The sequence below is a fragment of the Vanessa cardui genome, chromosome 8 (genome assembly GCF_905220365.1).
Source record: "Vanessa cardui chromosome 8, ilVanCard2.1, whole genome shotgun sequence".
Lineage (NCBI taxonomy): Eukaryota > Metazoa > Arthropoda > Insecta > Lepidoptera > Nymphalidae > Vanessa > Vanessa cardui.
The window spans coordinates 2,217,858-2,289,946 of NC_061130.1; the positions used below are offsets into that span (position 1 = coordinate 2,217,858).

Genomic DNA, 72,089 nt, shown 5'->3' on the forward strand with positions numbered 1-72,089 from the left:
TCAATGCGGTTTGGTGGAATGCACATGTGGCAGAATTTCGATGAAATTAGACACATACAGGTTTCCTCACGATGTTTTCCTTCACCGCCGAGCACGAGATGAATTATAAACTCAAATTAAGCACATATATATATAGCGGTGCTTGCCTGGGTTTGAACACGCAATCATCGGTTAAGATGCACGAGTTCTAACCACTGGACCATCTCAGCTGTATATAATTGTTGTAGGACAAGGAGTTTTTAAAGATCTCTTTGTGCTCATAATTTTTGAAATGATTTTTCCAACTGTTGAAAATATATCTCGAAGAAAATATACGAACCTAATAGGCCTGGCTCTAACTGATGTGATTTAACATTCAATCGAATAATATAAACGAAATGTAGACGATGGACTCATAGACAATATTTAATATTTTAAAAATCGAACGGTTTGTTTTTTAAATAACTCTAGCTACTTCAAATATTTACATTACAATTTTCGACTTGGGAACTCGTTCACTCATGTTTTAGAGAGGTTTCAGGCTAACCATAATTTACTTACTGAATTAAACCATATTAATTACATAGTTGATGTCAATCAAGAACAATTAAATTTTTTATATATCTTTGGAATTCAGCAAATATTACTACCACGCTTTTTATAATTAATATAATCTTATATTGAGTATTGTGCCTTATACAATTCCTTTTTTTGACACAAGATTATGTATCAACAGGCCAAGTTATAAATAACTGTGGTATCTTGTTATAGAAACGCAACCCATCCCAGGAAGGGCGTATTAACTTAGCTAAGTTGGAAACTAATATTATTAGTTTATCTTTGATCCTCGTGCCTATGGTCCGTTATTAAGGTACTAAAATAAGCGTTTATTAAAATTTGAAGTAAATTATAGACGTATTTATTTATATATAACGTTTTATGTATTCGTTTTCAAGAGCTACTTTATTCCGTTTTAGAGGTTTATCGTCAGGTATTATTCATGAAAATGTCTTAGTGTAGCCAAGCTTATGATCTTTCTTGTCCATACCACTTGATCACGACGACCTCCGTGGTCGAGTGGTGTGTATACCGGTTTTCATGGGTACGCTACTCCAAGGCTCCCGGGTTCGATTCCCGGCTGAGTCATTGTAGATTATCATTACTTTTCTATATTGTCTTGGGTCTGGGTGTTTGTGGTACCGTCGTTACTTCTGATTTTCCATAACACAAGTGCTTTAGCTACTTAAATTGGGATCAGAGTAATGTATGATGTGATGCTGTCTCATATTTAATTATCTTGAACACGCTTGCTTGGTTGCTTCTTCATACAAATTTTCAACATATTTGGTTCACAAATGAATCCGTGAAAGACCGACAGACACACAGAGTTACTTTCGCATGTATAATATTAGTATACATGTATTATGACTGTTATAAATAATAGTAAAGATTAATATAAGTTGATTATTTTAAAATCAAGCACGCAGGTGTGGATAAATCACCGGTTCTTACCGGTATCAGTAGATTTCGCAGCGCTGAGTCAGTTGAACTCCACACCTGAAAGTCTGCTCACTAAGTCATTAACCTATAATTAATAACCTTTTACAAATCCAAACTCAGTTTGATTAGATATAAATATTTTTATTTTAACGCAATAGGTTCAATCGGCACAATTATTCAAGTTGTACAATCAATCATCCTTAATTTTTAAAATAACCCCACTAAGCCGGAATTCTGACCAGCGACCGACCTTCTTTTTGTTTTCCCTTCTTTTTCTGGCTCCTATCACATTACAATTTTTCCACTCTGGATTTCACGGAGTTCCTTTTCGCATCTAACATTAATTAACAACCAATCATTATTGGTAATTTATGCTAGAGCTGAGATGGCCCAGTGCTTAGAAGGCGTACATAGGTCTAATTTCATCGAAATTCTGATATATGTGCATTCCACCAACCCACATTGGAACAGCATGGAATATGTTCCAAATCCTCTCCTTAGTGGGAGAGGAGGCCTTAGGAAATTCAAAGGCTGTTACTCCATAACAAAAATGCCAAAGCTGAAATTCTTTCTTGGTCCATTAAATTTCTTAAATAATTTTAATTGCTCCGCGAGGCCGTGGGCGGTGTGGGCAACCGCCCACGGCCTCGCCGCCTCTGCAGTCGTCCCGATGCAACAGTGTTACCATCTCTAAATCACAATAACATAAATATAAATCACCATAATCCTTTATTCATAAATGTCAATATAATAATCACATATTTTCTCAGAAATTGTCAAGATTTATTATGTAAAAAATTGAAATAAAAAATGAAATTAATTACAAATTCATATAAGCAACAAGTTATGTAAATTGTAATATTAAATTAATGTGTCATATATTAAAGTAAAAGTTGCCAGTTAATAAATTAAGAGAAGCTATTCAACAAACCAGGCGTCTCTCAGTCTGGCAGTTCAGATAACCTCGAGTGCCACTTGACGTGTATTAATCTTTACTAACGATATAGGAATAACTTGTGTTGCCGGTTAATAATTATATAATATATTAAGACAATTTACTATACCGTCCGATTCAAATAAAGAACGGACGAAAAATTTACTTAAATTGACGTGAGACTGGCTGGTGAAGGATACTATTTAATTTAGATTTTTTTTAATACGTAACGATGTTCTTTTTTTAAATAAGTATTTTGATAGATCGGACATTAATGTGTATGTGAGTTTTCATGTTTTCCCTCTTATAATTCGTCGCTGTAGATTTCCAAAATAGAATTAATAAAATTCACACAGTTGTTTTATCTGAAATTGGACCAGCTCTACTTGTTGGTAAAGTTTTGTGGAAGCCTATTTGGCTAGATACTCCTCACTCAGCAAATATCAATACCTAGTATTTTTGAATACTAGACTGAAGTATGTATGAGCCAGCAGAAATGGCATAACAGTTGAGGTTGCAGATGTCTTATATCGATACGATCATGCAGCCTCTCCCTCTCAGTCTTTTGAATTGAGAATAATCCCACATAATTGAGTTCATGCTACTAACAGATCAATATTTTAATTTTAATGTAAATCAAACAATAAATACTAATAATTATAACATGCAATTAAGAAATGTCAGTAATCAAAAATTAAATATTCCTAAATACAATAATAACTACGGCAAGCGAGTGTTGGAATATGTTATTCCTACTCTAATTAATAAAATCCCTATTGATATAAAAAAACAATTAAACATAAAAAATTATAAAAACAAATTAAAAAAATTCTATTTGGAACATGCTGTATAGTGTAGCTATTCAAATTGTAAATTCCTGGAACTAGTTCAGTGCGCGAGCGTCGACTATGACTACAAAGCTATTATTTTGGTTCTACCCTCAATTATTTATTTCTGTTACACTTATTATTTTTACTCATACTCATTGTTAATTCGTTATCATTTTAATATGTTGATATCGTCGTTTGAATCCGTGGTGCGCAGGAAAACCGACTGCGGTTTTTGTTGTACCGTTTTGTGTATTATTAATGTATTGTTCTTTTGGTTTAATAAATAATAAATAAATAATACTGGGTTATGTGGGATTATTCTGCCGCACGGGCCCTGTATACCTTCAACTACGTAAAATTATTTTTTATTATTTTTTTATACGTCTAAGTAACTAGTATTCTCTCGGGATGATTATACACGATAATCAGCCCTCTAATGGAAGAAAGTAGGTTATATTCTTCCTGGAAGTTCAAGTTTGCTTCACACAAAAAATCATCAAATTTGGTTCAGTGGTTTGGTAGTGAAAGACCGACTGACAGACAGACACGTTTACTTTCACATTTATTATATTAGTATAGAAGTATAGATTAGGCTTGACATACAACTTAGTACATCAAATAGAACTTCATGATTCTTTCGTTAAATTTAAAGGTAAAGTATGAAATCGTCCAAACACGCAAACTGCTTCAGTACACGATCGTCCATAGATACATGTCCGGAGATAAGAATGATGTACATTACTTTATTTTTAGCTGACTTCAAAATTAGGTTATCGATTCGGATTCATTTGCTTCTTTTTTTTTATTGAACTCTTTATAATTGGTGGCAGGCTGTTTTTTTTTAATAGGCACTGATACGTTTGAGCAATTTGATTAGAAACCACAACGAAGGTTGAGGTTGTATATGGCATCTAAATATACAAATTACGTGCCATATCCAACCTCAACCTCCTTTCCGATCTTGTTTGAATTGCAGTCCCATAGGATTATGGTAAGGAATACATAAGAGAGTTCACCGTTGTTTTCACACGCACTTGTGCAATTTTATATATTCTGTGCACTTGCTTTTTTAGAATGGCTGACATGATGAAAAATGGTCAGGCAGATATTATAACAAGGTATTCATTAATATGTTTTAAAAATTACTTCAAAATTTAACTTTTGAATGAATGAATTATACTCTATTGCACACCACAAACAAAAAACAAAAAAAAAGAAAGTAACACAAAATTAATAAAATACAAAAAAAAGAAGTACATTAAAAGTGTTGTACAACGGGTGGACTTATGGCTTATTAGCCATTTCTTCTAGACAACCCAATTACAAGCTCCTAATACGGGCCACAAAAAAATACAATTCGGCAAAATGAATACGTTTTCTTGTCATCAAATTAAATTAAATTTTAAACCTCATTCATTCCCGCAAAAACGCTGTCTGTCATTTTGATGACGTCACATTGATAACGAATATACATTATAGTTATTATTACTTATTAATATTGGATACTATGCCAGACAAAGCTTGAACAAATCTATGCAGATTTGAGCTCGTATAAAAATTGATTCGTTACACTGATTACGATTTATGCAAATTAGAGTAATGTTTCTGGTACGATATAGAATGCTGTGCCATTTGCATTTTACAGTCATAATTACCTCCTGATCAGACATAATATGGTCACATATTAATGACGTTTTATATTACACAAGTGTGTGTGTTTTAACACACATGTACATATATAGACTTACAGTCCAAAAATACGGCTGTGACGTGACTGGAAAAATTGAAGATTAAATGCTTAGATGGGGGTATTGAATTCCACTGATAATTGCTGAACAGATCTTCTGAATATTTTTTATGGGCCAAATTCGAATAGAAACTCGCGACCTCGAGATCTACAGCTGTATAAACTTCACATCTTAAAGTAGACCAGAGCAGTTAAAGTAAATCTGACGAAACCCTATATTTAACCGAAGTTTATTTTTATATTTCGTTTTGACATTGTAGATTTATTGTTTATTCTATATGATTCGAAATTTAAATTTGACATTTGACAAATTTAGTATACCAGTTTTAGAAAAATTCCGGTTTTTTGTGTCATTCGAGAATATTTGACACATTATGAAGATATGAAAGCTGGTTTCGACAGATTCGACATGCTGAGACACGACTACGAAGTAGTTGACTCTTTGTCTTATTTTTTCACATTTCTTTGCAAGACCAAGAAAACAATTGCACGATTTTATCGGTTTCTAATTGGAAACATTACTTCTTGCTAACACTTAATAAATAACTCTACATATATATTTTATTATAGACTTCGCTTATATCTAAATTCCAATTTAAATCAGTCGGTACTTATGCTAAAAAATATCAAAATATTCTTTATTCAAGTAGGCTTTTAGAAGCAATTTTGAATGGTCATTTAACAACGATATGAAGTGAAGCCAGCACCGGTTCGGAAAGTAGATTCTACCGAGAATATGGTAAGTGGACCAAACTGTTCATTGTCATTGACATTGTCATATTACATCCATCAACTATCCTTTACATTGCCAATGCGCCACCAACCTTGGGTAGTAAGTTATTTCTTTGTGTGACTCTGACTCACTAACCCTTCATACCGGAACACAGAAACATTTAGTAACTGTTCGGTGGTTTAATATATGTAAATAAACGATTCCTTGCTATTTCTTGAAAGATATCGCGAATATATACAAAAAAAAAACATTGGAAGTCGGTAGTCGGAGCTAGTTATTAATACAATGGATAAAACAAATGAAAACATTGGATTTGTTTGAAAGAAACAAGCAATGTACGATGCTTATATCGCGAATAAATATTCTTGATACTTTTTCTCGGAAAAATTCATATTAAATATTCAATTAATCGTATCTTCACAGACACGGGTACCAATTCGAATTGAGACCTATCTCTTAATATTAAATTAGTATGTATAATAGTATAATATCTTATATAGTCAAGAGACCGAAATTCAATTTCGAAACAAAGAAACTACCTACCTACTTAATTCACTGACGAGTCGCTATGACACATTGCCGCAAGATAATGCAAATTGAAATATGCAAATGTATTAATTAAATCATTAGGAAAAAACTCGATTTTATAGTGTCACAATGATCATGTCTTAAATTTAGGTTATTTATTTATTGGTTTATAAAATTATACTGTACTCTTTAAATAGGTTAATACTCTATGCTAAAGTTATTCTATGTCTGCAGCGCAGTGTGTGCGAGTGAGAGGTCTACGTTAGAGGGGTAGAGAAAGCATGACCGAAATCGATGTTAGAATGAAATGGCATGATGTTCGCTGTCTCCCTCTTTGCCAGTGCATGTGTACTCGGTGCACTAAAGCTTATCAATCGGTCGCGTATTTTGCATTCACGTAACGTAATTGTTTTTAGAGGAAGTGCGTATAATACATTATTATTTATCATTATTGATATCAAATTTCTTTTTAAATCTCAATATCACTTAATAATTAAATTAAGATATACATATATTACGCTACTTTGTAACTATCGATTTAATTACGTACTTGTAATTTCATTTTATTTTATTCATATTTAAAAAGCAACATATTATGAAATGCACAACAAGTACTAACCTGTAACTTATTAATATTGAAATATTTAATTATATTTTCAAGCATGTGTTGTTTTTGATTCATTTATGTTTTTATTTAAACATTCTATTATCATGTTTGTAAATTATAAAAAATAACACATTGTTATTATTTATTCGCGATTGTGTTAAAATACTGAATGATTCACACCGTTTGAATCTGAAAGCAAAATCCGCAAACATATGTAATCATGTTAATGATAAATTATAGAGGAATTTCTTCCGACATTTCTGTGAAGTGGAAAAAATAGATTACATGCAGGTTGTAGGTTTTCCCTATTCCAACACGTTCTATGAGCTGATGGCATAAATAAAAAAATACATTTATATATGTAAATATAAATTTACATTTAGTTATTTACAGAGTCTGTTATTATCCAATTTTTCTTCAATAATAACTCTTTGGCCAGTAATGCTTGTTCCATTGATTTTGTGATAATGTATGGCGGCTCTACTCTATAAATGTTTACGTACAATTTTGATATTATGGCTCAAAAAAGGTATAAAAACTTGTTACGTCAAATTAAAAAAAATAAAATCGATCTACGATCGCGAAGTTTAAGCTTCATAAACATTAAACAGCTGTCTCGATTCGGGCGTGATCGTCTTTGTCCGGAGCCAGGGACTAAGAGCATACATAGCTACACAAAACATCTACTAGCTCTATAGAGTACAGACGGTATTCGAGTACGTTGGCAGTTCTCGACTCTCGCACCACGGCCCGGCAGTCAGACAGACCGTTCACCGTTGTTCAATCAGTAGAATACAAATTCTTGACAAGAGTGGTTGCGTCGCCCGTCCGTGGAATAACAATAAAATTTGTCCAGAGCTTCCAGTGTATTATTTTTTTTTGTACTCATTGAAATAAAGTGTGTCAAGTTGTGCTAGTGATTTATATCAGTTCAATTGGATTTGTGATCGAGTCAGGTAATATTTAATTTCGTTTTATACGTATTTTTAATTTTAGGTGCGACTGAAAATGAAGGAATATTTACATAGTCGTGTCAAAATTGTGTATATTTTCGTTCGACGTTCGTTTTTCACACAAAATTTATGGGACGGTTTTTTTTCATTGATTTATTTCAACATTTTCAGTGTCTTTAGCCATATTTATTGATTTTTCATCGTAATATTATTCATTTCATTGTTTTCATTGTTAGCGAAAATGTATAAATGTATTGTTTCTTATATTTTAATTGATGTTTAGTGATGAAGATAACGCCGCAGTTTTAGACTGCACTGGTAATACTGTCATTTTAAGTCTGTGGCACAACGTTTGTAAAGTTGAATTAATAGGTAAAAAATCATGTATCAAGAATATGACAAATGCATGTAATTCACATATGAACCATTTAAGCATCGCAATTAAATTCATAACTTGATAATTAGTCGTCGAATTTTTTTATTACCATTAATCATGTATAATGATTTGCTGATTTTCATTCACATTTATAACACATTTGATTTGATTTATGAGAATAAAAAATACATATATAATAATAAGTCTGTATATCACAAAGGCTCGCTTGCTGCAATAACTGGTTTGGTTTTTATAAGGACTAAGTTCAATCTCGTATATTATGTAGGTACGTTAGATATTTTTTGTTCATATATTTATAAAGATTATCGCAAAACGTTTTCTGAGAATGTATGTTATATTACATGACCAAATAAAATCAAATATTTTTAATTCAAACTAAATTGTATAGTTCAAATTTTTTATATATTTATACGAAGTAAGTGAATTATGAATTAAATATTAATGTAACACGAGTTAATAGATCGTTTTGTTCTACGTTATATACAAAAGTAGTGCATATAGCTGTATTATTTACCTACCTCAACATATTAAATAATATCATGCTTCTTCGGTAGAAATGAAACTGGTACCAAAATATAACTCGATGTTTTTTAACAGTTTTTTTTTATGTATATATTTGACTACCTCGCTGCTCTATCGAATTATAAGTGAGAAAATATTGTATCACTTTGGGCTCCTAAATCGTGTATAATATCGTGGTCAAATAATTCGTTTTGATTGTTCCTCGTGTTCGATTTATTCGATTATATGATATTATTTCCATTCCAACAACCCACTATCGTCTAATATTCAATTCTTCTAAACCTTTGGGAGGAATTTAGTGTTTTCCATAAGTGTGTGTTCTCCATGATTTTGTCTTATTTTAAACAAGTTCTTAAAATGAATATTTCCCGAATTGTATAAGGACAACGTTCTTCAAAAGGTATCTTTTATCGGTTTTATTATTCTCTATATCGCCTTAAGCAACGCCTTAAGCGACTTAGGAAATACGTTTAAGGGATTCCACTTATTTTGTAATAAATATTCCATGATTGTAAACATATTGTTCCTTACGACATTTTTAAAACGGTGACAATGACATTTTTTCAAGTTATAATGCCAGGTTGAAAATTATATAGGTTAACAATTAAGTATATTGATCCAATATTATATAGATATAATTTACTTGGTGGTAGAGCTTTGTGCAAGCCCATCTGGGTACCACCCACTCATCAGTTATTCTACCGCCAAACAACAGTACGCAGTATTGTTGTTTTCCAATTTGAAGGGTGAGTGAGCCAGTGTAACTACAGGCACAAGGTACATAACATCTTAGTTCCCAAGGTTAGTGGTGCATTGACGATGTAAGGAAAAGTTTATATTTCTTAGCGTCATTGTCAATCGGTGATGGTGATCACATACCATCAGGTGGCCCAAATGCTCGTACGCCAACCTATTCCCTAAAGAAAAACTGTTTGAAAATCTTTCAACATTGACAATAATTTCCAACATTGTGATATTCACGTAATTTTTAAAGACATTTTATCGTAATTTTAAAACAAATGAAGACGAAGCTGTATACATAACCTCACAAATTGAAAGTATAGCATTATTTGATTATTTAGGTACACCTTTCATATATTAAACTAGTTCACGTACAAGCTGTTACGATGACGAAATACCGCAGACAATAGCGCCGATATTGTTGTACACAAACTGTAGATTAATCTGTAAGCAATAAATTGCTATCTCTTTCCACGTTGATGTAAACAGAGACGGAAATTTTAGATCTGTGCCATAGCTTAGAGAATGTACAAATGAATAAGATTCAATTTTTCAAGCTTCTATATCAAGAATTATAAATTTCGTTACTGTTGAATTGAGGCTCAATAACTTTCGGCTTAGAATAATGGAAGTAACACACTCCTGCACTTGGCGTAACACTTCTAGAAGTTAGCTTGCCCATCTCCATTCGATTATTGGAGTCGGAGAATAATGAAAACAGAGTCTACTTATGTTTGCACACATTTCTTTAAAATGACATCTTAGAGCAGTAGCTATTCCTTGAGACATGCCAAGGGTCTATTATAAAACCATCCTCCGTCGTTGTTGACATGGATTCTCTGAAACGAGCTGCTTCTTCTGAATCTGCATTATAAGTTGTATTATAAGTGATAGAGTCCTGACATTATCTACATTGATACGGAAATCCTTTATAAAGATCTTCGACGGATTTAGGACCCCTTGAACGGTCTGAATGATATTGGACCAGACGATTTATAATCCTATCATCACTACTATGGATCACTTTTTGAATTTGAAATCCAGAATATTTTTAGTATTATTAATATTACCTACATCACCAGTGTTCCTAACTCATCTTCACTGTCTTGGTATAAAAAACGAAGTTCGTCACGTGACGCAACATTGTAACCAGTAATAAATATCCTATACAAAAGATTAAGGGTTCCGAATTCCATCATAAATTACTATCAATTTTATGTACTATATGACCTTTTTACGCATCGTCTATAAATTGCATTAAGTATAGGTCACGTGACAACATTCCAAGCGCTATCAATTAATATTTATCATCTGATCTATGAATAGGAATACGTAATCATATCTATGATATAATAGATATAAAACGAATCTTATCAATGTGTCGTTTTAACATACGTAATTGAGTTATAATTAATCTAAATGCTTCATTCCCAGCCTCTCTGTATCAGTTTTAAAATAATACAATAAAAAACTTTTAAAGTTTTTTTTTCATAAAATTTTGGCTGTTGATTGTTTAAGAGTTTCTTCATACTGGACCCAATTCTAGGCGTAGAATTGGAGAATGCTTATCATAAAAGTGTCATCGGAACTTAAATAATAGAAACATTAGAAACTATATTGAATAAGAGTTACTACTAATTCAGCTAGAAAGATTTCGTCTAAGGAAGTTAACAAAAAATAAAACACAAATAAAATCTAGTGATAAATCTCATCCCTCTCGGATGGCGTCTATCTACATCCTTGGTGCTCTTTGAAAATTCAACAAATACAGTAATCTGTAAAATCAGGTTAAATGCTTAAAAGGTCGTGTACATTTGAATATGTTATGAGCTTCTCGTGAATTTTCTTTGTAAACACCGTATTAGTCACACCGTTTGACGTAATTGTGACATAGATTCCATTGTCTCTAAAATTCTTTTTATTAACGTAAAGAACAGTTGAAGGCGTTAGGGAGGCTTTATTATGAGCATTTCGATACCATAAAAGAACGGTTTCGTAACGTCAATGATATGTATATAATATGATATACGATAATAGTTTCTGTTTAATATTTGATATTGATAAGCTTTTACGCTACTAGAATTTTTGCCGTTTCGTGTTAGTTGATAAAAAATTTAACAACCGAGTATGCTTTATACAATTACATACATATTTTCTTCTTGCTTAAATCAACATGTATGTTTTGGTTTTAATAGTCTATAGTAGATATATATTATGTGTAATCCAAATCTACGACATTTTCGGTGGCAAATTTCAGAATAATCAGTTGAGATTTTTGTGAAGCGATTAATAACAAATAATTTACACTATTTATATTTATTATAATCTATTACTATCTATTATTAGTTTTTATATTTATGTCTAGAAAATTTATAATTATATTATCAGTAAAACATGAATAAATCTTGTATCTTCAGTATCCACCATTAAATTAATTGGATGATACCAATTTTTTATGTCATCTGAATTGTAAAAGATACCTGCAAAATAAACTTTAGATTTCGGGGCCTTATAATCCTACCTAGACTAACAAGACATTTAGCATAATATATTATTGTCTTAGAGGCTATTCATATCATAAATAAAACTATAGTACGAATGGCGATTGGCAGAGGCGACAGCAAGAAATACCAGTCATACCGAGCTAAAGTCTGCACGTGTTACTTGTATGCAACACACGCCAATAGGCATGAAATGAACACTTCTGTTCTTTGAGAGGCATTTGCTAATTCGGCTCTAAGTAACTCGCATTTGACACGTAAGCGTTAAATACACATAATTATATTCTACATTAACGCAAATCAAGAGATACTTCTTGATAAAAAATGAAATTTAAGTAAACCAATATTGACGATATTGTGAATATTGTTGTATCAAGTGAAGTTTGGCCGATGAAACCCGGTTCATAGCAAAATGGGTTAACCACATCGTTAATTTGACTGGTGTTGCAAAGTAAAAGGCAAAACGCCAAAAATGTATCAGGAATGCATTCATTCGAATGGCGGTTTAGACATTTTTTCGGGCTGTTGATAATAATAATGGGGATTGGGGATTTATTGCCCATATTTATTTGCACATAATTTTGTCTTTAACTAGTTCTTAACTTGGACTTACGAAGATTTTATTATTATAGTCAGTATATATTAAGAAATCACCACGTGAGATTTTTTTTCACGTGGTCATTACTCGATAAACAAAATATAAAACGTGCCCAAGTGTAAAAAAGCGCCATATTGTAGGTGTAAATCTGCGGAATCAAGGTCGAGCGTTGATATATATAATATCTAAATTAATTCCTAGAATAGTTGTAGTGATATATGTGAGAATCAATTTATAAAAGCATCTAAATATATCTCAACAAAATAAGAATAGAATGTGCTTGGTCTAATACCGTTATGTATAGTCGTTTTATTTAAATATGAATTATCTGGTTACATTATCAAATTAAGTAGGATATATCTCGCTAACGAACTTTTTAATGTTTAATACTTTTTAAAATACCATACTTATCCCTTTATTCTTTCCTTATTTTTTTGCGTAATATTTTTCTCTTTTTTAAATGAAACCGTGGAGTATTTAAGTGCGATATTTCGTCTGCAAAAACAACGTTGGTTCTTTTTTTGAATTTAATATGAATTTGTTTTAATATATTTGAAATAATTAGGAACCTTTTCACCCTTGAATGCGACAAATTAAATGAACTATTGTATTCGAAATTTAAATTTCATTTCAGTCTTGAAGTTATTATACTTGCTTGTTCTTGTCTCGGTGGGGTTTATTGATTGACAATCTTATTAAGTCTGGTAACTTTTTTTTGATGAATTGGGCAGGCAGACGGAAAGATGCCACCTGATTGTGAATAGTTCCATCGCTATAAGAACATTCAACATTCTCTGCATCAACTGTTTGACTTTTTTCTGGTGTCCCAAAAAGTTTAAAGACATTTGTCAAAAAAGAAAAAATTCAAAATACATATATGTAACCTCCTTTGTAAGACCCTTCTTTATTTTGATGACACTGATTGACAACCGTGTCTGTCTCTTTTTTTGAATTCTAAATTCGAAAAAATCCTAGTTATAAAAAATAATTGGTGCATTTGTCTGTGATAAGGATTCATCATTTTCATCATCAGTATTAGTGATGCTTTCAGAAATCGAGTATATACATTCGTATCTTCTTATGTATAACAATAATTTCGTTTAATGATGACTCAGAGTCATGGTTGATGTTCAGTGCATCACTAATTGATATGGCTGACCTTTAAAATACCGGTTAACAAATAAAGTAGTCTTGGACTAGCACGATGTATGCCGCATCACATTTATCAAACTGGCTCATATACTATAAGGATTTATACTGTACCAATATAAAGTAAAGTAATAGCCTGTAAATTTCCCACCGCTAGGATAAGGCCTCCTCTTCGATTAAGGATAATGTTAGAGGATAATGTCTGGAACATATTCCACCACGCTGTTTCAACGCGGGTTGGTGGAATGCACATGTGGCAGAATTTCGATGAAATTAGATACATATAGGTTTCCTCACGATGTTTTCCTTCACCGCCGAGCAGGAGATGAATTATAAACACAAATTAAGAACATATATATAGTGGTGATTGCCTGGGTTGGAACCCGCAATCATCGGTTAAGATGCACGTATTCTAACAACGGGACCATCTCAGCTCTACTAATATAAATACGAAAGTAATTCTGTCTGTCTGTCATTCTGTATGTTTGTCTGTTACTTTTACCCAAACCATTGATATAAATTTTGAAGCTGTGTGTTAAGCAAGCCTAAAAGGAGATTCTAAATACGTATTCTTGAGAACATAATATTATTTGTATTGTATTTGTTTTAACTTATTCCAATTTAAATTTATATGCGACAATTTATATATAATCCCGCATTTAACGTAACTGGTTCACCGTCGTGGGTTATAGCGTGATTTTATATCGTCTATAAATTGCCAATTTGACGTAAACATTTTACAAGGCACATTTACTTTACATAAGGCTAGATCGAAATAATCACTTTTAAAAATACTATCAGTTTTCAGAATTGTATAATGTTTTTGATACAATTGCTTAGACTTAAAAGTTACTCGTATAATGCCGAAGTAATAGCAATAGTCAATAACTATGGTACTGTGTATTGATTGGTTTGTAGTTTAGTTGTTGTTTTTGTTATGTAAGATACCTCCTCAAAAGGGAGGCCTTGGCCCAGCAGTGTTAAATTTACAGCCTGTTGTTTATGTAGTTTATTTTATTTGAATGTGTTTCGAACATAATTATTCAAATTATCTTATAAATCTCATGGATTTACCCTTTAAGGGGCCGTTTTCAATATACTGAGAAATCAGTTTACGCTTGATTATAAACTAATTTAATTTCATACGTTGATTTATATAACTTAGCTTATATTTGTTCTGCATAGGGATATCCCCGCAATAAATAACTATGTCTTGCATAAATCTACTAACATTAATTTGTATAACATCTGCATCACTACATAGTATAAAGCAAAGTCGCTTTATGTGTCCCAATATACCTGTGTATGCTTAAATCTTTAAAACGACGCATCGGATTAGATGCAGTTTTTTTTAAATAGATAGAGTGATTCGAGAAGGTTTTTGTATAAAATACATGGACAATCTACTAAAGAAACACTGTTTCTTTAGTAGATTGATTGTTTTCTGAAATTTTAGAAGTTTCTAATGTGATGTCGTAAATAAACAAATTCTGTAGTATATTTAGTATCAGCTTTGCACCCAAGGGAAGTCGGGGCGGGTTGCTAGTTAGGACATATTATTTTATTTGAAACATAATAATGTGTAATACGGATTTCGCATGACCATAATTATAATTCTAATTATATTAAGAACAAATGTTAATTAAGAATATTGAAAAAACCATGTTTAATTAATTTAAACATATGTATATTAAAAAAATACTCAATGAATATAATCTTAATTGTAAATTGATTTCATAAACCATAATTTTGCGTGTAGAGAAGTACAAAAACTTATGTTTTTGTGATAACCTGACGTTAGTGTATAATATGAGGGTTTAATATGTGAGTATGTAATTTTTTTATTCGTATTTTTGCCCGTTAATTATTGTTATTATATTCCGTATTGGCGAATTGTTTTAGCTATTGATACTAAAGTGCAATGTGAAATATACTTAATAAATAATTACCTTTTTAATACATTGCATTTTCTTAAATATTGTTCTACAATCGAGCAAATAAAAAATGACGATTGGTGATATTTTCATAACCAACTGTGTAGCTCAATTTTTTTTTTATGAAAAATTTACTCAACTGGTAATGAGTGTATGAGCGATTATTATTATTATGGTTAAGTTACCTCGAACATAATGGAAGGCATTCGTGGATGAAGGTGATATGTACCATCTTGTAAAAATTAAATTTTGTGCCATATTACCTTTATTTGTTACATAAAATTATAAAAATAATCTCAGCATTATTGTCAATATCAATTTGAAGTTCTATTGACTCGCTTACAAACTCACATTTTATAAATCACTAATTTCTTTCGAATTAATTCGAATTTCAAAATTTGTAACTATATTTAAATTCCCATATTCTTATATGGTACAAAGATTGCTTGCAAAGATCGCTACAGTGATAAGGCTGTGTTTGCACGCCTTAACCTTAGTAACATAAAGAAGAGGAGAGAAATGTTGACTGAGTGTCAGCCTCGAATAATCTCTAGAAAGTAGAGTTTTATTTCCATTAAAATATTTATCTTACAATAAAGATAACTTCATATCACTCAGAATAACCCAAATGAGTCACTCAAACATCTAGATAATGTCAGTAATTATAATTGCTTAGAAATATATAATTATATAACGGTCAAAGGTCAATAGCCTTTTAATAAATGTTTACTTATAAATAACTACCAACTCGACCCGGCTTCGCAAAGGTGCAAAGCTGATACTAAATGTACTACAAAATTTGTTCATTTCCGACATCACATTAGAAACTTCTAAAATTGAGCGTTTCTTTAATATATTGTCCACGTATTATGTACAAAATCTTTCCTCTCAAAATCAAAATCAAAATAAACTTTATTCAAGTAGGCTTTTACAAGCACTTTTGAATCGTCATTTAGCAATTAAGTTAAGCTACTACCGGTTCGAAAAGTAGATTCTACCAAGAAGAACCGGCACGAAACTCAGTAGTTACTCTTCAACATTTAAAAAATAAAAATACAGTCATATTAGTTTAATACAATTATGTATAATATAATTATAATATATGTATATAATGTATCCTGCCTGGAAGTCAACAGGTATTAATTCCAAGCTTTTTTATCTTCTACAAAATCTTGTATCGAATGATATGTCTTTTTTACCAATGTATTTTTTTTCGAACGATTTGAATTTACGAAATGGCAAAGTTAAAAATGTCGTCGGAATTTTATTATAGAAAGGGATGCATTGCCCCAAGAAAGATTTATTGTATCGAATCACTCTATCTATATAAAATCTCTCTGAATATAGACAAAAGCCTGCAATCTCGACCGCACCGTTCAATCTCCATCGTGTCTTCTCCATCGCACGCGACATTGGCGAAGTATTCTGTGCTCTCTTGGCACAAATAAAAGCCATATATTAAAAAAATAAAAGAATATAGAAAAAAAAAACGCATTTCAATCCGTTGCGTAATTTGAAAGATCTAAGCATACATAGGGATAAACAGCGGTAAGCAAATTTGTTTTGTACTATGTAAAGAAAATGTATCCAATTTTCTCTTCGAATCATATGCATGATATAAGTTTATCTCAGAATTGCCTTCGTATTTTAAACAAAGCGTATCGTACCTTTATGTGTTCCTGGTATAAATTTCAAAGTGAATGCTTAGAAGCCAATAAAAGTCTGCATATATTTACAAAACAAGTTTAGTAGGGTTTCCACTATGTGAATGAGTGAATTATATTAATTTCACTGTAATACATATTTAATTAAATTATTTGTGTGCTGTTTGTTATGTTGACGAGATTATCGAGTGGATCGAAATATACTTTATTCAATTAGCTGAGTAATGATTTATGAACTGTCATTTTTTAATCTATACATATAATAAAATTGGAAAGTCTGTTTGTAATATTAAAATAGCCCTTTTTATACTCAATTCATATTTATGTATACACGGTACATATACCAAAATAACATTTTTTTACAATTTTTGTCGGTCTGTCTGTTTGTTCCGGCTAATCTCTGCAACGGCTGGACCGATTTTGTCGGGACTTTCACTGGCAGATAACTGATATAATAAGGAGTGGCTTAGGCTACAATAATCCTTTTTTTTTGTTAATTTAAAACGCATACAAGGTCGCGGGCACAGCTAGTTTTCAATGTAATGTATATGAAAATCGGAATGCAAGCGTCATCAGCTTATCAAATTATGTAATAATATGCATAATTATTAATTGACTCTTTGCTTAGCTTACACAATAAGTCCCTAGACTTATTGTGTAAGCTATACTTGGTATTGTTGGGCTTATTTTATTTAATTCAACAATGTATACCTACACTAATTACAATAATGTAATACAACAAAAACAACATCTTAATTTAATACAACTTCTTAATTTTAAAACTACTTACGAAGAAACATTAATCAAAAAGAAATTATAAAAACTATATATGAAATATATTCTCATATGCATATGAGAAAGGATGCATCTATTTAGATGATGCTATGGACGTAACTTCTATTAAGAGAAATGCTTAATATTCCTCTAAAAAATTTAAGAATTTGTCTCAGCTCTACATAATAAATAAAAAATGCAAAAATAATCAAGGAATACTAATGAAAAATGAGCATAGTTATACAAAACCTTCGAGTTTTTCACCGTTTCATTACTGAGACTCAGGAAATACCTTAGCCACTGCTTAACACGAGTTGGTAGTATCGATCCATCTTCAAGCAGTCTTCAATTATTTAAGATTCGTGTCAAGACATGCCTTCCCATAACGAACGTCGATATTTTGTCTTATTTATTTGTAACATTGGATGTACGAATATCGAGAGTAAGGAATGAGTACATAAGAGGAAGTTTGAAAGTGAAGAGTAAGGAATGAGTACATAAGAGGAAGTTTGGAAGGAAGGAAGGAAGTTTGAAAGTGACACCGATTGCCGAGAAGTTATGTGGAAGGCGGCTATCATGGTATGGGCATGTAATGCGGAGGAATGAGGAACATTATGTGTGAAAAGTCTTGAGCATGGATGTGGACGGATATACGACCAAGGAAACGATGGATGGATTGTGTCAAAGTATCGTTTTAACAAAAATCAACCTTATTTCAGTCGAATGGACATAATATGTTAATTGAAGTCAGTCCAGCATTAAGGTGTAATTCCGTCAAATGCACCTCAGATTTACATACATAAAGAAACGCATTGGTTTTATAATCAGTATTTCATGAATAAGTACTCTGTATCTCAAAAATTAAAACAAGCATATTACACATATACTAAATAGAGTATAAAAGTTGCAACGTAATCAGCTTAGCGTTTTAAATTAAGTGGTAAAAAAAGATGAATATATTTTACCTCTCCATAAAAATATTAGTAAAACGTTCGAATTTTAATTGAAAAAATCATTCAGGTTTATTCGATTGAAATTAGCTTCCGAGACATCGATTCAATTTAGAAGAATTGACACTTATTAACTTCAATTTGAAAATGGTTGCGTTGACTTTGACATAATACTATTCGTCTAACCCTTTTGACCTTTGCGTTTCAACGAGACAACGTAGAGTCGAAAAAAGGTTGGCAAAAGTACGCGTATACATTTAATAGGTAGCTAAGCTGAACATTGAAATGAGATGGCCCAGTGGTTAGAACGCAAGCATCTTAACCGATGATTGCAGGTTCAAACCCAGGCAAGCACCACTATACATCAGTGTTGGGCAAATTTTAATTGCAATTAAAATTAAAGATTAACAATTAATTAATTGTTAATTGTTTTGTTAATTTTAATTAAAAATAACAATTAAAAATACTGCTGTAAAATATAAAGACTTGAGCGAAAACGACGACTTGAAATGTTTTTGTTTTATACCTACGCTGAAGAAATATTTATTAATGCAACTTTATATTATATAATATAAAAATAAACACTTTTTTTTCTGTGGAAAGAGACATTTAGATAAAATAAGCTTAAAACTTAGAGTCTTTGACCACATTTTTATTCGTCTGAAGTCTAATACTTATAGCTTAATTTTCCTAAAAATTTACTAATTACATTTTGATGTATAAAGTTAATTGTTAGTTTTAATTGTTTTATAAAACAACTAAAAAAGTTAATTGCAATTATTTTAATTGTAAGTTGCAATTGACATACGTTAATCAAATTAATTTAATTGCAAGGTGCAATTAAAAGTTCAATTGCGATTAATTTAATTGCAATTGATTTAATTGCAATTAATTTTTTAGTCAATTAACAAGATAATTGACAATTGATTAATTGGTGCCCAACACTGCTATACATATGTGCTTAATTTGTGTTTATAATTCATCTCGTGCTCGGCGGTGAAGGAAAACATCTCGAGGAAATCTGTATGTGTCTAATTTCATAGAAATTCTGCCACATGTGTAATTCACCAACCCGCATTGGAACATCGTGGTGGAATAGGTTACAAACCCTCTCCTTAATGGAAGAGAAGGCCTTATCCCAGCAGTGGAAACTTTACAGACTGTTACTTACTTTAAAGCTGAGCAAATAGTAATTTTTAGTTAACAAGCCTTCATATACTTGGACTGGTATATTTTTGGTGAAATTTAGCAGCAAGTCAATGGCGGAAATTTGTAGTTCCTAATATAAAACTTCCACGTTTTTTTTGTTCATAAAATTCTGCTCTGTTTTCCTCCAGTCATGTCTACATTGAATTGACTTTATTGGTGTGTAACATCTTATCAGATGGAGTAGTTATTTCATAAAAAGAACGGATGTTTGTAACAGCGAATCGAGGGAGCGCGCGCTATTTAATTTAACCAATGAGAGCGCGCTGTGCTTGAGTTGGTCATATGGCACCTACCCATGTTCCGAGAGGATAACATTTTAATGTTGTTTATTAAGGCTATTTTTACATTTTATTAGTTAAAGATTAATCTTGTTTTATTTATTATTACAGTACCACTCGTCTCAAATTCTATGAACTGTAGTAATCCTACATCGTGGGTCGCTTGGAAGAGAGGCTATGTAGCGATAAGGTCGCCAAAATTGGACACATCTTTTATTAAGCTGGATCCACATTGTATTTATTTATTTTCTCTGTGTGTATTATAAAGTAAAGTAAGTAAAGAAAGATGTCAGATGTTACATCATATGTGTATAAGGCTCTTCAGTTTTTTTTTTTTTTAATTTTATTTATGGCAGTGTAGACGATACGTGCGCCTTTAATGTACATATATAATAACATTTAAGTGACCGTGGAGATATCTGTTTGAATTTAAACGTTGCCCTGATGACATAGACCACAGATAACGCACAAATGTTTAATAAACGAGATAAAATTAGCTATATTTTTCAATATTTAAAATTGAATTGCAGTGCAACTAAAATTTGATCAAAAATTTCTTCGAGTGTGTTAAACGTGAATAAAATAAACAAACAGTAGTAACAGTCTGTAAATTTCCAATTGCTGGGCTAAAGCCTCTTTTCCAATTAAGGAGAGGGCTTGGAACATATTCCAATGCAGATTGGTGGAATACACATGTGGCAGAATTTCTATAAATTAGAAAAACGCAGGTTTCCTCAACTCAACGATGATTTTAAACTCAAATTAAGCACATATATATAGTGGTGCCTGTCCGGGTTTGAACCCGAAATCATCGGTTAACCAGGCGTTCTAACCACTGGGCCATCTCAGCTCAAATAAAGAATGTCTAGCTAAAATGAAACGTGATAAAGAAAACGTAGCGTGTGATATCGTTGTTGTCCGAGGTTATCTTTCAAAGGCTCGACATTGTTCCTTAGCCTAATGTCGTCAGCATCCTTGTTGCTTCACAATGCACCACTTTGTGTTTTATCGTTGAATGTTTAACTATTCCTTGTTCCTTGTCAGCTTTTGTTCCTAAGAAATATTCATGTTATATGTATTATAGCTGAAATGGCGCAGTGGTTAGAACGCGTGCATCTTAATCTTTCGGGTTCAAACCCAGGCAAGCACCACTGAATATTCATGTGCTTAATTTGTGTTTATAATTCATCTCGTGCACATGGTGAAGGAAAATATCGTGAGGAAACCTGCGTGTGTCTAATTTCATAGTAACTATTATATAAATGTTTCATAAATATATAAAAGGTATTGATTTAGACAAAATTTGTATTTCGTTCTTCGGTTATTTTCTTCTAATGAAATATGCGCTAAATTCAATGACCACCAAAAAGTTGCTTGATCGATATTTTGATAAACGAACTTTATATATTCCAACAACCTACGTAATACCAAAAACTTTATCTTAAATATTACTATTAAATATATAAAAAGTACTCGACCAAAGAACCTTTCCAATTTTTTCAAACGTATTAATCCTGTAGTAAATCCAAAAGATCTTAACAAACACTAAAAATACTGTTCACCTTTCAAGAAAATCATATTAATGGAGAGATAAATAATTTTATTGGTGTCGGTGTGTATTTCGATAATTCTGTAAATACCGCGCGTAAGGTCAGTTTTATCTCTATACGACAACGTTATCAAAAATCACGTTACATTAAACTGTTATCGTAATTGCTACCTTACTATTGACTGATTATGCTTAAGGTCTTAGATAATGCTATCAATTGAAACAGTAACTGTTTGTTTAAATGCTTCAGATTTTCTGTTCAATTTTTAACTAAATGTAATCATTAAAAGTCCTGTATTATAAAGAGCTAGTTGTTTTCAATTATTCGTATTTCTGTTCAATACGATTTAAATCCAATTTTGGTGTGTACACCGGTTTTCATGGGTACGCCACTCCGAGGTCCCGGGTTCGATTCCCGGCCGAGTCAATGTAGATAATCATTAGTTTTCTATGTTGTCTTGAGTCTGGGTGTTCGTGGTACCGTCGTTTCTTCTGATTTTCCGTAACACAAGTGCTTTAGTTACTTACACTGGGATCAGAATAATGTATGTGATGTTGTCTCATATTTAATTTTAATGTTTACAAGAATGTTTACAAGATTTAATTAATCTGATTTTTTATCTATATTTTCTGAGATTCTCATCTAATTGATATGTACTAATATAATGAAGAGGTAAAATTCGTACCATCATCATCGTCATCATCAGCAGCCCATGTTTGTCCTCTACTGGACATAGGCCTCTCCAAATGCACGCCACTGTAGTCTTTCTGCGGCTACTCGCATCCAGCTCTTGAAGTCATGCGTAAATCGTCATGAAATTCGTATATATAATTTATATTTTATATAACTCTGTTGACATGTAGGAGCATCAAAACCAATGATCTAGTTCTAATAAGAATCTCTTATCATTTCTTATCAGTTCTTATCATTTGTTTGGTCGTGAAAGCGAAACATACAGAGTCGAATCGAATTTACGATATTAATTACATAGATGTGGCAGGATCTTTATTTCTTACTGTATACACGTCTCGTAAGATATACTTCTGGGGTAGGTCTGGATTGGCTTTCTTTGTCATGGCAGTAGGTCAGTGTGAGAATTTTAATAAGCTCTTATAACAGCGAGATATGAGCTGGTTCATCTCGCCTACTATATACGCAATATGAAACGAAATAAATTGAACGATATGAGAATAATTCGATTATTGGTATGAACGATTCCAGTTTTAATCAGGTTGATAAATATTGGTTCGGTAGTATGTGGTTATTAATTGACAACATGTGAATAAGCCAATGACAATAAATAAAATTATTTAAATAAAGGACAACAATAGCCTGTAAATTTCTCACAGCTGGGCAAGGTCCCCCTCATTGTGGAGAAGACTCGGAACATATTCTTCCACACTGTTCCAATGCGGGTTGTTAAAGCAAAACTATATAGAAAAGAAAGAGAGAGAAAGGTCACGATATCTGCTAGTCCACTTATGTAATCCGCATAACAGGACTTTGTCGGCCAAAACAACGACCTCAAATAAGTGGGACACGAGTTACATTGTTCGTGTGATACCGTGTACATTAAAACCATCTTCCTTGTGTTTGTAATGGCAATGATACACCAATACAGTCTGACGAAGGTTACGTGGCGTTGTGTCAATGACTTTGTGGTTTGTGTTTGTTTATTTTTAGTCAAGTACGTCTTGGATAGCAACAATCGAAATTGATTTAACAGGATATAAATTTGTATAAGAAATTTCGTATGGAACAAAAGTGATGACTAAGGAAGGATTTTTAATAAGAAATCTTATTAAGCAGGGTATGGGTAAGTCATTTCTTAAGTTGGTAACATGAAAATCGCTGATTAAGCGTGACGGCAAGCAGTCGCTTTCCATAGATATTGAATTAAATATTCTTATGACCTATTGGCGAGATTGGGCACCAACTTGGGAGAGAAATATTTTGGCCCTTGTGCCCGTAATTACACTGGCTTATTCATCTCTTAAATTAGGACAAAATACTTACTCTTGATGTTCGACGGTTGAATTTTTACTTTTAATTGTCGCACAAATTCCTACCAAGTAGTATATCACCGAAATAATCCAATAAATTAACCCAATAAATAAAAAAAAAAATCATTATTTAAATATATTCTTGAAAATATATTCCTGATTTAAATATTTATTTGATTTTTGTAAAATATATTAAAAAAAATCAATGGAGCTCATATCGGATTCAGTTGAATTAAATTATATTTCTAAAAGAAAAGTTTGTTCCATTTCTAAAAGAAACAGGTTTCTTCAATTCAAACTACATTTTTATAACAACACAAAGAGAACTGAACCAAAGGCTTTAGTTTTAATAACAGTGGAATGACTTTCGAATTGGAATTCTCAGTACGTGTTTTGTATCGTATTGATCCAAGTTTTCACAAAACAATACAACAATTTTCGACTTTATTCCAAGTGGCATAGAGTCTACGTAAGGGTTTCCAGCAAACTCCGACCTGACGCAACGTTAGGTCGTAGTTTATTATGTAAACTGAAACTGAATATTTTGTTTGTTTTATGTTATTAACATACTTGTTTTTTAAGTACCTATATATCTTTTTGTCTATTACAAGATATTGGCATATGTATGGCTTTACTTTGTGGTAGGACTTTGTGCAAGCCCGCCTGGACAGGTATTATCCACTCATCAGATATTCTACCAAACAACAGTACTTGGTATTGTTGTGTTCCGGTTTGAAGAGTGAGTGAGCCAGTGTAACTGCAGGCACAAGGGATATAATATCTTAGTCCACAAGATTGGTGGCGCATTGGTGACGAATGGAATGGTTAATGATTATTATAGCGCCATTGTTTATGTGGTGGTGACCATGTACCAGGTGGCCCATATCCGCCAACCAATAGTATACAAAAAATATGCAGGATGGTATTGCTTTGTGATAAGGTATAACTTTGCCAAATTGAATTACCCCTTAGAGCCGAGATATTCTACTAGAACGCATGCATCTTAACCGATGATTGCATACTCAAAGACGGGACCAGACCATAAATCCATTGAATTTCAAAGTACTTAATTTGTGTTTATAAATTAATTTCGTATCTAATTTCAATGTAATGCGGTCACATACGAACTCGCATTTAAGCAGCGTGGTGAAATTAGCTCCAAAATATTCTAAAAAATCAGTTCTGTTTCTGGAAAGATCACTTTTATGTATAGATACTTTTCTGAATTGATTAATTTTATAAAACATATATTTCATAAAATATACGTAATATTATGTTATCACACGCGGCTTCGTTTGCGTTTTAGGGGTTTGGTTGTCACGTGTAGTCAAAAAAAGTAGGCAATGTTCTTCCTTGGAGTTCAAATTCATACCAAATTTCATCAAATTCGCTTCAGCGGTAGTGAAAGAGCGACACACAGACAAGAGTTACTTTCACATTTATAATATTAGTATAGTATATTTATAACATTTGGATACAAATAACTGTGTTATGTATGATGTTTAATTAATACAAATCGGTAATAAAATTAATTTATCAGCGTTATTGTCGCATCGATATCACAAAGTTCATTCATTTTCATTCCAATGTCCATACGATGAGTAATTTCCCCAGACGATTGGAAATGTCTGTCTGTTTGAAACAAATGAAAAGATGATAGAAAAAGATGGATATTAACAAAGAATACCCCTCCCATAACTTGTTATAGACTCGGTCCGGTTAGAACATCTCGGAAACGACTGATTTGGTAATTACGTATGAATAATATTTTGAGCCAAGATGGCCCAGTGGCTAGAACGCTTGAATCGAACCGAACATTGGGGGTTCAAACTTCTCCTCCATACCTATGCTCCAAACCTTCTCCTCAAAAGTGAGGAGGCGCTTTAGCCAGATTACTTATTTCCGTATACCTTATTTCATATTTCATAGTGAAAACCGAAAAATGAATTAATATGTTATTACATTGGTATTACATATATATAAACAACATTAACATAATGTCCTTCCGGAAAATGGGTTGGAACCCCTTGACGTCCAACTCAAGACTATACTTAAATACTTCCGCCTTTTTTGGAAAAAAAGACTCCCATAGAATGCAGGAAAGTGTGAGGAAAGTTACGCATAAATACTAACATTTCAGAATAACAAACTTCCGTAAAATATAACACCAGATATATTATCAAACCAAGACAAAGCGATATTTTGCAATTATCATTATCACAGGTTTAGCGTACACAGGAAACAACGTCTCATATGTGCATAATTACGTACATTACAACACGGAAAGATTCTATGTACGATAGTTGTCAACTGGCATGTGACGTTACAAGTGTATAATTGAAAAATATATTGTAATCTAGTAGTCGCCTGTGGCTTCGCAAGTACTAGGTTATTGGTTGTCATGTGTTAGGTAAATGCCTATGTCACTTCTTGGAGTTCATACTTGGTGGTAGGGCTTTGTGCAAGCCCGTCTGGGTAGGTACCACCCACTCACAAGTTATTCTACCCCCAAATAACAGTACTCAGTATTGTTGTGTTCCGGTTTGAAGGGTGAGTGAGCCAGTGTAACTACAGGTACAAGGGACATAACATCTTAGTTAAAGTAAGTAAAATAAAATTTTATGAAATTCGTTTCAGAGGTTGGGTCGTGAAAGAGCGACAGATAGACATAATTTCTTTCAAATTTATAATATTATTATAGTTTGTTATTCCGGTTCAGTTAGGCTATTTATCGAGATATCTTTGACATCCTTAGGACGGTTGATCGTGGTTTAACATAGAACTTTTTCACGTCACAGACGTTCTCTTCCTGATTTTAATCATAGTATTTCATTTAAGACAAACATATCGACAATATAAGAGCCAATATGGCCCAGTGGTTAGATGGCGTGCTTAACCAATGATTGCCGGTTCCAAACCCAGGTAACCACTGAATGTTCATGTGTTTATTTTGTGTTTATAATTCTTTATATTCATATAATTGCATGTGGCTAATTTCAACGAAATTCTGTCACATGTGTATCCACCGACCTGTATTGAAGCAGGTTGGTGGAATATGCTCCAAACCTTCTTCTCAAACAAGAGTAGAGAGTTTAACCCAGCAGTGGGAAATTTAAAGGCGAGAAATTGGATCATATGTTATTAAAAAAATGTATATTAACATAAGCCGTTTTGATCCTACGTAGACTTCGTTTTTGTATATGTCTGTGTATGGTTAACGTTGCATACAATATTTATAGCGAGTAAAATGCAAGCCAATTTATTAAAAATTTTACCGTAATCTTTAAGGTAAATATAATTCGAAATGAACTTACTGCCAATAAATTATTACATAAAAACATCACAAACAAAGGCAATATCGAACTGTTGTTGTGAATTTTGCGTTCAATTAAACAATGTCTTTCTCTTTCTGACATAATTGAATTGAGGCTACAAAGAAGGAGACAGTAATATTCTAATAACTTCTATACATTCTTTATAGCTAAAGCCAAAATAGTCTTGCATTTAATTGTCAATCTTTACTTAATAAATTGGTAGGGAGGCAATTGAATTACGTCAACGCTGTATGAAACATACATATGTACAGTCAAAGTAACCTTCGTCAAGTTTCAAATTAAATCCTTTATCAAGTCTTAAACTCTTAGTACCTTTTGAATCTAAACATGAAATCATTGCAACGCAATATGTCATTCTCGATCGGTAAAGCAGATTATCTCATACTGAACACACGAAAATAGAACTTAATGTGACGAACCTTTTCTTACCCCCACTGTGTAAGACTGATCAGATGAAAGAGTATTTTGTCGTGTGTGGTATTCGCTTCTCACAGCCCGCATATACGGGTTGTTTATACTAAGAACACAAGCTTCACCATACCGAAGTATTCTTTGAACATGTATACAAATGTCTAAAAACCCTTCCGAGAATAATGCAGCATATCGCTGCGGTGCATTCGTTTATTTTTAAAGAGTATTAAAACATTTGTGTGGACTTTGAACAAGGAGATAACCTTTTTGATTGGGGAATGCATTCTATATTTAAAAATGCAATACAAAAAAGTTACTTTACTTTTTTTTCACTGTTTGTCAAACGATTATTTACCTATTGACCACAAATTGTTATCTATAAAAATATACATGTATATATTTTAAAACATGTAAATAAATTAATAGAAAATCCTGAAATTTTCAATACAATAGCAAAAACATTAATCAGTTTATGTCTAGGAAATGTGTCTCGTAATAAATCTCTAAAAACAATACCTGCAGTAATCATTGACGTTTACAGCATTAACATTGTAATTTATTGACTATATGCCTGATAAGAAGTAATAAAAATAATAATAGCTAATCTTTTATAACTATAATATGAAGTATTCGAAGAAGTTATGCTTCTATTCCATAAGCTTTACAAAATGTCGTTTTAAAAATCTTAAATTACTTCAAAAATCCGACTATGCTTATTGTTATAAAAACTGATTGCATACAACAGCATAGAAGCTGCTATAGCGCCCTAAAGTTACAATATATAACAAACGTCTCGGTACCATACGTATACGATACGGTTATCATAATTACCGCATAAAAAAAGTAAAGTAACAGCCTGTAACTTTCCCACTGCTGGGATAAGGCCTCCTCTACCATTAAGGAGAGGGTTTGGAACATATTCCACCACGCTGTTCCAATGCGGGTTAGTGGAATGCACATGTGGCAGAATTTCGATGAAATTAGACACATGCAGGTTTACTCACGATGTTTTCCTTCACCACCGAGCAAGAGATGAATTATAAACACAAATTAAGCACATATATATATAGTGGTTCTTGCCTGGGTTTGAATCCGCAGTCATCGGTTAAGATGCACGCGTTCTAACCACTGGGCCATCTCAGTTCTAATTATCGCGTGTAAATCATTAAGTAAGGCCTTTTAAACACAGTCTACAGGAGTCAGAAACTTAATCCTATGGAGCGTTCATAAAAATTACTGTAGAATAAAAACTAAACTCTTTTTGCCCGTATGAATTTCTCGATACCGGTTTAACGTCTGGGAGTGTCGAACCTTTAATATTTAAAAGCCTCCAATCTTAGGAGCTAAGAGGTTGTCCCTTGTGCCTGTAGTTACACAGGCTCATTCACCCCTCAAACCGGAACACGACAACGCTGAGTACTGTTGTTTGGCGGTAGAATAACTGATGAGTGGATGGTACCTACCCCGACGGGCTTGCATAGAGCCCTACCACCAAGTAAGTAAGTACTAGACAGACTCTTTAAACCAATATCGTTATACGATACCAAAATTTTACGTAGTTTTATTCGACTCGGCTTATATGATGCGTAGCTATTAAATAATAATATAAATCCTTCGAATATGATAATGGCGATTGCTATCAATCTGGCACAAACGCTAGAGTAATTACATTGATTACATCATTGTATCAGTTTTATCAGCAACACATTGTAATTAAAGATATTGTGACGTAGAAATATAATCTTTTATGCATATATATCGATTGATTAAATTTGACATGCGTTCGAAAATTTGAATATTTTGAGATAAACGATCGATTGTAATTCGTAACTCAAGGTTAAAATTATTGATAGGAATTATTGACGAATTAAATAACCTATTCTTAATATTAAATGCGAAAGTTTGAATAGGTCTGAATGTAATTGGGGTCTGAGATTATAGTCTGGAAAAGCACATAGGGTACTTTTCAACCGACTTCAAGAAGGAGGTGATTATCAAGTCGTCTGTATGTTTATTACCTCATAACTTTTTACTGTGTAGACCGATTTTATTTTTTTTTTTTTGTTTGAGCTAGTGCTGTGAAAGCTAGTACTAGATACTACTGTAGGGTTATCTTGTCTGAGACCGGCTCCAAATATAACAATAACTATAACTACGTTATATAATCATGAATCGAGAGGGAGGACTCTAAAAAATACGTTGAATTGGCAATTATTTTATTACTTTTAGTGCATATTTATTTGTTTTAAAATAGTGTTTTGTTTGAAGCCGGTTTTCCTTTTGTTATAATTTTTATTTACTATGCCGGAAAAATGTATCTAATCATTACTTATTTTAGCATAGTATTAAACAAAGTCGCTTACCGAGGTCTGTCCCTATGCTTAGATATTTAAAATTAAGCAATGGATACAGTTTTTTTAATTGGTAGAATGATTCGAGAGGAAGGTTTTTGTTACACATGGACAATATAGTAAAAAAACGGTGTCAATTTTAGAAGTTTCTGAGCTGTCAATTTTAAAAATTTCTGATGTGACGTAAATAAACAAATTTTGTAGTATGTTTAGTATCAGTATTGTACCCGTGCAAAGCCGGGGCAGGTCGCTAGTTATATCTATAAACGAACAATATAATAAATAAATTTAACTTATAAGTAACAATATTGTAATCAACAGTAGACATTTTTTAAATGAAAGTGCATTTATTTATCTTATAAATCCGCAAGAATTAAAGCTAGATCACGTTTTGCTTAAAGACCTGTTATTTAGGCTATGATGAAATAAGCGTTGTTTAAATTGTATCGCTCATGCAGTATTTGTAGTCGCTAACTCAGTATTTTTCATTCTATTTATTTGCCTCGCTCTGCATACGCAGTTTGGATAATGTATTGCTTGTAACTTAGCAGTTCGTTGTAAACGATTATATCGTAAGTTTGGGTAAACATACCCAAAATTATTAAAACGGCAATGTTTGTTGTATTTAATAATTCCCTTATGACATTTTGTAAATGAGATCACGATAACACAGTACGAATATTTTTGAAAGATTAATTTGATATGTATTAATTTGGGAATATGACTCAACTTTTTATCATTGTGAGCTGTAGTTAAATGTAGATTACTAGCGGACGTTCCAATCTGCTGTTCATAATTGATATGTTTTAACGTATTTAAGAAGACTTTATCATGAATCACGAGTTAAATTAGGATTAGTATTGTATTAGCATTCGAAGTAATAAAGGTAAATATTTTACGGAGATTTAACACCGACCTAACCTAGTTCGAGCAGCATGGATTAGGCGCTTAAACGAATCTAGGACGAAATACAGCCAGATTTAGCGCACATTATGAGGCTAATTCTCTTTTAATTTTACTGTCCGAAATATTAATACGTAGGTCTCTTATTAAGGTTGTTTCCGTTGAAAATATTAATGTATTCACAAGGATGAAGGATGCATGAAAAGTCGATCGATTTGTAAAGACTGTAAATGTCGAGATAGATGGAGAAGAGATGACATGTGTAAGGAAAGAGTGACTAGAGAAAGAAATGTAGGGAAGAGAGAAATATGTATTCTAATTTCGTCATATCAAAAAAGTCAAATGAGAAGTTTATGATGATGATGGCTCAGTAAATAGTAAAAGTAATGATACAAGTCACGAAGACAAGAAAACAAAAATTGGTGATTGAATTAAAAAAAAAAGTAACAGGAAAATTTTGTAAACTGGAACGTCATTTTTTTTTAATATTCAAATTTGAACTTGGAACTTGTGACCTCTATTTTCGTTTTTCGACTCATTAAATATTTAGCTTACCGTATTAATTACAAAGTGATTTGTTGTGATTATGTCTCGATAAAGCGAAAGGTTCAAAGGTTCTCTTTGGTTTGCGTGATTATAACGAAGTAACGTAAAACCTCGAAGTAAACTTTCAATATCCAAGTAATCAAATTGCCTTGCCGAGAAAACTATTTCAATTAATAGTTTTCAATGGAAACTAATAATTCATGTAAGTTCGATTCTAAAACTTTTCATGAAATTTAAGATTCGTATTATCAACAATTGCTCTGCTAGCTGAAATTAAATTTTAAGAGAACGCAATTGTATGTATATTAATGTGAGTTAGTCAGTGTAGCTCTAGTTACAAACGGTAACGGTAACAGCCTATAAATTTCCCAATGCTGGGCTAAGGCCTCCTCTTCCATTAAGGAGAGGGTTTGGAACATATTCCATCACGCTGTTCCAATGCGGGTTGTTGGAATGCACATGTGACGAAATTTCGATGAAATTAGACACATTAAGGTGTCCTCACGATGTTTTCTTTCACCGCCGAGCACGAGATGAATTGTAAACGCAAATTAAGCACTTATATATATTGATGCTTGTCTGGGTTTGAACCCAAAACCATCGGTTAAGATGCCCGATGTTCTAACTACTGGGGCCATCTCAGTTCTAGTTACAAGATACATCTTATTTCTCATGGTTGGTAGAGCGTTGGTGATATAAGGGTTTGTCTATAGGGTATTAATCACTTACAATCATGGAATAATAAAACAAAACATCGTCAGATAGTGTTTATTTAAATTATTCACGAAATTTTATTAAAAATAACAATCATACTTTTAATTTCCGTAATAGAAACATTATCATATTAAGAATTTATTATAGTCATAATTATATCAATAGATAGGTATTGCTGTACATTATTTGTAATCTGAATGTTGGGAAAATTCTATGGGATGATAATTCATAATCATTCGTCGCTTCTTCTATCCATTTCATCGTAAACGTGCTGAATATTATCAAGTGCTTTTTCGCTGTAGATATTTCTCATTACGAGTGACCAGGACGCAGTATGCCTATTAAAATCAAAGCGTAAATTATCTTTTATTTATTCATTGATTTGTTGCTAGCTCACATCGTAAGCAGGCACTGATAATTACGAAATCGACATTATGATTTGTCAGTAGATTATTTTGTTAATCAGTATAAGTATTATACAGGCTATTGCTGGTCGCCTCGCCGTGATGTTGGCGAATTTGAGCGGAACGTTGGTTCAGGTATGGATATATTGTTTTTATTGCACGATTACATAAATATGTTTAAAGTTAGTTGAACAATTTTGATCATTAGTGAAAATAGTGCGTGATAAGATTGTTAGTAATAGGTTTTTATAATGGTATCAAAAGTGGACGTTTCGATATTAGTATCGTAAGCACGTGTGTCGAATAGCTCGTTTTATATATTTGTACGGTGACGTCAAACGTTTTATATATTGTGGATCAATTATTAAAAATATTTATTCTTTCGATAAATTAATTAACATTACTTTTTTTTTATTTTACTGCGAGTACTTAGCTCTTTCCAATGGCACGAGATATTTTTTTCAATATTTTATTATAGATACTGAAAAATATTCTATAGTATGTACGTAGAGACAAGAAACGTTTATATTTTATGTATTGTGTATTAACAAACACACACAAGACTAGTTTTTGTGTATGTGTAATTTGCTCTTAGGACAAATTGTCGATAGATCGACACGTGAAATTCTTAAATAAAAGTATTTTAGTGACTATGTGCATGCTCGTTAGCAAATAGACAGTTATATTACATTGTCAAATTTAGATAGTACTTAATTCGGTTTAAGTAAAAAGCATATAGATGACCATTTTATTTGGTGCCTGTTCGCTCTTTCTTGATACTAAGTTTTATGATCAACATTAGTTTTTAGTAGGTCACTACTGTTAATTACTTATTAGTGATAACCTTATCGGTAATGTGATTCTTCTCCTGATTTAATTCATAGTGTTTCAAAATTATTATCTACTAGCGACCCGCCCCTTCTTCGCACGGGTGCAATACTGATACTAAATATACTACAGAATTTATTAATTTACGACATTACATTACAAACTTCTAAAATTATCAGTGTTTCTTTACTACATTGTCCATGTATTATATACAAAAATCTTCCTTTCGAATTATTCTATCTATTAAAACAAAACCGCACCAAAAGCCATTGCGTAGTAAGTAGGTACGCGACTTAAAGACAGAAAAAGCGTTTGATTCTATGTAGTGATTACCTACACACAACTAAACTTCTTGCCGGTTCTTCTCGACAGAAACTATACGAGAAATTACATATATTTTGAAATTGAGTTTTATAAATATTTTTGACGATATTGTTAATTGTTGTTCAGTTCTCACAATTATCATAAATATACGACCATTTTCACACAGCGTTGAAGTTCTTTGACCTATGATACGATATTTACAGTTTGATCTCTGGTTTACGAAATCACACCGGTTTCTGCAAGATTTTCTTTCCGTATTTATTTCTCTTTGTTCACGACGTCCTCATTCTTTGTTATCTCTTGAATAAAGATTTTATTATTCATACTTTTATTAGAGATAACAAGCACAACAAAGTTAACGCTTGATGACATACAAGAAAGTAAATAAAAAAAAAACTGTTTTGTTTTAATTTGTCCTCTTATAATTACAACAACAACAACAGCCTGTACATTCCCACTGCTGGGCTAAAGGCCTCCTCTCCCTTTGAGGAGAAAGTTTGGAACGTATTCCACCACGCTGTTCCAATGCGGGTTGGTGGAATACACATGTGACAGAATTTCTATGAAATTTGTCACATGTGATGAATCATCTCGACTCTCTGGACTCTCTAATAATTACAATTTTATTAAATTAACTAGTTAGCCCGCGAAGTTTTACGCGTTTGAATTTAACAAAAAAAATATTGTAGCCTTAGTTACTCCTTATTATACCCGCTATCTGCTAGTAAAAGTCCCGTCAAAATCCGTCCAGCCGTTCCAGAGATTAGCCGGAACAAACAGACAGACAGACAAAAATTGTAAAAGATATTATTTTGGTATATGTACCGTGTATAACTACATACATTGAGTAAAAAGGGCAATTATAATATTACAAACAGACACTCCAATTTTATTATATGTATAAAAGTTATTAATTATTATTTAAATATTTACTAGTTAACGTTACGTAACGAATGTCGGTAAACTTAACATTTCCGTGAACCGGCCAATGCCTCTTACGGTACTTAATGCCGATTCATGAAGTAATACAGAATTTTACGATCACAGAACAAATATATAGTTGGAAGTACTGTGTTTTATCATATTATTATAATACTTGTATAATAATATTATAATACGTATGACTTTATTATTTAAATGTTGAAAAATTAAGAGTAACTACTGAATTTCTTGCCGGTTCTTCTCGGTAGAATTTAGGTTCACTTAATATAAAATATTAAATGGCGATTCAAAACTGCTTTCTAAAAGCCTACTTGAATAAAGATTATTTTGATTTGACTCGTGATATAGGACCTCCTTTCTTTCCTTTGTCGATGACAGAATAAATATTTTGTTGGAAGTGGTGTGTAAAATTATTTTGCCCGTGATATGAGACCTCCTTTCTTTCCTTCCTCTTTGGAAGATTCAAGCTTATCATACTATACTGTTCCAATGTAATTTTAAATACACACGTGACTCGATTTTATCTGACTCATGGATGTTTACATATAATATTTTGTTCGTACTAAAATTTGTTTCCGTAACTTTTCGTTAAGATTCAAGTGTACTGACTCCTTCACAGTTATGTTTAAACATGTAAATTTTAATGAATATACACTTATGATAAAAAATATGGAATCGGAATTGAACCTACCTCCAAAAATTACTCAATTAGTGAATTTATTGTCTGTAATAATATTGTCATTTATCTCCAATATTTAGGTAATTACAGACTTGAAATATATATCGAGACTATAATTGGTACAGTGAATGAAAAGTAGTCAAACTTTATTATCTTAGTTCCTTATTTGGCAGGGCGATAAGTTAGTACGTATAAAACAAAATTACACAAATATTTTAACAGTTTCCAATTTAAATATTACAAGACAGTACAAGTTATATTGTACCCAAGTACTATTTAATTATTTTTCATGATGATTTGGTAATGATGTATATATATGTAATGATGTAGCGGCTTAATAATTTCCCACTGCTGGGCAAATGCCTTCTCTTCCATCTGTGGTGAAGACTAAGAGTTTAATTCAATACACCAAGTCGGTTATTGGATACACATCTGACAGAATTTCATTTAAATAAGACACATGCTGATATCCTTTACCGCTTAGCACGAGATGAATTCTAAACACGAGATAAGCACGTAAATTCAATCGTACTTACCCAATTGGGTTAATATTCACGAATCGTAACCACTATGTCAAGACGTTTTCTTTAGACATTATTATTATATCTTTTACCAACAAAACTAAACAGACGTAAGTGTGTATATATTCCAATGTTTTGTTATACGTTATCGTTATTGTATTAAGAATACTGTTGACTTTATGGATTTTAATTATATTCTCTTAATATTCGTTGGCTCCAGGCCTGTTCTTCTGGTTGTTTTCCTTCAAGATGACCTTGACCCAAAACGTTACTTGCCAATAGTCTTCCTGAAAAGGGTATTATTGATCTCCGTTTCGATACCTAAACGTACATTTGTTACTTAATATTATTAATACATAAATCTATCATTATTAAGAATGGCTATGAAATTTTTTTATGTCACTTTTTATTGTAACAGAAACAATTTTTTTTACACAAGTAGAGTCACATATGATCTTTTGAATTTAGTTAAGTTCCAGTGTTGAATTAAATATTATATGGCCATCGATTCAGAAAGTAGATTCTACTTAGAAGAATCGGCAAGAAACCCAATAGTCACTCTTTTCCACCAATTCAATTACAGTATTTCAATAAAGTACAATTATATATCCTGCCTAGAAATCGAGAAATATTTTATCATGGATACAACCTTGTCAATACAAGAGTATTATGCCAATACTATATTTATTAATTTTTTTAATTGGCCAATTTAAAAATGACCTTGTAATCTCAAGTTCATTATGTCTGCTAAGACTTTAATATTTCGTCCAGTAAATTGCTCTGTAAATTTTTTAATCTGAAATTTAATAAAGTATTGCAACTTGGCGATTCAATAATAGTAAGGTGGGTGGTGTTACTAGTAGGAAATAATGAAAATCAATATCAGAGGAAGGTAACATGAGAAAGCAGTTACGCACTAAAAGAAAGTATTAGTGAGAGACGTAGGTGGGCTGGGGTGGCAGTTTATTATTCTGTTATATATATTAATTTGATAATTTAAAATTAGAACGCGTTCTTTTAATTATTATTTTTTTTCAATAATTCGTTTATTACTTATTTTAGATTTTAAATATCGAATTCGAATCTAAAACATATATTTATGTAATAGTAGAAGAAAATATTCAAGTGTTCAAATATCGAACGTATGATTCGTGTAATTGAGAATCACAGTACACACACATCAGTAATTGAGAATATTGACCATATTCTCAATTACTGATGTGTGTGTACGTTAGTTAGTAGATATGGTCACGTGAGTTGCATTAAAACCTTTTTCTATGTAAGCATTCAACAAAAAAAAAATAGTATGGCCTCTCAGAATCGTTTTTTAAAATGGAAAAATAAAAACCCTTTTGCTCCTAAAGTATCTATTACAAGATTACTTTTTATTGCCGCCGACTCTTAACAGGCTGGATTAGGCCGTGTTACACTTGCGTGATTCAGTAAGCACGTAAAGCCATCGATCCAACGCGTGTCCGCTCCGTTCGTGTCCGATTGCCGTCCGGTCGGATTATGAGTGTGCTTTAAAAACCTGCAATATGTGTGTGTAAACAAACACTTATGCATTTCATCTCCCTCTATTGGCAAGTTTTGAAAATTAAAAAAGAACGTTTTGATATTTAATTCGTCTCGTTATTGTCAGTGGATGTCATATCGTTATACAGCCGAGATGGCCCAGTGGTTAGAACGCGTTCATCTTAACCGATTAATGCGGGTACAAACTGAGTTTTCATGAGCTTAATTTGTATTTATATCATATCGAGCTCGGCGGTGAAAAATACCGTGAGGAAACTTGCATGTCCTTAATTTATAATAGATAATAGTTCAACGAAATTTTGCCACCAATCCGTACTGGAAGAGCGTGGTGGAACAACTAACTCTTCAAAAGAATATGAGGCTTTAGCCCTGCAGTGAAAAATTTACAGGCTGTTGCTATATATATACAAAGAAATCAAAGTCGAGCGATATCGAATTTATTAACACTGCCTTATATAATTTCGTATGAAATCTTTCAGGATGTAATCGAATTGATTTTTAACGTTAATTTAAATAATACTTATCAGTAATCAACAATTGCGTTAATTAATCTTATCTTTACGTGGAATTTATGTTCTATTGTTACGTCATAGTAATTAATATGATCACCTGGTGGACGAGAGATGAGGCGTGTAGCCATTTGTTTACCATCTGCAATGAAAACCCGCGAACAATTGTACGGAATTGAATGGTTTGTGTATGTGTGCGTACGACTTCTTCGATTGTTTTGATAATATATCGATTGTATGTCTGTATGTGTTTTTTTAAATACTACATTCAGAATATTACCTTGAACTTGTATTCTACTACTAGAATAATTGATAATTGTATTTAATACTAGCTGTGCCCGCGACATTGTTCAAACGTGTACAAACGTGTTTGAATTTAACAAAAAAAATATTGTAGACTACGTTACTCCTTATTATATCACTTATCTGCCAGTGAAAGTCCTGTCAAAATCGCTCCAGCCATTCCAGAGATTAGCCGGAACAAACAGACAGACAGACAAAAATTGTAAAAAATATTATTTTGGTATATGTACCGAGTAACATATATATGCATTGAGTAAAAAAGGTTATTTTAATATTACAAACAGACACTCCAATTTTATTATATGTATAGATGTACATACATCTCTGTTGGTGTGTTTCACACAGGCTCTTGGCACAGGTGTGTACTCATAACTACTATAAACTTTCGTTAAAGAATTCGTTATCAAAAAACTATTGACAATCTTTCTTGCAGAAGTTGCAGCTTTTTACCCTAGCCAATCTTATAATCTTGAAAGTATAAAGAAAAAGTTAGCATATAAATGATATTTACTGTATGGGTAAGAAATATTATACCGCCGATCTAAAAACTGGAATAAGAAATAATAGTTGCAATGCTAAGACCGATAGGATATACAAGCCTTACAAAGTCAAACGACTAAATACAATTTACAATGAGAAGGTCATTGACCTCGCTTACGAAATACTGCTTTGTTATAAAATATAACGTATATATAATAATAAATCGCAGTAAAAGAGAACGTAACAATGACTCAACGCTCGAACGTTTCACACGATCTTAAAAATAAATAGGATTGTTTAGGTGTATAAAAAACTTTACTTCTATAAAATTCAAAATATAATTCCATATTATTATTATTTTATATTTTGATAGTGTGTACTGTCATCAATATAATTAGAGAACGTACTATAATAATCTCTAGTTTTAAGTGTAATAATCTTGATCACAATAACACAAATTATAGTCAATTTATTGAGAAAGGTTCTTGACTATTGACCGTTATATCATGACCCATGGGTGCGGAGCAGTAACAGTTCATGCAGGTAAAACTTCACGGTTCAGCTAGTATATCAAAATGATATTTTCAAACTGGGTTCAACAAATTTACTGGCAATTTAAACTTTAAAAACGTTCCATTCCTTCCAATAATCAAACGTTAGCAGATCGAAAACTTTAAAAATCCCCATAAAATTTACATCACCTCTTTGAAGAAAAAGTTTCTCAAATCTTTTATTAGACCTCTCTCGTACTTTATATAAGAAAATCTTTTGCAAAATTTTAATATTTTTAAAAAAAACCTTTTGTATTATTCATTCTATTTCTATATATTTTAATAAGGTTTTTAAAGAATTTCTAAGAGCCAGTTTGAAGATACGATTGTTGATTTTTATTTGTTTCAGACTAAGATTTTGTCATATTCAAAAATCGAATATTTCCTATACAATACTTATATCTTTTGATACTTCACATTTAATTAAATAGTAGCTCAACGCTCGACATTTATCTCGCGAAATTCAGTTTGTGCCACCAAGAAATCGTATCCATATCGTAATCTACAAATTTACTCCCTTAAAGGGTAAAAAAGTATCCCATGTCTATCGTCGATTTTAAAGCTTGCTCCGTACCAAATTTCATTTCATTCTTTGGTTTAGCCGTGAAAATGACGTACAGAGTTCCTTTCGAATTTACAATAATAGTATATATGTGACAGAATTTTTATTTCTTACTATATTTATATACGTTTAGGGGTTGCTTCGGCCTTTGCTTTGTTTGTCATGCCAGTAGGTCAGTGTGAGAATTTTAATAAGCTCTTGTAACAGCGAGATGTGAACTGGTTCATCTCGGCTAATATAAAACATGAAACGAAATAAATTGAACGATATGAAAATTATAATTGGTTTGCTGGAATAAACGATTTAAGTTTTAATTAGTTTAATGGACATTCGTTCGTACTTAAAATTAAATTCAGTCTCTATCACAATAAATAGTCATTGACATTATGCTTCGTTTTGACTTCATGTATTTGAATTACGTACTTCATTTTAATTATCATATGATATTGAACTTGAAACCATGTGATCTGTGGTGTGTGCACAAAATTGGGAAAAACTCAAATAGGTGAGTGATGTAAACTATATTTTTTTTTTTTTTTTTTTTATGGCATAGGTGGCAAACGAGCAGGAGGCTCACCTGATGGAAAGTGACTACCACCGCCCATGGACATCTGCAACACCAGGGGGCTTGCAGGTGCGTTGCCGGCCTTTGAGAAAGGAGTAGGCTCTTTTCTTGAAGGTTCCCATGTCGTATCGGTTCGGAAAAACCGCCGGCGAAAGCTGGTTCCACAAAGTGGTTGTGCGAGGCAGAAAATGTCTAAGAAATCGCGCTGTTGTGGATTTTCGGACATCAAGATGGTGCGGGTGAAACTTAGAATTTTGACGAGATGTCCGAAGGTGAAATTCAGCAGCCGGGATTAATCCGAACAATTCCTCGGAACATTCCCCGTGAAAAATTCGGTAGAAGATGCAGAGTGATCCGACATCTCTACGCAAAGCCAAAGGATCAAGGAGATCGGAAAGGGCTTGATCGTCGATAACTCGAGCCGCTCTACGTTGGATGCGGTCAAATGGAAGGAGCTGGTACTGGGGAGCACCCGCCCAGAGGTGAGAGCAGTACTCCATGTGAGGCCGAATTTGCGCCTTGTAAAGTTTTAGGCGATGGGCCGACGTGAAATACTGTCTCGCCTTGCTGAGCACAAACAGCTTTTTTGAAGCCAATTTGGCTTTGCCTTCCAATTGACCGCGGAACTGAACGAGGCTCGAAATATCAACGCCAAGTATTCCGATACTACCTGTAGCGGCTATCGGAATGTTCTCAAATCGTGGAGATACGACAAATGGTGTTTTTTTAGCGGTTAACGCGCAAACTTGCGTCTTTTTGGGGTTGAAATGGACTAGATTTAGCCGGCCCCAATTCGAGACTTCGTTTAATGAAGACTCGATTTCAGACACAAGTTTGTTCCGGTTCTCTTCGACGTTTTCCCGAGAAATATTAGCGCGGCCGGTGTATAAGGTGTCAACGGTACTGTCGTCTGCATAGCAATGAATGTTCCCGATTTGCAACAAATCATTGATATGCAGAAGAAACAGAGTGGGTGATAGAACGCAGCCTTGTGGAACACCAGCATTGACGAATTTTAAGTCAGAGCATGCACCGTCGACAACGACCTTGATGCTCCGATCTGCCAAAAAGCTGGTAATCCAATTGCATAATTTCCCGGGAAGCCCATAGGAAGGAAGCTTCGAAAGAAGCGCTTTGTGCCATACGCGATCAAAGGCCTTCGCTATGTCCAAGCTGGCTGCTAATGCCTCCCCCTTGCTCTCAACTGCTTCAGCCCACCTATGAGTAAGGTAAACTAGGAGATCACCGGCTGAGCGACCCCGACGGAAACCGTACTGGCGGTCACTAATCAGCTGATTCTCCTCTAGGTACCGCAGGAGCTGGCAGTTAATAAGGGACTCCATTATCTTGGAGAGCAAGGAGGTGATGGCTATAGGCCTATAATTGGACGGGTCTGAGCGGTTGCCTTTTTTAGGGATCGGATGCACCAAAGCTGTCTTCCAGGAATTCGGGACGACGCCTAATGTGTAGGATTGCCGGAAAAGACGCGTTAAGACCGGTGCCAACTCGGGAGCACATGTCCGTAGCACGATTGGAGGGATACCATCGGGTCCGCTCGACTTATGAATGTCCAAGGAAAGAAGTGCTTTACGAACTGCACTTTGCCGGAATTTAACTTCCGGCATCGTGGTATCACACCGCGGAATTGTTGGTGGAGATTTTCCTTGGTCATCCAGAGTCGAGTTCGACGCGAAGAGAGAGCCTAAAAGATCAGCTTTCTCTTTCGCGGTATGGGCCAATGACTCACCGTCCCTGTGCAGAGATGGAAAAGAGGGCTGACAGAAATTCCCTAAGACAGCCTTAGCGAGAGACCAGAACGCTCGTGTTCCTGAAGGCAGACGCACCAGTCTCTCGCCAATTCTGCCAATGTACTCCGTCTTCGCCCTAGCAATCACGTTATATATTATATAGCCTAGATAGGCAGGCCAATGATCCATCTGATGGTACACTATCATACCGATAGATATAGGCAATTTAGAAATCACTACGAAAAGACGTCATGACATCGTTAATGCTTGCTTGTTCCTACGTATTGTTCAATGTGTATTTATGAATTGACATACCACAATGACTGTCTCTCTCTCCATTTAGCTCTCTTTCCATGTCATCCATTCCATCAACATTAATGGTTCAATTTTAAACTAAATAAAAGTTTAAATAAATGTGTATAAACAAATAAAACGTTTGGTCTGAATATGACATAAGGAAGTAATGGAAAATGGTACAGTTACAAATAGTTTCAGTTTCGTAGGTTGTGTAATATGTAGGGGTGACATTCTGACGTGAGCCTCCCACGCCCGCAGCTAACACCTACACACACCCAAGGTCAGATATGCTTAAAAACGACAGCAAAACTAAGAGTTCTTTTTATATTAAATTTTGGAATTTGAAAGAAAGATTGAAATTGTCATGGTTATTTTTATAATGACAGTAATTCAAAATTTACCATGTTTTTGTTTTTATTTGAAAGAGCTCGATCTTTCGATATCTGATAATACTCAATTCAACTCTCGTGAACGAGACATTCGTAGATAATGTCGAAATATCGAGCTCCACCAAATAAAAATAAAAACCAGGTGAATATCCTGTATTAAATAGCTGTAATTTCAAGAGAAATGCAAACTGAAATCATTTGTTTTTTTATTATTATAACGATCACTGTTACGTATCAAATTGCAGTTATTGCGTTTATAGCTGATAGTTTAAAATAAATAACCCGAATCACAATTAATGTTGCTATAAATTTTAAATAACAAAAAAGCCAGGGTTTCGTAACAAACATTGCAAAGTTGTTTCGGATGACTCAAACTATTTGAAAAAAAAAGTCAAAAAAATAAACATATATTAAACATTGGACAACATGACATACATTACTTTGATCCCAATGTAAGTAGCTAAAGCACTTGTGTTATGGAAAATCAGAAGTAACGACGGTACCCCAAACACAGACCCAAGACAACATGGAAAACTAGTGTACTATTTCTACATCGACTCAGTCAGGAATCGAACCTCGGAGTGGCGTGCCCATGAGAACCGATGTACCACTCGACCACGGAGGTCGTGAAATAAACAAAAGCGTCTTCGATTACTTGATATTATCAAACGCACCTTTTTTAATTTAACCATTATCGTTTCCAGGGATTTCACCAGGATGGTCACGCAGCGATGACGTCCGGTAAGAATATGGAGTCGAAGAGCACACAGATTCATCTCCCGCTAATGGGACGCGGCAGCCGCGGGGAGCTGAACGACAAGGTCATGTTCTCACAGGTGAAGTCACCTCCAGAACAGCTCAATAATGGACAGTTGTTAGGGTAAGTGACAGTTAAAAGTAAAGTAAACTAGTAAAGTAACAGCCTGTAAATTTCCCACTGCTAGGCTAAGGCCCCCCACTAAGGAGAGGGTTTGGAACATTTTTCACCATGTTGTTCCAATGCGGGTTGGTGGAATGCACATGTGGCAGAATTTTGATGAAATTAGACACATGCATTTTTCTCACGACGTTTTCCTTCACCGGCGAGCACGAGATGAATTATAAACATTGCAATTGCCAGGGTTTGAATCCGCAATCATCGGTTAAGATGCACGCGTTCTAACCACTGGGCCATCAAACGATGTTTATCATTACAGTTATGACTGATCAAATTATATTAACATGTATTGGGTTAATATGATACAAATTCACACATCAATACCGTTACTAAACGGTATTTTATTTCAAATGCGTCATACGAGCCATTGAAATTCATAGAGTCCGCCTGTAAATGGATTACACCTTGATTATACGAGATGATGACGTAAATCAACATTGATCTTGAATCTGACACTATTCCTATTTAGTTTGCTTTTCTTTTCAAACAGATTTGACATTCGTCTGATTTTCAAAATTTCGTTCGAAATTTGAAACGCAAAAATACGTTTTTTAATAATTTCACAGATTAAAGAAGAGACTCGATCGATTTTGGTGATGTCATTGACCGAATTTTAATTTTACTTTTGTTTTTATAATAATACTTTTTGTTTTGTGTCGTTATAAAAAAATATTTATTAAATAATGAAATTTTATATATAAATAAAAAAATATATATATGACCAAAATTTCTTATTAAGTAAAAAAATATATCATCGTCACCACCATTAAAGAAATAATATATTTATATATTATATGGTTTCTTTATTCCCATTTCATATGTTTAGTATATATAAGTTGTTTGAGATTATGTCTAGACAGGTTTCGTCCCTTAAAAAAATCCAAACAAAAGTAATTCATTATAGTCAAACTTTGTTAAAAGTTTTGCAACAATTAATGTTAGAAGTTAAAGTCATAAATAATAAAAAAATACATCTTAATTTGACTTAATAAAACTTAGTGCTAATATGTTTACTTGTCGGTAGAGCTTTGGGTACATTTGCCCGGGTAGGAACCACTCACTCATCACATATTCTTCCATCAAACAGTAATATTTAGTATCGTTGTGTTCCAAGGGTGAGTGACCCAATGGAATTACATGAGACAAAATCTTAGATGCCAAGGTTAGTGTTAATATTTCTTACAGTCCCAGTCTATGGATGGCGGTGACCACTTACCATTAGGTGACCAATTTGCTTGCTATATAATAATGGGGTTAGTGTATATAATTTATATATAAATTTAAGCCTTACTCGGTGACGCATTGCTAAATTAAGCGACGCCCTTGAATCAATTTATCAAAGGGCCTTTAGTTGAGTTATGTTCACGCAATAATAGTCTTTATACGTATGTTATAAGGTGTATTATTATGAGCAATTGAAATCAATTAGCAGCTAATCTAATAATATTCCCGCCATTAGCGCTCGTGTATGAAATAACAAAACGTCAAAGTCAACCGAGGAAAGTAATTGGGCTCATATGTACAGTCACAGTAAGAAAACCTTCGTCAGTATTCAAGTCGTAAACTCTTAGTACCTTTTGGAATTAAAGCACTAAACTGATTTTTAAAGCATTTAGAATTAAACTAACTTAGTATGATAACTTGGTTCAAAATAGAGTAACATTTTTGGACTATGTTTAGATTTCAACATGAAACATGAAATCTTTTTAACGGCGTAATTAGTCATTACATTTAAATTAGATATGGTATAGCATCGGAACATTTAATATAACTGATTACTACCGATTTATACAGTCAAAAGAAATAGCCCCCTATCGCACCATTCGACGCTATTCGTCGCTATAGATTCTCGCGTCAGTTTAATAATGCATGTGCAAGCTCCGATAAACCAAGTGCATGTTAATCGACGTGTCAAATTGACCAATATATTAGGTCATATGATATTACAAGTTATTACGTTTGTGTAAAGATCATATTCACACAAGAAATCAATATTGATAATTTGGGATAGCGTACTTAATTCGATGTGATCGGTTTTACGAATTTTGCCGATGCTACATCTCATACATCATACATCTACATCTCAATTGAGTCGTACTATATCTTTTACCGAATTGTCAAAATAGTCTGTCAGTGTCATATATTTTTGATCGGTAAAGCAGATCGCTCACACTGAGCACACGAAAATAGATCTTAAGGTGACGAACCTTTTCTTATCCCGAGTGTACATACACAGAAAATATTAGCAGTATTAATTACTAGTAACACTATCTGTTATGGCTTTTCATGCTGAAAGTGATTAAATTTCTGTGCTCATTTGAATTTTCTTCTTGTTGCTTTGTTGTTTCTTGAGCCTTTATTTTTCATGACCTTATAATTTGAAATAACTTCAACGATTGTAAAGTATTACTTTAACAACATTGGTTTGACCTGGTAGAACTAAAAAAAAGAGCTAGTAATGCAAAACAAAGAAAAGCAAATCTGTTTAGATAACATCGATTCGAAATAACTGATATTTTTTCAACAATTTTTTTTATGGTAAAGGCGGACGAGCATATAGGCCACCTGATGGTAACTGGTCACCATTTCCCATAGACAACGAAGTCATAATAAGCCATAGTCAATGTGCCACCAACCTTGGGAACTAAGATGTTATGTCCCTTGTGCCTGTAGTTACACTGGCTCACTCACCCTTCGAACTAGAACACAACAATACTGAGTACTGTTATTTGGCGGTAGAATAACTGATGTGTGGGTGGTACCTACCCAGACGCGCTTGCGCAAAGTCATTTGAGTCATTGCTTGTGTATAAGTAGGAAAATTTTTGGTATCGTTTTTTTATTCCTTATTAAAAAAGGAACGCTTTAATTAACTAAAATATTAATTATTTCTTTACATTTTCATGACTGAATTAATAAATACGCGATAAAACATTAAGATAGCTTATGTAATTTATTAAGCAAGTCACTCATTTAAGATATTTCTAAAAGATAACTTTTTGTTATTTGTTGATTAAACCTCGTTTTTTGGTAAAATTCAACGTTATTTTTTCCAGAAACTGAATTTAGATTAGTAATTATGAATTATATATAAAAAATAAGACAAAATTATAATGTTTGATATTAATCGAATTCTTGAAGCAATAGCAAGCAAGCTAGGTCGGGTCGCATTCACCTATAAGGAAAAATATAATCTACTGATTCGCCATCCAGTTACGATGCGGACGATATCCATTTTCTTTTTAATACGATCCAGACCCCGTCGTGTTCCAAATACGAATCCAATAAAGAGTTATTTGTATTTTTTTTTTATTTTGTTAATTTCTTAGTAGCCTGCAGTTTTGAAGTGTTCAGCCAGCTGTGATAAAAAAGAATGCGTTTGAATTTAAAGCATCGAAACTGCTACTGTTTTTTTATCTATGCTAATATTATAAACGTGAAAGTAACTATGACTGTCTGTCATTCTTTCACGAAGAAACCGTTGAGCCAAATTTGATTGAACACAAGACAACTTAAGCTTTAAACGTGTGTGAAGCCTTGAGCAAAAACTAGTATTTAATATACGTAGGTGAACGAGACCAAATTACCTTATAGTCACTAATGACTTAACCGCTGTCAAAATAACCATTCCTTAATTAAAAAGTATCTTTACTAATATGCTGTATGACGGTGGAATATCTGTGCGTTGGCGGTATTTACATAATAACTCTATCAAACAAAAGTAACAAATAGTATCTATGATATTTATGATAGCGAATAAACTGTAAGAGAATCAATGTTTCCGTGACAATTTTTAATTTAATAAGGCCATCATACCATTCTCTGATTTCTGATTTGAACTGATTTTGCTTGGGATGACCATTCCCAAGAGATCCCCGCAATTATGCATCACTTTTTATTTCACTCTCCTAATATAGATGAGTTTTAATTCTGTCAGTTACTAGGCTATGAGCTCTTACTGATTTGACTGTTTGAAAAATCGATTTATATATTTTTTGGCCAGACCCTGGATTTACGGATAATCTTAAGCCTCAGGCTTTACTGAAATATAAGCTTGTTTTTGACCAGGAAGTTTTACATAAAACACACTTCTCGAAAATACCCCAGATGTAATAGAATATATTACTTTTCAAAGAAAAACAATTATCAAAAATATTCAATATCTATAATTACAGGTAAAAAGTAAATAATTAAAAGTTATATTTGACCTACTGATCTAATAAAAGTTAAATATATGTTAAAAAACGTTATTTGCTTCGGTGTGTCCCAGATATTCGCGAAGCAACGCTTTGGTGAGTTTCATTATGACTAGGTCGCAGCCTAGTTGCGAATGAAAATTCAACTAGCTCCACGGGTCAGATAACATTTACTGCGGTAATAATGCCAAGTCGGGTCACCAGGGGTACAACCGACAATATTATGAATAAATCATATTCGTAATGAACGTTCTTCTAATTTAATTAAGAAATTAAATAAATCTTTATTCAATCAGACTCATAGAAGTACTTTGAATTCGCCATATTGTGAATTAAAGTAAAGACATCGAAGGTTTGGGTTCTTGATTCTACTGAAAAGAATCGGCGAGAACATCAGTAGTAACTCTTTCCACTAGGTATTTTGCTTACATAGTTTATGCCAATAAAATACAATTACATTTGCGTATATAGTGCGTGGAAGTCAATATATATAGTCTTCAATCTACTTTTATCTTGTATTATGTAATATCTCTTTTTTAACATCATCCTCCTCCTGCCCTTATCCCAATGTCACTTGCGGTCGGCGCAGCATGTCTTCTTCTTCCATTCTTCTCTGTCTGACGTCATCTCACAAATAATAATATATAAATATCACTTTCTTAATATAAGACTTAAATATATGAATAGGCTACATTCATATCGAACGATATATGTAACGTCTTCCATTTTCCGAAATGTATCGACACATAACAGAGCAACAGCAAAACTATTTTAAAATAACGAATTATCTTAAACAATATATTTCACTACAAAAACAACAATCTTAAAACTCGCAACATTGACATTCAAGTGCAAAGAGACTGAATATATTAATTATATGTTACAAATTTATAAAATATAGACCAAACAATAATAATTCTAAGTACCAATCAAGGTCTTATAATGATAAATAAAATCAATGAGATTAAAAACAATCTAAATACCAAAATATTTAAGCTTCAATTAGATTATGATAATTTATTATTAATAACGCGATGACCAGCTACTCACACATATGCACTGTTTTTATATTTTCATGGGGCCAATTCCATTTAGGATTATCCATTCCATTCCATAAGGATATAGCGGTAAGATGCGTTCCAATTTTCTGTTTCGATCTAAGTTCGATATATCATCACAAAATGAAACTCACCTAAAACGTAACTGAGGATTTCAGTTAAAGAAAGAAATAAATTTATTAGGTCACAATATTCACTAATTATAACTAGTAGCTTAATCTACAAAAAAAACAACAATACAAAATAATGATAGTAGTAGACAGATTAGATAGTATGTCCTAAAGGTGTACCGTTTAGCTTCCAAGTGGGATTCCAAGAACCCAACGCTGATTTTTAATGGTATATGATCTATGTGTATGATCGATGCTGAATCGATGTTGTAAACAATTGCAACATTTACATTTTCAACGAATGCTATGAAGTGACAATTTGTTTGCAGAATCGGTGATTGTTGGCTGTCTTACCCTAAGAAAGCAATACAAAGAATTATTATAATTCCCTTTGGGAACGGTATGACTAATGAAAGGGTAATAGACTCGGACGAGTTTGCCCAAATAGTTTCACCAGAAATATTTAAAATAAGATAAAAGACGGAAGTCACGGGATGACCGGTGGATGTAAAATATCTAAAGTAGTTATTAAAACAATTTGTAATAAAAGAAAATTAAATTAAGGATCGCATTACATATTTTTAATGAAGTGACTCGAAAAAGGTCGTCAGGTGATACGCCACGGACAGCGTGATATGTATTCTCATTATAGTTACGTCAGATTACGTCGGAATTATGCACGTGAGCACGCATACTGAGTTATAAAATTAATTCGGTAATAACGTTTGTGGAGTGCTCTAACGATAACATAGTTTGAAAACAAAACAAATGTCACGTTCCGGCACTCGCCCTTGAACTTGACTATGTTATTCTTATGTAACAGCATGCAAATAGCCTTATGTAAAAATAACGGACCGGCTCGGCATGTAAATTCTCGGAACTTTTTTTATTACATAGAACAGCATTCAGCACTTATACTTACCGTCATGTCACGGCATGAACCCTCCTTGAAGCGTATGAAAAACCGTTGAGTTTATTTTGTTCAGACAGACATATAGATGCAAATTTATTTCAAAGCATCTAGATCGATATCTCGATTTACTTAAGGTTACATTTTATATCTATTTAAGATTATTAATCTTCACTATTACTTGATCGACTACCATAGAAAATGTATAGATTTTCATTTGACTTATAAAGGTTTTCCCACGTAATGGACCACCTCGGCTCTCATCACACTAATAGTACTTTATATGTTGGGAAAAAAACAGTTAGGTAAATCTATATTTCTTTAGAAAGTTTTTAGCGGATACAGATTTAACATAGGTCAGTTGAATTATTTATATCCTGTAAGTTTAAAAATAGAATGTTTAATGGAAAATATTGCTCGATAGGAATAAATGACAATATTAAATGGTATAATGCTTTCAGTAAAGGATTGGTTTTCATGAGAATTTCACGTCTTTTATAATGGAAAAGTAACTCGTATAGTTGTGCTCGAACTCTCTCCAATAGAGCCTAGTGTATTGTTCGTTTGTGCTTTGTGTAATATGACCACCTGGAGATTGATTTGATAATATCCGTTCTGGCTGAAATTTTTTAGGAATCCTCTAAAGTTGGTTTTATAAGAAAAATAATAATTTTTTTTTTATTATTTGCAGAGGATCTCAAATTAATCTTTGCAACGGAGGCGCTGGAGCTACAATGACCGGCTTGGTACCAAAGATACCGAACGGCTATGGAGATCAGAAGAAACCGATGGCATCCCTCACTCATTTACCGAAACGTCCGCCAGTAGACATCGAGTTTTCAGACTTATCATATTCCGTCAGTGAGGGCAGAAAGAGAGGGTACAAAGCCTTATTGAAGTGCATCAATGGTACTTTCCGCTCGAGTGAGTTGACGGCCATCATGGGTCCATCAGGAGCTGGCAAAAGTACCCTCATGAATATATTAGCTGGATACAAGTAAGTGGCAGTGTTAATTTAAATTCATAAGGTGTCCATAATATTAATCCGTCTATAGTAATGCGCTATAGTTGCATTTTTTAATCCTTGAGAGTTTATCAATGAGTAAGAAGCATTTCGCGGAACAAACTTAAACAAATGAACAAATGGAAATAATGTAAAATGATCTGAAATTAATGGTAGTTTAATTTGTCCAATTAAGGTCAGTACCCAATACAGTACTGGCACACAGGAATTATTGTACTGGTGTAAGCTATTTACATTTTATATGATTATACATGTTATTTTTTTATCCGTCAATTTTATCCTCTTTTGGTCTGCTGGAAGAAATCCCATTAAGGGATTCGGATACCGTTTTATACTTGAGAAATATCTTTCCAAAATAATAATTAGCGAAAAACGGTTAAGTTTACGAATTCTAACCAGCACAAATGTTTTATATTATATTTTATCAGATAGTACGTTTTTTCTACGCTTTAACGGTGAATTAATTCCAGTGTTATAAAACAATTTTAATTATAAGACTAGCACGCAAGAAACTATTTACGACTCACAGTTTATGTTATTTAAAGATAAAGATTTATGTTTTGTTGAAATCCCGCATTGAATACTACAGAATTTTTCCATTTATTTTCCAAAGCTTAATATATATGTTATGCTTATAATAAGCATTAAAAACCAGTAAATATCCCCTGCTGTTTAAAAACCCATTCTATATAGAGTTTATTCAACAACGGTAGTCTTGATACCAGATGCCTCAGCCACAGAGTACCAGTAAACGTCCTAACCACTTCGTATATGTGTAATTAAATTAGAAAAATGACGTTATCTGTGGCCAAGTTCACCATCTGTAAATTCGTAAATATATTCTTAGTTACACTCGGATTGAAAGGTTGGATTAAGGAGTGCAAACGCTCTAAAAACTCTCCTACTATTGGCTATTCTTAAATATTGCCCGAAGTTGGCATAATTTGAAATTTACGACAGAATGCCACTTAACGAATATTTACATGTCTCGGCATTTTTATCAACGCATGAACTAAATTCCGTTCTTACAATTGTTTGAACACAAAAGGCTTTCAAAACTTCTCATAGTGGCATAGTTAACATTTATTATGATATTTTTCCGTAGTCCACAAAACGCCTTCATGAAATTTATTCAGCCAAATATTACGTTCAGAGATCGTTATCGTGAAGTAGTTCGTTTTTTCGTTTTGCATATATTTTTGGTAACTTCCAAATGGGTCATCATATTTTTGTGGTAATTGACTAAATAATTAGGTAAATTTTAAGAGATATAGTTATTTATGTATCCAGTCAATGAATCATGATCATCATCATTACATTACATAGTATACAACGAAGTCGCTTACTGACTTTTATTTAATAGATTTAATAATTTTATTTAATAGAGTGATTCCAGAGGAAGGTTTATGTGTATAATACAGCACGATATAGTAGAGAATGACTGAAAAACTGTGAACATTGTAAGACATTCTGCAGTATATTTAGTATCAGTATTGCAACCGTGCGAAGTTAAGGCGGGTCGCTAGTACATAACAAAGTAAAGTCAAATGTAACTCATATATACACAAGTAAAGTAACAGCACGTAAATAATCTATAGTTCTCTTCTGAGTAGTTCTTTAAATTAAAGTTTACCACACTGACCCAATGTTTTTTGCTAAATAAAAACATATTATGTATAGCCCACGATCTTCATCTTCATAACTCATATACCCGCAATTCAATGAAAAAATATCTATATCAGTCAAAGCATGCCCAGAAATATTTACTCACGAACTATAACGGAATGTACAATATTTGGACTGATGCCAATCTGAAATATTATTTAATGAGGTATATTCGACTAAGGGTTACTCCAATTCGTAAACGCAAACTCTGTCGCTATTCAGCTGAAATGTAATGGACAAATTTTCTAAGAATTTATATAATAACCTAGTCTCACGAAATGTATATGTAGAGGTTAAATTCAAGGTTATAGAAATTGGACCTTATTTTATTATAAGTTCATTTAATATGAAATAAGTTAAAGTAAATTAAAATGTAGAACTTAGCAGATTAGTCGTACACTTCTAAGAAAAAATCCAGATTTTATTTTATAAAATCTTAGTGGATGGAATTAAGTTTAAATCGTTTACAACAGATAGTTCTTTTTTGTTAATATTATAAAGTGTTCCACAAAAAATATACAAAATTAATAAGATACAAAATAATAAACTGAACTCATAAACTTTGAATAAAGTAAACATCCAACTGCTAGTAAATAGTCAGTTCTATTGTAATCATAAATAGTACATAATCGTAATTACAAAAACGGATCAAGTGTTAGCTGATAATACGAATTTTATTATAATATGTCTCTATAAAAATGTAAAGAAAGTAATCTAAATAAACAACCAAATTAATTTCAATATATTTTTCAGAACATCAAACGTCAGCGGTTCAATACTTATAAACGGCAAGGAGAGGAATCTCAGACGGTTTCGCAAATTGTCTTGTTACATCATGCAGGACGATTGCCTCCTACCACATCTCACCGTCAAGGAAGCGATGAATGTCTCAGCAAATTTAAAACTCGGCAAAGATATGACCGTTAACGCAAAGAAAATAGTGATCAACGAAATATTAGAAATGCTGAGTCTTGTTGAAGCTGGTGACACGAGAACGATAAATCTGTCAGGAGGGCAAAAGAAACGTCTGTCTATAGCCTTAGAGCTGGTTAACAACCCGCCAGTCATGTTTTTCGATGAGCCCACATCTGGATTGGATAGTTCATCATGTTTCCAATGCATATCTCTGTTAAAATCTCTTGCCAGAGGTGGAAGAACGATCATATGTACCATCCATCAACCGTCCGCGAGGCTCTTCGAAATGTTCGACTTTCTATACACATTGGCTGAGGGTCAATGTATATATCAAGGTTCAGTGACTGGCTTAGTGCCGTTCTTATCATCTATGGGATTACATTGTCCAAGTTACCACAATCCTGCTGACTATGGTGAGTATTTCCCTTTTGGATTATTATTAAGTCGACATTTGATCTAAGGGAGAAAAGGGTTTCTTGAACACTTAGGAGATTATGCAATTCGATCCCTAAGCTGATTAGGTGGATTAAATTTGCACCGTACCATAAGTTAAATGACACTAACCATCCCTTTAAAGGTTTTATCGTAAAGTTCCAAGGCTACTATTACCTTCATCTTTTTTGTTTAAAGAGTCCGAATAAATTTACACTAAAGAAGATAAACTGCTAAAATACACAAAAAATATCATCTGATAATTCATGTAAAATATTTAAATGGGGTCTTGATCCAAAATTTAGCTGAAATTATTGATTGCTGAGTGTTATGTAATCGATGCTAAGTTTTTATCTCATTTATTTAGTGATGGAAGTAGCAACGGGCGAGCACGGTGATTGGGTGCACAAACTGGTCATGGCTGTGAATAAGGGCAACTGTGGCAGAGGACAGTCATCAACGTCTTCTTCTTCATCCTCCGTTCCTCAGAACTGCAACTATAACAATCAAAGCAAGAACAATATTAAGAAGGAAGCACTTGAGATAGTTATTGGTAAGGATACTAATTGTAGTCAGCTTTGTCATAAAGTAACTAGTTGTCACCAGTGGTTTCGCTCGCGTTTTAAGGGGTTCTTATCATTTGTTACGCAAAAATAAGCCTATATCCTTCCTTGCAGTTCAAATTTGCTTCATACTAAATTTCATCACAATCGGTTTCTTTTTTTTGGTAGTGAAAGAGCGAAACACAATATTAGTATAGATTTTGTCTAAATCAGACAGTGGATTGCCAAGGAACGAAGTCAGAAAATCTGGAATAATTTAGTATAGTTAGAATTTATATGCCTGATATACAATCTTAGATATAGTTATAAAGTAAATAAGAGTAACTTCTCAGTTTTTTGCCGTGGTAATCTAGACTTTATATAATGATCGAAATTTTGACTTGGAGATAAATGACGTCATATTCTAAATACTTTCAGATAAACCAACATGCACTGTGATAGACATGTCAGAACCGACACTCAACACCGAGAAACAGAATGCTCTACCGAATTCAACGAATTTAGCTCCCGTTACTTGTACTACTTCTCTCCTCGATTCAAGCGAGAGTTTCACGAAGAAGCCACAAAATACCGGTTTCCCGACGTCAGGATGGAAGCAATTTTGGATCTTATTGAAAAGGACTTTCCGAAGTATTTTACGAGATCAAATGTTGACGCATTTAAGGCTATGTTCGCATACTGTTGTTGGCTTGTTGATTGGATTTCTGTACTACGATATTGGACAAGATGCTGCGAAAGTTATGAGCAATGCTGGATGTATATTCTTTACTGTGATGTTCACTATGTTCACGGCTATGATGCCTACAATTCTTACATGTAAGTATAAAAATTTGAAAACATAAGTAAATATTAAATGTGAAATTTTGATACTTAAAAATACCTACTACCAAAAATTACTTTAATTTAAAAAAAATGTATAAAACATCGAGATTTTTAAAGGAAACCTTTTCCAACGGCACGACTATTTTATGCAATGTTCAAAAACAATTTGTCGATATTTTGTTTAGAATAATAACACTAATATGTACAATATGATTTTTATTTAAATCTTAATATATAATGTCTTGTTTCAGTCCCAACCGAGATGAGCGTGTTTGTGAGAGAGCATTTAAATTATTGGTATTCGTTGAAAGCGTTCTATTTTGCGAAGACTATGGCGGATCTACCGTTTCAGGTAATTTATATAAAATTTACTCGCGCCCGACTGGTTCCCTTTCCCTTTAGAGCAGTTTTAATGCATTATATGTATATGTAAAGTCAAGGTACAAGATAACTTTATTCGGAATTTCATCTAAAGACATTTTTGCGCGATAAGTAATAGACTTCGAAATACACGTTTTTTAATTAGTGGAATTTAAGTAGAGAAGAAGTAACTAAAGGATTCCTTTAAATCTGGGAAAAATATTCGGAAATTTTCTGTCTGAAATTTGAGGTTATCGTTAAAACGTTAATAGGATAAAATTTCGATATCTGTTTTACTCTTAAGCAGAAGAGGAAGTGGCCTTCTGCGCTATCATTGACATGCCATTGTAATGTTTTACCGGTGTAATGAATAGACAGTGCGTAGAATAGATAATATTTTTACAATGCCAATGTATGGCAAAGTAACCGACGTGGATCGTTTACCTTTCTTTACATCTCTATCTATGGAATTGTGTTGTTGGACTGAATGGCAAACTCATAGCTTAAGGAATAAAACAGAAAGATTTAGAGGAATCACTTAAATTTATTTTGCAATCAAATGAACTAAAAAGGTTTTTAATATTCACGACCTACGTAATACATATATGTACGGTTGTTGATGTATTATTTTTATCTATTACTCGCCCGTAAAAGACAATCTAAATTATATGAAATATATATTTCAACAAATAAGCAAGATATAATATGAATTAATTGATTATAATATGTTGTTCTCATTCACGTGTTAACATAATATCTGCACCGTTCAATCTCCATCGTGTCTTCTCCATCGCACGTGACATTGGCGAAATAATCTGTGCCTTCTTGGCACAAATAAAAGCCACATTAAAAAAAAAAAAAACATAATATCTGTTTTTTCTCAACAGATAGTCTTCAGCGGGGTGTACGTGATAATAGTGTACTTCATGACGGGGCAGCCGATGCAGACGGACCGGGTGCTGATGTTCACGACCATCAACATCCTGACGGCGCTGGTGGCGCAGTCGCTGGGGCTGCTCATCGGCGCCGCCATGAAGATCGAGACGGGCGTGTACCTGGGGCCCGTCACCACCATCCCCGTCGTGCTGTTCTCCGGCTTCTTCGTCAACTTCAACGCCATCCCCAGCTACCTGCAGTGGCTCACGTACCTCAGCTACGTGCGCTACGGCTTCGAGGGCGCCATGCTGTCGGTGTACGGCTTCGGCAGGGAGAAACTCCACTGCTCGGAGGCCTACTGCCACTTCCGGACCCCGAGCCTGTTCCTCAAGGAGATGACGATGGACCACTCCAACTTCTGGGTCGACGTCGGCGCACTGAGCGCTTTCTTCGTATTCATCCGAGTGATCTCCTATCTAGTTCTAAGGTTCAAGTTGAAGATGATGCAGTAGGGAGGCACAAATCGCGCTTATGTTTTGTCGGTGATATGAATTCGTTTCCATTTCCCCCACGGTCAGCGGCGGCCCGACGTGTTCTGTTGGCGTTACCGAAGTCGGAAGATTGTCTCGAAGTATTAGGATCTATTAGCTTCGTCGATTGTTGAAAATTTAACGCGCCGGCGCAAATGTCTAGTTGTTAAAGTAGATTTAATATAGTTTTCGAATTATATAGCTTTATAGGACGCGGTTCGACTCAGTCGATTTTAGTGTTTGTACGTAAATTTAGGTTAAGATTTTTCTAGATCGGGCCCATGACTTAATTTTAAGTTACTTAATGATATTACCTTGATTTAATTTGTATTTATGACATCACAATGTAGGCTTTTCTACTCGTATCCGTACGCTTGTGATTATTCGATGGCGGGTCACTTGCTTGTCTGTCAAAATTGCGTTTCGTTGCTGGTGGTGATATGACGTTTTGATTCTGTGTGATGGTATAATATAGGTTAATGTTATATAAAAAAAATGATTTTGCTAACATTCATGTTATATGACAACGTCCAGTTGAATTTATTATTTTTCTATGTTTATTATTTTTAATAAAAGTATTGCAATATTTTTTTCATAATTAAAATATTTTTATTTTATATAAAAGGTGAATGAAGGTTATAGATTTTCTTATTTAAGATTCAATACTTTAATAGATTATGGGCTAGTGTGCGGGTTACGATTGCTGTTACTATTAAGCATAATACAGGCGGTGATGATTGATGATCTCAAAGTTGGTGATGATGAAATAAGGTTTCATAGTTATTTATCGTATTATTGTATTTTTGTATGTGATAATTAATTCGATGTTGTTCCAATGTAATTTTGACAGAAAGCAATGTGTTGGCGGGCGTACATATCTACTCAATTTACATTCTAGTTTTTAATTAGAAATTTTAAAATACCTTTCATTATGCTAAAGATTTTGGTAATTATTCTCTATGTCAATCTTAATTACCAGTATTTAAAAATAATAATAAACGACTGTGATTTTTATATAAAGATTGTTTCATTTTATTCTTAGATTTTTTTTAAAGTAAGACATCAATACATAAACATAAACAATCCATCATTTTTATAGAATGAAATTCGTGAATTACAAGTGATATTTATATGATATTGGATTATAAACGGTATACTGCTGGGCTAGTTCTAGCTTAAAGAGGAGGTAGGAAGTTAAACTCACTGCTACAATATTGGTTGATAGATTCAGATGATAGATTTCAGTACGATATCTGGTAGGTTATTTATGTAGTGATTGTAGCCAGATGTCGAACCCATTATCATCGGCTTAAGATTAATTTGTTTTAATGACTGGGTCATCTCAGCTTCTATTTAAATAAAGAGTCAATGGTTTACATTTTTTAGATTGTTTAGAGTTATATTGAGTTTAGAGTTATTGAGTTTAGATTGTTCGTTAGTTAGTTTAAATGTCCGAGAAGTTATTATTAGAACTATGGAAGAGATATGTAAGTGGAATCTTGATGTATTGTAAGTAAGGATTAATTCACCAATTTTAATATGGAGTGCTTTGGAGTAATTTGGAGTGATATGGCGAAATTATAGCAAGTAGAATGCAATATGTTAACCTAAAGTTTCTACATTTTAAGCCCTGACATTAAAATATATTCCAAATACTGATCAAAGAGAATGCAATTTGTTTTGTTTATGATTGTAAGTAAATGCCTATACGATCCTTCAAGAAAAAGCGTATTCATTCCTAAAGACCGGCAACGCACCTGTAAGTTGCATACACAATTAAAATTTGTATTTTATATACAGAATATTAACAGTGATTTAGTAAAACGATAAGATGTCGGATAACATACAGTACAAAGTGTTATTTTGTGTTTGGTTTGAACATTTCTGCACTACATAGACTAATTATTTTGTGTCATAAGGCCATATAAAATTATATTATTAAATCTAAGTTTTCATTAAAAAAATGTTTAATCTGTGGAATAACTGGTCGCTATTGACAAGTGTTTTGATTAAAAACAACTGGGCATCTTAAACTATTATTGAATTAGTTATTATTAGTTACTTATTAACATATTTCCTTACAATATTTATTTCCATGTAATAAGTATTCTCAGCGAAATAATTCGTTCAACGCCATCTAGCGACAAAAACTTGAACTACGATAAAACATCCTTATAATAATTTGGTCGCCGGTTGTAAACATTACAGCACCTTCTATGAAAAGTTTAAAACCTTTTTTTAAATGTTTAAAAGCAAACAGATGTCGTCTTTGCTGAAACCTGCTCCCGTCCTTTTTGTGATATACAATATATAAACAATATATAAATAAATAAAGATATAAAATATAAAAATCATGATGATAATTTACATGATTATTCATTAACATTATGGTGGAATTTAGACCAATGGTTGTTGATGTATTAATAATTTTATAAATATACTGTCCCATTGAGGAGATTTGTATTGAACATTTGTTTGATTTCGATTTCTACCACATCACTCATTAAAATTAGACATATGCAGGTATTCTCACGATGTTTTTCTTACGATCAAGTATGACATGGATGAATTATAAACACAAATTAAGCACATGAAAATTGTTTTGTATTTACCTGGGTTTGAACCCCAAGTCGTAGTCGTAGCGGATGCTACACCTATCAAATCCACCTGAGCTCAAGTTATAAAGAAACAGCTAAATATTTTTACTAAATTAACTGTGACGTCATTGCTCAAACAAAACAATCTGTTAATATTATTTTAAAAGCCTTGAATATGATGTACTGACATTAATCAAGGCTAACGTTATTTGAAACAAAAGTTCGGACTTTCCCCGTTACAAAATGTTATCAATAAATTTGATGTATCGTGTTTACATTTAGAGAGAAATATATTTTATGATCAATTCGACCGTATTTGTTATTATAAGGCAGGTTAATTCGAGGCAACATAAATATCGTAGCAAATGTTTCAAAGCATATTTATTACCACATAAATAACTATAAATATGTAATACAGCTGAGCTGAGATAGCCCAGTGGTTTGGCGTGCATCTTAACCGATGATTTCGGGTTCAAACCCAGACAAGCACCACTATGTATATGTGCTTAATCTGTGTTTATAATTCATTACAAGCGGAAGGAAAACATCGTCAGGAAACCTGCATGTGTATAATTTCATTGATATTTTGCCACATGTGTGTTCTCAGTGAGAGAGGAGGCCTTAACCCAGCAGTGGGATATATACATGCTGTTAATGTATGTAATACAGATTTTATAGGTTCTTATATATTTTATGTATTTTGTTTCATAACATATATTAAAGGGACCACGTTGATGGCTGAACAGACTCATAATTATTGAATTCGAAGATTGTTAGCTAACTTACTTCATCACGAGACACCATAATGAGGCTATTAGTTCATACACATGTAACAAACACTAATAATATTAAGGAGTAACATTTGTTTGTAAGTTAATCTCCGGTACCAATAATACAATTTGAGTTTTCTTCAGAACAATAGATATTATATTTGTATCATATTTTTTTATGAATAAACTACACGCATATGAAGTTGTGCTGGGTAACTATAATACATAATTATGTTGCATGGTTCACAAGTATATATGGCTTACATACCACAATGCGAGTAATAATTTAATTCATTGTATGGTATAAGAGTGGTATTGGGCTATCTGTTATATAAAGTCTATGTAATATATAGTCTAAGTATAGTTAAATATGGTAAGTATATACTCAATATTTTTATCTATAGATAGGGTGACGCCCTATCTATAGACAAAAATATTAAGTTTTACTTAGTAGAATATTTAATGAATTGATTGTATACTAAAATTAAATTGACTTGTATACTACTACACATCTACAGTACACGCACACATTCATAATGTTGTTTTCGTAAGCAATGGCGAATACATGAATCGAAAACTATCTCAAACTAGACACTAGCACCTCTAGAGTTTCATGTGCTTAGTGTGTAAAAATCATTTCGTCCTCTCCAGTGTTCGAAAATATCTGACACATTTATTCGACTATTCCATGTCTCATTTCAATTCTTAGCACAGCAGCTTATAAGATTATACTTTATTATTCTTTATATTAATAGAACGACTTACACTAAACAAGATTTGACGATATTAACCTACTAACAAAATTCTAATAATTAAATATTTAATTAATAAAACGAAATGAACATCTTTGAAAAGAATATCTCAGTAAGCGTGTTGATTGAATATTATTAACAAACGAAATGCTCGGTGAAAACCTTAACGAAATTTTCACATTCGAAATGTGAAAAGAAAATTTCGAAAATTTTAAAAAGAATTAGTACGAAACGAACTCTTCGCAGTTACAAAACGACCAAGAATATTTTCATGTCTACAATGGTGAATGTGGGGCCCATTATTGAATGTCATTGTGAGAGATATGGATTGAAATTTTGCTTTCAATTGAAGCGAAAAATTCCATATTTTGACGTATCCGAATCGTACATATCATTTATTATAATTGGTAGGAGTTAAGAGCTTATTATTACATCGTATAAAATGTTATAAAAACTCCAATTTATTTTCGTAATAATTCAACACATCATAGGTAGATATATATACTTATACTATATATTATTAAAGTCTTTTTTGTAAAAGAAAAGCTGCAAAATGTATGTATCTAAATAATAATTATAACACAATATGCAACGTTTCGGAGAATTTAGAATATTATTTTATATTACCTAGGCCTCACAATTTCTGCCCTATACTATCTTCTTCTTCTTCTATGTCTTATTTCAAAGACCGCTTTAAAATTAGGCAATTGACGTCTATATAGTACTATATATTTTTTAAAACATATTATTTTAATTATGTGCGCGTGAAAGGTAAAATTATCTAAAGACCTAATTCTTACGGTTATAATGTACCATGTTTTGTCTATATCAATTTAATGATGTATATTTATATGACTAGCTGCAGGAATTGTCTAGTTGAACGGATAAATACATAATAATAATAATATAATAATAATATATTTATTCATATAGTATATACTTATAAAACAAACTCGCTTACCTCAGTCAGTCCCTGTGTATTCTTTGATCTTCAAAAATTACGCAACGGATTTTGACAGATTGATTCAAGAGAAAGGTTTATTTGTACAAAACATGCACAGTATGGTAGAGAAATACTGATTATTTTAGGGGTTACTAATGAGGGGATCCGTCAGAGAACCAAAGTCATCGACATAGCCCACTGGATAAGTAAGCCGAAGTGGCAATGAGCTGGTCATATTTGTCGCAGAACTGATAACCGATGGGTAAAATGTGTTCTAGAAGAACGCGTCTCGGCAAACGTAGTGTAGGACGTCCTCGGGCACGGTGGAGTGACGATTTACGCAAGGCGGCTAGCAGGAGCTGGATGCGAGTAGCTGAAGATCGATCACAGTGGCGTGCTAATGGAGAGGCCTATGTCCAGCAGTGGACGAAAAAAGGCTATTGATGATGATGATGATGTCACGTGCGGTGCCGGGGCGCATCGCTAGTAATAACTATTGGGCCTATTTGAAAATGTTTTCTCAATAAATAATAATCTGTTTATCGAGTAACTTGACTCTCGCTATTCTATCGGATCAAATTTAACGAGTGATTATTTATCGATTACGTGTAATTTATTTTTCCAGCTATTAAAATATTCGCCTGTTTGTTGCCTTAGTCGTATGGTTGACTAATTGATACATTGAATGTATAAATATCTCATTCTTAAGAGGTCAACAACAACAAAGACAACAACCACCTGTATAATTCCCACGACTGGGCTAAGGCCTCTCCCATTCAATCGAGGGCTTGGAACATATTCCACCACGTTGTTCCAATGCGGGTTAGTAAAATACACATGTAGCAAAATTTCGTTGAAATTAGACACATGCAAATTTCCTCACGAAGTTTTCCTTCACTACCGAGCACGAGATGAATTATAAACACTAATTAAGCACACACACATATATATATAGTGGTGCTTGCCTGGGTATGAATCTGAAATCACCGGTTAAGATGCACGCGATCTAACGCGAGCGAGAGAAGCGACTGTTGAAAATATACAAGAGACAAATCGGGTTTTTAAATGTCTGTGACTTCAACGCCTAAGGAGATAAAACTTCGAACAAAACCTACAATTAATTACATCAAATAGATTGGCCGTTTGAAAAATTACAACATCGAACTTCGTTGGGCTGACGCAATAAATCTCTAAAGAACAATAAAAACATAACTTAATTTATTGCTTATCATATCGTACCTTTAAAGGTGACGAACTCCGTTGTCGTGTGGTGGGTACATAGGTTTTCATGAATACGCCACTCCGAGGTCCCGGGTTCGATTCCCGGCCGATTCGATATAGATTATCATTTTTTCTATGCTGTCTTGGATCTGGGTGTTTGTGGTCGTTACTACTGATTTTCCATAACACAAGTGCTTTAGCTGCTTACATTGGGATCAGAGTAATGTATGTGATGTTGTCTCATATTTATTTATCTATTTAAAAGTGTTACTAGTTTCATTCATCATAGTAAATTTGGATATATGAATAATTGTTAATTTGATATAATACTTGTATCTAAATAGTTAAATGTGATATGGAACTCTGTAATAATACAGATGAAATAAAAGTAATCATTATTGAATGAAGAAGATTTTCATCAGTGTCGGATTAACAAATTTGCCGCTAGTAGGCTATTCAATTTTTGCCGCCCCTACTGACTTTTGCAATTCTTAAATTAGGTTGGCGGACTAGCATATGGGCCACCTGATGATAAGTGGTCACCATCACCCATAGACAATGACGCTGTAAGAAATATTAACTATTCCTTACATCGTCAATGTGCTACCAACCTTGGGAGCTAAGATGTTATATCCCTTGTGCCTGAGGTTACTCTGGCTCACTTACCCTTTAAACCAGAACACAACAATAATGAGTACTGTTATATATATACTAACCTAACCTACCCAGACGGGCTTGCATAAAGCCCTACCAAGTGAGTTTAGTTCACAATCATATTAATTACATTTATTCTGAAATTGCAACTTTATGATTTGTGTTCTGTCGTCCTCATTACATCGGCTTTTTCCCATTATTAGTATGATTGTAAACTAGGTGATATGATATGATATTTTTTTTTTATTTCTGTAAGATAATAACAAATTTGGGCTAAATTTGCCGCCCCTGTAAATCTGCCGACCTAGGCTCCAGCCTACTTAGCATATTGGTAAAGCCACTGATGTTCATTGTTTTTTTACGTTGCTTTCTAAGTTATCTTACGTGTTGCACGCAATCAAAGGCGTTAGATAAGTCGAAAATTGCCTTTAAAACATACGTGTGACTCATTTTAGCCTTCAAACTTTTAATCAGATCAATATCATGTTGCTCTTTATCCCTTATAGAAGTGAACTTTATCACTATCATTATATAGTATAAAACAAAGTCGCTTACCGCTGTCTGTCCCTATGTATTAAATCTTAAAATTACGCAACGGATTTTGAAGACGAATTTTTAAATAGATTGATTCGAGAGGAAGGTTTTTGTATATAACACATGGACAATATAGTAAAGAAATATGTATAATTAGAAGTATCTAATGTGATGTCTTAAATAAACAAATCCTGTAGTATATTTAGTATCAGCGTTGCATCCGTGCGTAGCCGGGGCATAGGGTCGGAAAATTATTATAATAGGTATTACTAAAATTCTTTAAAAATAATGAAATAAAATGTGAACCTTAACCTATGATTTCGGGATCAAAACCAGGCAAGCACCACTGTATATAAATGTGCTTAATCTGTGTTTATAATTCATCTCGTGCTCGGCGGTAAAGGAACACATCGTGAGGAAACCTGCATGTGTCCAATTTCATTGAAATTCTGTCACATGTGCATTCCACCAACCCGCATTGGAACAGCGTGGAATATGTTCCAAGCCCTCTCCTTAACGGGAGAGGAGGCCATTAGCCCAGTAGTAGGAAATTTATAGGCTGTTACTTTATCTGTAATTCAAGTACGGAATCAAAAGATCGAGTATGGCTTATGTGATTTTGTTGCGTATATGTTTCGTGTATTATAATTTAATAACATGAAATTTATGCTTGTCACGTTAATAGTCTATATTTACAGAGGGTGAAACTGCGAAGCGAGCTACTTATTTAATACCATTATATACTAAAATCTTCTACGGAACGCGCTGCATCGTTACCTATAAATTTTATGTATGTACATTTGTTATGTAGTCGTTTTCCAGAGCAGTTAAAATTATTTTATAATTTATTATTTCTGATATATTTCACATACAAGTTTTTGAGAGTCTAATGTCAAGGTAGAATTTGACTTTGACACTTATTTTACTACTAGTTGGGGCCTACGACTCCTTTCGCGTGATTATAAGCCTCAAAACTAAGGGTATTATATGTTTGATATATTTTACTACCTTTACGTCCTGGAATTTAATTATTTATTTTTATTTAATTTGATAATGATAACATAAACAACAAACAACCGTACATTTTAAATTTATAATTGAATCTAGTAAATTTAAAAGATTATGATGTATTTGTCTCACCACGTAATGTATATAACATGATATTAGAGGTAGCGCTGTAGGGGAGTAAGTATAAGTTATTTGGAGTTGCGAACATGCGATAGAGCCCCATACAACTGGCTGAGTCCACTGGAAAATGGACTTGCTTGACATGGACTGGACATGCAGGTTTCCTCACGATGTTTTCCTTCACCGCCGAGCACGAGAAGAATTTTAAACACGAAAATGAAGATGCTTGCGTTCTAATCGCTGGGCCATCTCACCTCCTCCTAATATTACTTATTCTAATGGGTTTATTTATAGATATCTCCAGCTGTTTGAAATCGTTGCCGAAGTTTGTCTTTTATTGAGAGTTCTGAAGTTCTTATGTCGTTTACGATCAGCCATTAATAGTGATTTTCAGACTAAGCTAATTTAAGCTACAGCGTTGTCTTCAAAAAACGAATGTTTTCAAAAACTATCAAGAAAATTTATCTCACTCTGTATAATATGTATATTGTTATTATTTTGAAGGACCTAAGTAAAATAAAATAAAAATAAAAGGCTATCAAAGTTACACTTATTATACAAGACTTAATACTAGATTTTAACAGAATAAGCTTTATGGTGTGTTTCATGAGATTTTACGGATTTGATGGAATGTTGATTTTGAGCAGTGGTTGATCACCATAAAAATATTTTTTTAGGTTTTATAAAACGTTCCGCATTGAGAGCACTCTAATATATTTGTTTTAGCTGTTCCACGAGCAAAGCGACAGGTAGTGATTGTCAATACACTCGTATATAATACGTTAAGTCCATAAGCGGCCATCGACCTGCCGAATATCATTGCAAGCTATTGCGCACTCCAATTTAAATATATCGTAAAATATATTGAATAAATATTTTAATCCTCTTACTTTTTAAACGTTGTACACAAACATAATGCCGTCTTTTTCTTTCTAATGGAACTTTATAATGATAGAATGAGGAGAACAGTGCGTAATCATTCATCTGATATACAAGCTCTTCGGTCTTAATGATGTCTGAGTGATTCTCATGTTCTGTTCTAGCGTATCGCTATAAAACGTTACAGACGTGTCTTTTTGATGATTTACGTAAGACGGACGGGCCACCCAAGCGTAAGTGGTGGTTGTAGGTTCCACCATCTATGGAAAAAAACGGCGTAAGAAACATTGACCATTCCTTATATCGTTTATGCGCCATAACTTGGGAATTAATGTTTATCCGTTATGCTTGTAGATCACAACACGATCATGATCACAAACACGGTCTCACTTACCCTTCGAAATGGATACAAAAATACTGAGTTCTGCTGTTTGGCGGTAAAATACCTGATGAGGCGGTACCTACACAGACGAGCTTGCATTAACTATAGGCTCCTAGTTTCACATTCGTTATAAGAACGAGGAAATCTGAAAATAATAACTTAGTATCTATTTGTATTCATATTTAATACTGCTGTGCTCACGACCTTGTACGCGTTTGAATTTAACAAAGAAAAAAAAAATGTAGCTTAAGTTACTCCCTATTATATCAGTTATCTGTCAGTGTAAGTCCCGTCAAAATCGATCCGGCCGTTCCAGACATTAGCCGGAACAAACAGACAGACTGACAGACCGATAAAAATTATAAAAAACGTTATTTTGGTATATGTACGTGTAAAGATACACATGCATATGCATGTCAGTGTATTTTCATTTCCAAACCGATGCTAGTGTTTGATTAGACTATCAATAGGTAAGTGTAATTCTTCCATATAGAACAAAGGAATTTGAGTTTGAGAGTCAAAATCCATATAATTTTACAGATATTTATTAGTACAAGTAATCTATGTACTCGTATTTTAGTAAAGTAAAGTAAAGTTACAGCCTGTAAATTACCCACTGCTGGGCTAAGGCCTTCTCTTCCGTTAAGGAGAGGGTTTGGAACATATTCCACCACGCTGTTCCAATGCGGGTTGGTGGAATGCACATGGGGCAGAATTTCGATGAAATAAGACACATGTAGGTTTCCTCACGAGGTTTTCCTTCACCGCCGAGCACGAGATGAATTATAAACACAAATTAAGCACATATATATATAGTGGTTCTTGCCTGGGTTTGAACCCGAAATCATCGATTAAGATGCACGCGTTCTAACCACTGGGCCATCTTAGCTCGTATTTTAAAAGCCTTATATTTCCAGTAGTGGTTTATTCTTGGTTGAGAAAATTTCAAGAACAACAGCCTTCATTCTTGCTAATATTCCATAAGTCATAATGCGTAGGTACACCTAGTTTCAGCTCGAATTTATATATATTTATTTAATTTCCGGCAGTACTTGGTACAGTGACAAAGACGGATTATGGATAGAGGCAATGGAAGGATTGGATTTTCATTTTTGGAGTTAGTTTAACTTTATTTTATTTCATTGTCATTTTAAAATCTTTTATATAATTTACTAAGCTATTAAGCTAGAAATTCGGTACGAACTTACATTGAACTCCAAGGCTACTTCTTTACCAAGTACTTGATCAACAACAGCCTGTAAATTTCCACTGCTGGGCTAAAGGCCTCCTCTCCCTTTAAAGAGAAGGTTTGGAACATGTTCCACCACGCTGTTCCAATGCGGGTTGGTGAAATACACATGTGGCAGAATTTCTATAAAATTTGTCACATGCAGGTTTCCTCACGATGTTTTCCTTCACCGCTGAGCACGAGATGAATTATAAAGACAAATTAAGCACATGAATCAGCGGTGCTTGCCTGGGTTTGAACCCGCAATCATCGGTTAAGATGCACGCGTTCTAACCACTGGGCCATCTTGGTCTGTAAACTCCAAAACTGCGTAACGGATTTATAAGGAAGGTTTAAGTATGGAATTTATCAAGGATTTAAGTTTTAAGTTTGGGTGCAATAAAGAGTTAATAAAAATATTTTAAAAATCTTATATCCGCCCGTGCGAAGCCGAGACGGGCCGTTAGTATTGCCACATAACACTTCCTGTTTATAAGTACTCTCACCAGGAAAAGATTTTACAAAAAATTCGCTGTTCGCAATTAAAACTTTACTTATCTGTATTTCGTTTCGTTAACGGAACTTATAATTTGAAAATTAGTCCATTGTTTCCCCGAAAATAATATTGTTATTATAATTTATAGACATATAAATATTTTTGTAACTCTTATCTCTTAATAAGAAAAATAATTATTCAAAATATAATAATTTTATTTTATATTGTACACGTTTGAATTTAACAAAAAAATATTTTTTTTATTTGCCAGTGAAAGTCCCATCAAAATCGGTCCATCCGTTGTAGAGACTAGCCGGAACAAACAGACAGACAAAAATTGTAAAAAATGTTATTCTTGTATATGTACCGTGTATACACACATATGCTTTGCACAATTTCGCTTATCAGAATGGCATTATTCGAACAATTTCCAAATTTGAATTTAATTTTTATTTTCATCGATATTATTTTTTACCAAAACCGATCAAGTAATTTGATTCCCGTCGCAGCCAAGGAGGTTTCACTTCAATTATATCGATGTAATGGATTGCGATGACACAGCACACTGGGAGAGAACATACAATTTACTGTCAATTATTATTTTGATAGATTGTAGTGTCATTTTCAACGTATAAAGACCTTTGTGGAGGTCTAGCTAAAGGGGAGGGTACTACCATCTACTGATTTCTTATCTAGTACCAAATATACATGTCATCAATGAAATGAAATATACCTAAATATTTTGATTTTGAGTTATAAAAGCGCATTATTAATTGATAGAGCAGAGATGGCCCAGTTTGAACACGTGCATCTTAACCGATGATTTCGGGTTCAAAACCAGGCAAGCATCGCTATATATATGTGCTTAATTTGTGTTTATAATTCATCTCGTAATCGGCGGTGATGGAAAACATCGTGAGGAAACCTGCATGTGCCTAATTTCATCGAAAGTCTGCCGCATGTGCCTTCCACCAACTCACACTGGAACTGCGTGGTGGAATATGTTCCAAACCATCTCGTTAATGGAAGAGGAGGCCTTAGCCCAGCAGTGGGAAATTTACAGGCTGTTACTTTACTATTAATTGATTATATTGAAAGTCATCGACATAGCCCACCGGATTAGTAAGCTGAAGTGGTCATATTTGTCGTAGAACCGACAACCGTTGGGGAAAACGTTTTCTAGAGTTGAGACCGCGTCTCGGCAAACGTAGTGTAGAACGTCCTCAGGCACGGTGGAGTGACGATATACGCAAGGCGGCAGGCAGGAGCTGGATGCGAGTAGCCGGAGAAAGACCACAGTGGCGTGGCTTGGAGAGGCCTATATCCAGCAGTGGACAAAAACGGGCTGATGATGTGATGTGATGTGATTATATTGGAATTAAAAGTCCTAATTTATTGGCCGTATATCACGCGACAGAGGAGTCGCCGTAGTGTGTATATAATATACATATTTGTGAATTATTTTTTATGGTTAAAACAAAAGTTGATGAAATCCATAAAAATAAAAAAAACTTAAATATATGCAAAGATTAAATAAAATCTTTACTATTATTATTAAATGTGACAGCAACACTGTATGTTTGCCGTCCAAATGGCTGAACTGAATCTGATTAAATTTAGTATCAAACAATTTTCAACTCAAAGGGTTCCATCCTTTGGGTTGCAACTTGCTTGGGCTAGTTTGTATACCTAAAACAAGATGACTGGTAGTTCATGTAAGCATTAAAAATGTCAAGAGTAAAACTGACAAATAATAAGAAAAGGATCAAAAGCAATATAAAATAAAATAAAATGTTTTCATTTTATCAAAAATATTCCATCCAATCAAATGGTACCATTCGGTACCAGGTACACATTTGGCCTTTTCAAAATGAATGAAACTAAAAGTAACGTAAATATCTGTGTTTGAAAAATATCCACTTAGACTTTGACAATTTATAAATTACACCGTTTATACTATGAAATAAAATCTCACGTAAACGATCACATTTCAATTGCTTTTAAATCTTAGATATGTCATTTGTTTATTAATTATTTAATTCTATTTAAATACAAACATATCACATTCTCTAAATAATTTATAATTGTAATGATCTCTCTGGTCGAGTAGTATGTTCCACCTTCGTTACGTCTGATTTTCCATAACACTGAGTATGTAATTAATATAAGTCATTCGATAAAAAAAATGTACAAAAGTATTACTTTGCAAATCATGCATAATGAATATTTCTACAAACAAATTTTATTACAAAGTATCTGCAAGCGTTCTCAGGTCTCATTGTTTTTTAAAATAATGTCGCTAAGGCCGAAATTTGTATGCGTGTCGTCGGCCCATTTGATAAATACGGATGATAAGTAAATGGTTTCTTCTTTTATACTTAACGACACGGAAACGAGACGATTTATCAATACTGCTAATAATCTAATAATATGACGTGAAATGTAACTGCTATTTGTTATGTTAATGGTACATATTATTGGTACCTAGATTATAGGAGTTACATATATTAGCTTAATTGCTATTGGTGATAAAGTTATTTTGTCAAAAAGCTGCATATATATGTACGTATGCACATTATTGAATATTTATTACTGCTATTTATTTATGTATGTGTTTAGCTTGTATTTATTTTAAGAGTAGTTATAATTGCACCACCCTATACTGTCTTCCACAGACAACTTTCTAACCCAAGGTAGTCTGGAAGAAATGGCTAGTAAGCCATAAGGCCGCCTTTGTTTCACCATTAGTTTTTAGTTTGTGTATTCTGTAATCGTTTGTAATTGTAATTGTGGTGTACAAATAATAATATAGGCCTCTGCATCTATGACAGATGATTTAAGCAGCACTTGCGTTCATGACTAAAGAGACCAATGCGAGAGAGGATCCTTCGGCCGCACTCCCGACAAGTGTATGCGCCCCCGGGTGGGCGGGGGTTTGAAGCCCGCTCATGACGCCTAACGCGTTTTTCCTTAAGAACTTTAAACCAGGCATCGTCATGCTTTGATTGACCTGCGTGAATAAGGCGTCGCCACTTGGCACGGTCCTCGGCCAGTTCCTCCCATCGGCTGCTAGGGATGTTAAACGCAACCATATCACGCTTAGCGCAATCTTTGTAACGGAGCATAGGC

The 72,089-nt window shown here is 33.2% G+C and overlaps 2 protein-coding genes across 2 annotated transcripts in view; one reads left to right on the forward strand and one right to left on the reverse strand.

The window, feature by feature from the left end:
• Nucleotides 1-7,541: 7,541 nt before the first annotated feature.
• LOC124531677 (ATP-binding cassette sub-family G member 4) lies at nt 7,542-58,396 on the forward strand. The gene is made up of 9 exons (XM_047106171.1): nt 7,542-7,814; nt 32,824-32,880; nt 43,684-43,859; nt 50,881-51,186; nt 53,632-54,206; nt 54,593-54,778; nt 55,206-55,604; nt 55,862-55,962; nt 56,858-58,396. The coding sequence occupies exons 2-9, from the start codon at nt 32,848-32,850 to the stop codon at nt 57,356-57,358; spliced, it is 2,277 nt and encodes a 758-aa protein (XP_046962127.1). The 5' UTR covers nt 7,542-7,814; nt 32,824-32,847; the 3' UTR covers nt 57,359-58,396.
• Nucleotides 58,397-71,782: 13,386 nt separating this feature from the next.
• The window catches only part of LOC124531734, a 3,141-nt gene continuing 2,834 nt past the window's right edge, over nt 71,783-72,089 (reverse strand). The window contains exon 1 of the mRNA XM_047106244.1: nt 71,783-72,089. This exon is cut by the window's right edge and continues 2,834 nt beyond it. Coding sequence (XP_046962200.1) covers nt 71,783-72,089 — 307 coding nt within the window.

What these genes read in the sequence shown, in the direction of transcription:
- LOC124531677 (XM_047106171.1), top strand. Translation starts at nt 32,848, where the DNA reads ATGTTGGCGAATTTGAGCGGAACGTTGGTTCAG. An exon ending in AATAATGGACAGTTGTTAGG is followed by an intron (nt 43,860 to 50,880) that starts GTAAGTGACAGT and finishes TATTATTTGCAG; the next exon opens with AGGATCTCAAATTAATCTTT. An exon ending in AATATATTAGCTGGATACAA is followed by an intron (nt 51,187 to 53,631) that starts GTAAGTGGCAGT and finishes TATATTTTTCAG; the next exon opens with AACATCAAACGTCAGCGGTT.